The 69,276-nt window shown below is 44.6% G+C and overlaps 6 protein-coding genes across 7 annotated transcripts; all 6 read left to right on the top strand.

Moving 5' to 3' along the window:
• Positions 1-2,907: 2,907 nt before the first annotated feature.
• On the top strand, positions 2,908-4,872 carry LOC306915344 (uncharacterized protein). Its single transcript, XM_079492651.1, has 2 exons — positions 2,908-3,145; positions 4,105-4,872. Exons 1-2 carry the CDS (start codon positions 3,097-3,099, stop codon positions 4,767-4,769), a joined length of 714 nt encoding a protein of 237 aa, XP_079348777.1. The 5' UTR covers positions 2,908-3,096; the 3' UTR covers positions 4,770-4,872.
• Positions 4,873-7,985: 3,113 nt separating this feature from the next.
• Positions 7,986-10,370, top strand: LOC306916002 (uncharacterized protein; the record flags this gene model as incomplete). Its single annotated transcript, XM_079493710.1, has 2 exons — positions 7,986-8,233; positions 9,193-10,370. The coding sequence occupies exons 1-2, from the start codon at positions 8,185-8,187 to the stop codon at positions 10,368-10,370; spliced, it is 1,227 nt and encodes a 408-aa protein (XP_079349836.1). The 5' UTR covers positions 7,986-8,184.
• A 2,038-nt stretch (positions 10,371-12,408) lies between these two features.
• On the top strand, positions 12,409-14,821 carry LOC306916003 (uncharacterized protein; the record flags this gene model as incomplete). Its single annotated transcript, XM_079493711.1, has 2 exons — positions 12,409-12,708; positions 13,668-14,821. Exons 1-2 carry the CDS (start codon positions 12,660-12,662, stop codon positions 14,819-14,821), a joined length of 1,203 nt encoding a protein of 400 aa, XP_079349837.1. The 5' UTR covers positions 12,409-12,659.
• Positions 14,822-16,870: 2,049 nt separating this feature from the next.
• On the top strand, positions 16,871-19,039 carry LOC306915227 (uncharacterized protein). The gene is made up of 2 exons (XM_079492508.1): positions 16,871-17,117; positions 18,077-19,039. Exons 1-2 carry the CDS (start codon positions 17,069-17,071, stop codon positions 18,982-18,984), a joined length of 957 nt encoding a protein of 318 aa, XP_079348634.1. The 5' UTR covers positions 16,871-17,068; the 3' UTR covers positions 18,985-19,039.
• Positions 19,040-21,054: 2,015 nt separating this feature from the next.
• On the top strand, positions 21,055-24,005 carry LOC306915398 (uncharacterized protein). Its single transcript, XM_079492727.1, has 2 exons — positions 21,055-21,441; positions 23,599-24,005. Exons 1-2 carry the CDS (start codon positions 21,393-21,395, stop codon positions 23,967-23,969), a joined length of 420 nt encoding a protein of 139 aa, XP_079348853.1. The 5' UTR covers positions 21,055-21,392; the 3' UTR covers positions 23,970-24,005.
• A 10,931-nt stretch (positions 24,006-34,936) lies between these two features.
• lrrc59 (leucine rich repeat containing 59) lies at positions 34,937-57,685 on the top strand. 2 transcript variants are annotated; one of them, XM_079491939.1, is made up of 8 exons: positions 34,937-35,130; positions 38,499-38,691; positions 43,935-43,994; positions 50,870-51,028; positions 52,650-52,754; positions 54,507-54,579; positions 55,794-55,988; positions 56,391-57,685. In XM_079491939.1, exons 2-8 carry the CDS (start codon positions 38,593-38,595, stop codon positions 56,777-56,779), a joined length of 1,080 nt encoding a protein of 359 aa, XP_079348065.1. In that variant the 5' UTR covers positions 34,937-35,130; positions 38,499-38,592; the 3' UTR covers positions 56,780-57,685. The 2 variants fall into 2 exon arrangements, with proteins under 2 accessions (XP_079348065.1, XP_079348066.1); XM_079491940.1 differs by having other exon boundaries at positions 38,505-38,691.
• The last annotated feature ends 11,591 nt before the right edge of the window (positions 57,686-69,276 follow it).

Raw genomic sequence — 69,276 nt, forward strand, 5'->3', positions numbered from 1 at the left:
ACATTGACTTCATTAATTTAATTTGATCATCATAACTTTGCATTTAGGATAGGCATTATGCCTATCCTATTTACACCTAGAGACTTGTCAGGGAAGAAATTATAGATTACTGTCGTAGCAAAAATAGCTGATCTACAAGCTCAAAATGTGCTATTTTTGAATTGGAATCCTGAATAATCTTTTGCTATTTTTTTAATTGGAATCCTGAATAATCTTTTGCTATTTTTGAATTGGAATCCTGACATTTTTTATTTCATTTCAGCATTTAGTTTAACTTTATGAACTACTGGTAAATACATTGGACAAAAACAATACTAACATTTGAATACTAGTAATTAGCTGAAATCATCATATCAATGTTCGGATATTAACCTGAGGGCCACATGTGGCCCCCGGGCTGCCAGTTGCCCATGTATGACTTGTCTTGGACCCTCAATACTTAGTGAAATGGTTAGCACTATATACTTAATGCATTTGTTTTCCCTCCTTTTATGAACTAAGCTTTCCCCCAAAATGCAAACCTTTATATGCCGAGTGGCAGAAAGGTGATGCAGCCCATCTGTGTTTGGCTCTCCTGCCGTTTCTGGGTCCTCTCCTGAAGTTCAGCTACTCAGGCTTCTGCTTCAGAAAGTCAGTGGTGGAAACGGTACTCAATTGTTTTACTTCAATCAATCAAACTTTATTAAAGCCACAAGGTCCATAGTGACATAAAAAAAACCATACAAATACAGAGACAAGCAAAAGGCAGACATTGTCTACATAAAATCACACTATACAGGCTTACACGCCAATGGTTCCACAGTTTAGAAACAAACCTGACAACTCAACAAAAGGGTTAGTCAGAATAACAATAATGCTGTTGACGGAACCAGACAGCCTACACATACATTTTGTACATGAGGTTCCTTCAGCACAGCTGAGCAGGTGTGTACGCCGATGCTGACAAACATTCCGCTTGCACTGCTGCACCGTGGCACTTTAAGCAGCAGTCGGATGTCTCACTGCTGCACCGTGGCACTTTAAGCAGCAGTCTCATGGCATCATTATAAAAGACACACTGAGTCTCTGGCTGCATACTGCTCTTTTTGTAGCGCCGCCACAAGTGGGCAGTATACATAGGTGTGCAAAAAGATTTAAATAGATGGAGTGCCATGATTTTTCAAAAAAGTGTACAGTATTTGTTAAAATGTCGTTTTTTGTGGGCAACCCCACCAGTTCATTAAGTTTGCCTGGTGGTGGGTGGTGATGGGTGGTGATCCACCTGAACTGAAGCTGCACCCACAGCTGTAGTTGTATGATAAAGGGGGAGGGGTTAGGGGAGGGGCTGATAATGTGATGTCACTATATTACTGTTTTTTTCATTGGCACGTTTGACTGTCAAGGGTTCAGCCTCCAGGAAGAAACCCTAAATACAAAGGGAATACATCATTGTCTCCACCAGGCCGAAGGCATGGGGAGAGAGTATGTTTTGCACTCCGTCCGTCCGTCCGTGTGTGTGTGTGTGTGTGTGTGTCCGTCCGTCCGTCCGTCCGTCCTTCCGTCTGTGAACAGCTAATCTCCGGCACCGTTAACCCGGTCGATGCAACATTTTGCACACACACTCCCTGGATGCCAACGATGAACCTCTGCCCCAAAATTTCCAGAACGGCCTGTTATAGCGCCACCAGGAGGCCGCTTTGTGCAAAACAAGTTTTTGGACAGTACACCTACAGATTTTGTCCAAACATCACGCAAATTGGTACACAGTCTCTCTAGAGCTATTCAACGAAACGGGTCTTTCAGATTTCCCAGACTCCATCCTGATTGGCTAAGATTGGCTTCCAAAGTTCGCAGTTTCTAAAAAATGCTGCAAATCATGAACACATTGTGTGATTTCCGTGAAATTGTGCACGCACATTCCCACTAGGCCGAGGAAGAAATGCCACATGAACATTTTCAACTCAGCCTCATGGTGGCGCTATAACTGGCCGAAAAGTGTTTTTACCTCTAACTGCACGGATCTGTGGATAACTTTGTATGCCAACTCCCTAGAGGCCAAGGAAAAACCTTTGCCTGGAATTTTTCACATCTGCTCTTTATAGCGCCACCAGGAGGCCGACCTATGTAAAACACATTTTCTAAGATTACTCCTTCAGATTTTATCCAAATTTCACGCAAATCGGTACACATGCTCTTCATAGTCATGTGATCAACACGGGTTTGTTTGATTTCTCATAATCCACCCTCATTGGCTACGATTGGCTTCTAAACCTTTCAGGAGTAGCCCGCTTTGTACCCGTTTTGTACAAATCGCCACAACTACTCAACGCAGCGTCCGAATGTGGTGAAACTGTCCATGCATATTCCCACTAGGCTTTGGAAGAAATGCCACTTGACAGTTTTCAAATCAGCCTCATGGTGGCGCTACAACAGGCCAAGCCGCGTCACACACACGTTTATATTGCTCCTAAACATTTTGCCAAACATCACACACACACTCCTATCCTCCTGGTGGAGACCTGTGCCCAGAAGGGCACTTTTTCTAGTTGCACATAAAAACGACTCCAGGGTGTCTAATGAAGTACTGTCACCTCATACACATGAAAATCTGGACAAATTAGAACTACTAAACTACTAAAAATAGAACTACTCCGTTACAAGTAAAAGTACGGAATTTAAAATGTACTTGAGTAAAAGTACAAAAGTATCGGTATCAAAATGTACTTAAAGTACTAAAAGTAAAAGTACTCATATAGGCGGAACCAGGGCGGGATAAGTCAGAAAGAGCCTGCTGGTTAGTCAGTCAGGGACCAATCAGAAGTCTGACACAGGGTGTCCAAACTTTCCCATCCAATGACAGACAGTCATGTGAGGTGAGCAACTCTTCCACTCATTAGTGCTGATCATGAACAGCTGTGTGGGACCAGCAGCAAGCCTCAAAACCTCTGCTGACGGCCAGTCAGACACTCACTTCTTCAAAACCTCTGCTGAGGGCCAGTCAGACACTCACTTCTTCCTCAGAACCTCTGCTGAGGACCAGTCAGACACTCACTTCTTCCTCAGAACCTCTGCTGAGGGCCAGTCAGACACTCACTTCTTCCTCAGACAGTGGCAGCCATGTTAGGCACTTTTGTTCTTGCTGGTCTTCTCGGTCTTCTTGCCCCAGGTAAAGAGCTTTAAATTGGTTTGTTTCCAATGTGCATTTTAATACTAAATTGTTTTAGAACGCTCTTTACTAACAACCTAGCCGCAATTTGAAACGCTAGATTTTTTTTATGATTGGATGAATCTAGAGTTGCAATACCCTCCATTGACTCCCCACTCATCCAATTTGGTTCTCTTTCAATCTGCCGAGCTTGTTTTTCATAAAAATCCACCGTAGAGCTGTTATGAGCTACTTTCTGTCAAGACATCCTCTGCAGGTGTTGCAGTTTGGAAGCACTCGTTTTTGTTAATGGGCCGTGCTGCTGCCTCCTGCATTATGTTCAAATTCGACCGCAGGGCCGTTCAGTGACATACGACGAGTGCTTCCAAACTCCAGCACTTAGAAAAATAATCACCTGCACAGAATTTCTTGACAAAGTAGCTGTTGCTTGTGCAGTAGCCGCATTGCAACACTTCGTTTTTTTGTTTAAATAATGGGATGAATCTAGAGTTTCAATACCCTCCATTGACATCCCATTGATCCAAATTGCATTTCCCATCTGCTTGTGTTAAACAACGTTAACCTCACCAACATTGCAGCTGTAGGCAAAGCTTGAATGTTCCAAACTGCAAATCCACCGTAGACATGTTATCAGCTTCTTTCTGTCAAGAAATTATGTGCAGGTGATTCTTTTTCTAAGTGTTGGGTTTTGGAAAAGCTTGTCGAATAAGTAATTGGAAATTAAAACAAACCAGTGTTGTGCCCTTTGTTTGTCAAGATAAACCAGCTGAGTTGTTGTGTCTGAGGCTTAAAGGTTTTTACATTTTTTGAAATGTCTACGGCAAAATGAATGGGAAATTATCTCCTGGACCGGTGCCCTCGAAGAGGGCAAATATTGGATGGCTCTAACTTAATTTGTCTATTCCCCTGTTTATAAATAAAGTCATTAGCTGTATTAACTCCATGTCTTGTGCCAACAGGATTCTACACGATTCCATTCAACAAGACTATGGCTGCTGACATGAGTGCTGGGACCAACACGACCATGGTTGATGACATGAGTGCTGGGACCAACACGACCATGTTTGCTGACATGAGTGCTGGGACCAACAAGACCATGTTTGCTGACATGAGTGCTGGGACCAACAAGACCATGTTTGCTGACATGAGTGCTGGGACCAACAAGACCATGTTTGCTGACATGAGTGCTGGGACCAACACGACTGAGGCTGCCGGGGCGGAGGCTGTCGAGGCGGAGCCGGCCGAGAAGGCGGCGGTGGCCTGGAAGGAGGCCTGGAATGCGGTCTGGGCTAAGCCCTGGAATGAGGCATGGAATAAGTCCTGGAAGGAGGCCTGGATGGCAGTCTGGGATAAGCCCTGGAATAAGACATGGAAGGAGTCCTGGGACAAGGCTGTGAAGGCGGCTGAGGCGGCGGCGGAGAAGGCTGAGAAGGCGGCGGCATGGAAGGAGGCCTGGGCGGAGGCCTGGATGAAGGCCTGGGCGGAGGCCTTTAATAAGTCCCCCTTGAAGGCGGGTGTGAAGGAGGCCTGGCTGAAGATCGCGCAGGAGGCCAGGAAGGAGGCCTGGAAGGAGGCAGAGGAGGCCCAGAAGGAGACAGAGACGGCGGAAGACCTTGAGAAGTGACTGAAATCATGATGAGCGGCCGGCAACATTTGACTTCATCACTTGATCAGGATGTTCGGCAATAATCATGTCTATTGACTTCAATTAAAAGTTTTTAAACTTATCATTGTGTCCTCCTTCTTTCCCCATGTTTAACGTGAGACAATTTACTAAAATGTGGGTTCAAGCTGTAACATTTGAATATTCGAGGTTGAGTAAATCCCATCTTAAAACGTCCATTTAACCACTTAGACCAGGGGTGGGCAACTTTGACAATGGAGAGGGCCACTATATTTCCACTCCCTGCATATCAGTTTAGTTTATTTTGGTCATAGAATGAACATTGACTTCATTAATTTAATTTGATCATCATAACTTTGCATTTAGGATAGGCATTATGCCTATCCTATTTACACCTAGAGACTTGTCAGGGAAGAAATTATAGATTACTGTCGTAGCAAAAATAGCTGATCTACAAGCTCAAAATGTGCTATTTTTGAATTGGAATCCTGAATAATCTTTTGCTATTTTTTTAATTGGAATCCTGAATAATCTTTTGCTATTTTTGAATTGGAATCCTGACATTTTTTATTTCATTTCAGCATTTAGTTTAACTTTATGAACTACTGGTAAATACATTGGACAAAAACAATACTAACATTTGAATACTAGTAATTAGCTGAAATCATCATATCAATGTTCGGATATTAACCTGAGGGCCACATGTGGCCCCCGGGCTGCCAGTTGCCCATGTATGACTTGTCTTGGACCCTCAATACTTAGTGAAATGGTTAGCACTATATACTTAATGCATTTGTTTTCCCTCCTTTTATGAACTAAGCTTTCCCCCAAAATGCAAACCTTTATATGCCGAGTGGCAGAAAGGTGATGCAGCCCATCTGTGTTTGGCTCTCCTGCCGTTTCTGGGTCCTCTCCTGAAGTTCAGCTACTCAGGCTTCTGCTTCAGAAAGTCAGTGGTGGAAACGGTACTCAATTGTTTTACTTCAATCAATCAAACTTTATTAAAGCCACAAGGTCCATAGTGACATAAAAAAAACCATACAAATACAGAGACAAGCAAAAGGCAGACATTGTCTACATAAAATCACACTATACAGGCTTACACGCCAATGGTTCCACAGTTTAGAAACAAACCTGACAACTCAACAAAAGGGTTAGTCAGAATAACAATAATGCTGTTGACGGAACCAGACAGCCTACACATACATTTTGTACATGAGGTTCCTTCAGCACAGCTGAGCAGGTGTGTACGCCGATGCTGACAAACATTCCGCTTGCACTGCTGCACCGTGGCACTTTAAGCAGCAGTCGGATGTCTCACTGCTGCACCGTGGCACTTTAAGCAGCAGTCTCATGGCATCATTATAAAAGACACACTGAGTCTCTGGCTGCATACTGCTCTTTTTGTAGCGCCGCCACAAGTGGGCAGTATACATAGGTGTGCAAAAAGATTTAAATAGATGGAGTGCCATGATTTTTCAAAAAAGTGTACAGTATTTGTTAAAATGTCGTTTTTTGTGGGCAACCCCACCAGTTCATTAAGTTTGCCTGGTGGTGGGTGGTGATGGGTGGTGATCCACCTGAACTGAAGCTGCACCCACAGCTGTAGTTGTATGATAAAGGGGGAGGGGTTAGGGGAGGGGCTGATAATGTGATGTCACTATATTACTGTTTTTTTCATTGGCACGTTTGACTGTCAAGGGTTCAGCCTCCAGGAAGAAACCCTAAATACAAAGGGAATACATCATTGTCTCCACCAGGCCGAAGGCATGGGGAGAGAGTATGTTTTGCACTCCGTCCGTCCGTCCGTGTGTGTGTGTGTGTGTGTGTGTCCGTCCGTCCGTCCGTCCGTCCTTCCGTCTGTGAACAGCTAATCTCCGGCACCGTTAACCCGGTCGATGCAACATTTTGCACACACACTCCCTGGATGCCAACGATGAACCTCTGCCCCAAAATTTCCAGAACGGCCTGTTATAGCGCCACCAGGAGGCCGCTTTGTGCAAAACAAGTTTTTGGACAGTACACCTACAGATTTTGTCCAAACATCACGCAAATTGGTACACAGTCTCTCTAGAGCTATTCAACGAAACGGGTCTTTCAGATTTCCCAGACTCCATCCTGATTGGCTAAGATTGGCTTCCAAAGTTCGCAGTTTCTAAAAAATGCTGCAAATCATGAACACATTGTGTGATTTCCGTGAAATTGTGCACGCACATTCCCACTAGGCCGAGGAAGAAATGCCACATGAACATTTTCAACTCAGCCTCATGGTGGCGCTATAACTGGCCGAAAAGTGTTTTTACCTCTAACTGCACGGATCTGTGGATAACTTTGTATGCCAACTCCCTAGAGGCCAAGGAAAAACCTTTGCCTGGAATTTTTCACATCTGCTCTTTATAGCGCCACCAGGAGGCCGACCTATGTAAAACACATTTTCTAAGATTACTCCTTCAGATTTTATCCAAATTTCACGCAAATCGGTACACATGCTCTTCATAGTCATGTGATCAACACGGGTTTGTTTGATTTCTCATAATCCACCCTCATTGGCTACGATTGGCTTCTAAACCTTTCAGGAGTAGCCCGCTTTGTACCCGTTTTGTACAAATCGCCACAACTACTCAACGCAGCGTCCGAATGTGGTGAAACTGTCCATGCATATTCCCACTAGGCTTTGGAAGAAATGCCACTTGACAGTTTTCAAATCAGCCTCATGGTGGCGCTACAACAGGCCAAGCCGCGTCACACACACGTTTATATTGCTCCTAAACATTTTGCCAAACATCACACACACACTCCTATCCTCCTGGTGGAGACCTGTGCCCAGAAGGGCACTTTTTCTAGTTGCACATAAAAACGACTCCAGGGTGTCTAATGAAGTACTGTCACCTCATACACATGAAAATCTGGACAAATTAGAACTACTAAACTACTAAAAATAGAACTACTCCGTTACAAGTAAAAGTACGGAATTTAAAATGTACTTGAGTAAAAGTACAAAAGTATCGGTATCAAAATGTACTTAAAGTACTAAAAGTAAAAGTACTCATATAGGCGGAACCAGGGCGGGATAAGTCAGAAAGAGCCTGCTGGTTAGTCAGTCAGGGACCAATCAGAAGTCTGACACAGGGTGTCCAAACTTTCCCATCCAATGACAGACAGTCATGTGAGGTGAGCAACTCTTCCACTCATTAGTGCTGATCATGAACAGCTGTGTGGGACCAGCAGCAAGCCTCAAAACCTCTGCTGACGGCCAGTCAGACACTCACTTCTTCAAAACCTCTGCTGAGGGCCAGTCAGACACTCACTTCTTCCTCAGAACCTCTGCTGAGGACCAGTCAGACACTCACTTCTTCCTCAGAACCTCTGCTGAGGGCCAGTCAGACACTCACTTCTTCCTCAGACAGTGGCAGCCATGTTAGGCACTTTTGTTCTTGCTGGTCTTCTCGGTCTTCTTGCCCCAGGTAAAGAGCTTTAAATTGGTTTGTTTCCAATGTGCATTTTAATACTAAATTGTTTTAGAACGCTCTTTACTAACAACCTAGCCGCAATTTGAAACGCTAGATTTTTTTTATGATTGGATGAATCTAGAGTTGCAATACCCTCCATTGACTCCCCACTCATCCAATTTGGTTCTCTTTCAATCTGCCGAGCTTGTTTTTCATAAAAATCCACCGTAGAGCTGTTATGAGCTACTTTCTGTCAAGACATCCTCTGCAGGTGTTGCAGTTTGGAAGCACTCGTTTTTGTTAATGGGCCGTGCTGCTGCCTCCTGCATTATGTTCAAATTCGACCGCAGGGCCGTTCAGTGACATACGACGAGTGCTTCCAAACTCCAGCACTTAGAAAAATAATCACCTGCACAGAATTTCTTGACAAAGTAGCTGTTGCTTGTGCAGTAGCCGCATTGCAACACTTCGTTTTTTTGTTTAAATAATGGGATGAATCTAGAGTTTCAATACCCTCCATTGACATCCCATTGATCCAAATTGCATTTCCCATCTGCTTGTGTTAAACAACGTTAACCTCACCAACATTGCAGCTGTAGGCAAAGCTTGAATGTTCCAAACTGCAAATCCACCGTAGACATGTTATCAGCTTCTTTCTGTCAAGAAATTATGTGCAGGTGATTCTTTTTCTAAGTGTTGGGTTTTGGAAAAGCTTGTCGAATAAGTAATTGGAAATTAAAACAAACCAGTGTTGTGCCCTTTGTTTGTCAAGATAAACCAGCTGAGTTGTTGTGTCTGAGGCTTAAAGGTTTTTACATTTTTTGAAATGTCTATGGCAAAATGAATGGGAAATTATCTCCTGGACCGGTGCCCTCGAAGAGGGCAAATATTGGATGGCTCTAACTTAATTTGTCTATTCCCCTGTTTATAAAAAAAGTCATTAGCTGTATTAACTCCATGTCTTGTGCCAACAGGATTCTACACGATTCCATTCAACAAGACTATGGCTGCTGACATGAGTGCTGGGACCAACAAGACCATGTTTGCTGACATGAGTGCTGGGACCAACAAGACCATGTTTGCTGACATGAGTGCTGGGACCAACAAGACCATGTTTGCTGACATGAGTGCTGGGACCAACAAGACCATGTTTGCTGACATGAGTGCTGGGACCAACGAGACCATGGTTGATGACATGAGTGCTGGGACCAACGAGACCATGTTTGCTGACATGAGTGCTGGGACCAACAAGACCATGTTTGCTGACATGAGTGCTGGGACCAACAAGACCATGTTTGCTGACATGAGTGCTGGGACCAACAAGACCATGTTTGCTGACATGAGTGCTGGGACCAACAAGACCATGTTTGCTGACATGAGTGCTGGGACCAACAAGACCATGTTTGATGACATGAGTGCTGGGACCAACACGACCATGGTTTATGACATGAGTGCTGGGACCAACGAGACCATGGCTGATGACATGAGTGCTGGGACCAACGAGACCATGGCTGATGACATGAGTGCTGGGACCAACGAGACCATGGCTGATGACATGAGTGCTGGGACCAACGAGACCATGGCTGATGACATGAGTGCTGGGACCAACGAGACCATGGCTGATGACATGAGTGCTGGGACCAACGAGACCATGGCTGATGACATGAGTGCTGGGACCAACACGACCATGGTTTATGACATGAGTGCTGGGACCAACGAGACCATGGTTTATGACATGAGTGCTGGGACCAACGAGACCATGGCTTATGACATGAGTGCTGGGACCAACGAGACCATGGCTGATGACATGAGTGCTGGGACCAACACGATTATGGCGGAGGCTGTCGAGGCGGAGGCGGGGGAGGCTGCCGAGGCTGTCGATGCGGAGGGGGAGGCTGTCGAGGCGGGGGAGGCTGCCGAGGCTGTCGAGGCGGAGGCGGGGGAGGCTGCCGAGTCGGAGGGGGAGGCTGTCGAGGCGGGGGAGGCTGTCGAGGCGGAGGCGGGGGAGGCTGCCGAGGGGGAGGCTGTCGAGGCGGGGGAGGCTGCCGAGGCTGTCGAGGCGGGGGCGGAGGCGGAGGCGGAGGCGGAGGAGGCGGAGGAGATGGAGGCACTTCATGATGAGCGGCCGGCAACATCTGACTTCATCACTTGATCACGATGTTCAGCAATAATCATGTATCGACTTCAATTAAAAGTTTTTAAACGTATCATTGTGTCCGCCTTCTTTCCCCATGTTTAACGTGAGACAATTTACTAAAATGTGGGTTCAAGCTGTAACATTTGAATATTCGAGGTTGAGTAAATCCCATCTTAAAACGTCCAGTTAACCACTTAGACCAGGGGTGGGCAACTTTGACAATGGAGAGGGCCACTATATTTCCACTCCCTGCATATCAGTTTAGTTTATTTTGGTCATAGAATGAACATTGACTTCATTAATTTAATTTGATCATCACTTTGCATTTAGGATAGGCATTATGCCTATCCTATTTACACCTAGAGACTTGTAAGGGAAGAAATTATAGATTACTGTCGTAACAAAAATAGCTGATCTACAAGCTCAAAATTTGCTATTTTTGAATTGGAATCCTGAATAATCTTTTGCTATTTTTTTAATTGGAATCCTGACATTTTTTTATTTCATTTCAAATGCATTTAGTTTAACTGTAAACTACTGGTAAATACATTGGACAAAAACAATACTAACATTTTAATACTAGTAATTAGCTGAAATCATCATATCAATGTTCAGATATTAACCTGAGGGCCACATGTGGCCCCCGGGCTGCCAGTTGCCCATGTATGACTTGTCTTGGACCCTCAATACTTAGTGAAATGGTTAGCACTATATACTTAATGCATTTGTTTTCCCTCCTTTATACAAAATCTATGAACTAAGCTTTCCCCCAAAATGCAAACCTTTATATGCCGAGTGGCAGAAAGGTGATGCAGCCCATCTGTGTTTGGCTCTCCTGCCGTTTCTGGGTCCTCTCCTGAAGTTCAGCTACTCGGGCTTCTGCTTCAGAAAGTCAGTGGTGGAAACGGTACTCAATTGTTTTACTTCAATCAATCAAACTTTATTAAAGCCACAAGGTCCATAGTGACATAAAAAAACATACAGAGACAAGCAAAAGGCAGACATTGTCTACATAAAATCACAAATGCATACTATACAGGCTTACACGCCAATGGTTCCACAGTTTAGAAACAAACCTGACTGAACTCAACAAAAGGGTTAGTCAGAATAAGAATAATGCTGTTGACAGAACCAGACAGCCTACACATACATTTTGTACATGAGGTTCCTTCAGCACAGCTGAGCAGGTGTGTACGCCGATGCTGACAAACATTCCGCTTGCACTGCTGCACCGTGGCACTTTAAGCAGCAGTCTGATGTCTCACTGCTGCACCGTGGCACTTTAAGCAGCAGTCTCATGGCATCATTATAAAAGACACACTGAGTCTCTGGCTGCATACTGCTCTTTTTGTAGCGCCGCCACAAGTGGGCAGTATACATAGGTGTGCAAAAAGATTTACATAGATGGAGTGCCATGATTTTTCAAAAAAGTGTACAGTATTTGTTAAAATGTCGTTTTTTGTGGGCAACCCCACCAGTTCATTAAGTTTGCCTGGTGGTGGGTGGTGATGGGTGGTGATCCACCTGAACTGAAGCTGCACCCACAGCTGTAGTTGTATGATAAAGGGGGAGGGGTTAGGGGAGGGGCTGATAATGTGATGTCACTATATTACTGTTTTTTTCATTGGCACGTTTGACTGTCAAGGGTTCAGCCTCCAGGAAGAAACCCTAAATACAAAGGGAATACATAATTGCACATAAAAACGACTCCAGGGTGTCTAATGAAGTACTGTCACCTCATACACATGAAAATCTGGACAAATTAGAACTACTAAACTACTAAAAATAGAACTACTCCGTTACAAGTAAAAGTACGGAATTTAAAATGTACTTGAGTAAAAGTACAAAAGTATCGGTATCAAAATGTACTTAAAGTACTAAAAGTAAAAGTACTCATATAGGCGGAACCAGGGCGGGATAAGTCAGAAAGAGCCTGCTGGTTAGTCAGTCAGGGACCAATCAGAAGTCTGACACAGGGTGTCCAAACTTTCCCATCCAATGACAGACAGTCATGTGAGGTGAGCAACTCTTCCACTCATTAGTGCTGATCATGAACAGCTGTGTGGGACCAGCAGCAAGCCTCAAAACCTCTGCTGACGGCCAGTCAGACACTCACTTCTTCAAAACCTCTGCTGAGGGCCAGTCAGACACTCACTTCTTCCTCAGAACCTCTGCTGAGGACCAGTCAGACACTCACTTCTTCCTCAGAACCTCTGCTGAGGGCCAGTCAGACACTCACTTCTTCCTCAGAACCTCTGCTGAGGGCCAGTCAGACACTCACTTCTTCCTCAGACAGTGGCAGCCATGTTAGGCACTTTTGTTCTTGCTGGTCTTCTCGGTCTTCTTGCCCCAGGTAAAGAGCTTTAAATTGGTTTGTTTCCAATGTGCATTTTAATACTAAATTGTTTTAGAACGCTCTTTACTAACAACCTAGCCGCAATTTGAAACGCTAGATTTTTTTATGATTGGATGAATCTAGAGTTGCAATACCCTCCATTGACTCCCCACTCATCCAATTTGGTTCTCTTTCAATCTGCCGAGCTTGTTTTTCATAAAAATCCACCGTAGAGCTGTTATGAGCTACTTTCTGTCAAGACATCCTCTGCAGGTGTTGCAGTTTGGAAGCACTCGTTTTTGTTAATGGGCCGTGCTGCTGCCTCCTGCATTATGTTCAAATTCGACCGCAGGGCCGTTCAGTGACATACGACGAGTGCTTCCAAACTCCAGCACTTAGAAAAATAATCACCTGCACAGAATTTCTTGACAAAGTAGCTGTTGCTTGTGCAGTAGCCGCATTGCAACACTTCGTTTTTTTTGTTTAAATAATGGGATGAATCTAGAGTTTCAATACCCTCCATTGACATCCCATTGATCCAAATTGCATTTCCCATCTGCTTGTGTTAAACAACGTTAACCTCACCAACATTGCAGCTGTAGGCAAAGCTTGAATGTTCCAAACTGCAAATCCACCGTAGACATGTTATCAGCTTCTTTCTGTCAAGAAATTATGTGCAGGTGATTCTTTTTCTAAGTGTTGGGTTTTGGAAAAGCTTGTCGAATAAGTAATTGGAAATTAAAACAAACCAGTGTTGTGCCCTTTGTTTGTCAAGATAAACCAGCTGAGTTGTTGTGTCTGAGGCTTAAAGGTTTTTACATTTTTTGAAATGTCTATGGCAAAATGAATGGGAAATTATCTCCTGGACCGGTGCCCTCGAAGAGGGCAAATATTGGATGGCTCTAACTTAATTTGTCTATTCCCCTGTTTATAAAAAAAGTCATTAGCTGTATTAACTCCATGTCTTGTGCCAACAGGATTCTACACGATTCCATTCAACAAGACTATGGCTGCTGACATGAGTGCTGGGACCAACAAGACCATGTTTGCTGACATGAGTGCTGGGACCAACAAGACCATGTTTGCTGACATGAGTGCTGGGACCAACAAGACCATGTTTGCTGACATGAGTGCTGGGACCAACGAGACCATGGTTGATGACATGAGTGCTGGGACCAACGAGACCATGTTTGCTGACATGAGTGCTGGGACCAACAAGACCATGTTTGCTGACATGAGTGCTGGGACCAACAAGACCATGTTTGCTGACATGAGTGCTGGGACCAACAAGACCATGTTTGCTGACATGAGTGCTGGGACCAACAAGACCATGTTTGATGACATGAGTGCTGGGACCAACACGACCATGGTTTATGACATGAGTGCTGGGACCAACGAGACCATGGCTGATGACATGAGTGCTGGGACCAACGAGACCATGGCTGATGACATGAGTGCTGGGACCAACGAGACCATGGCTGATGACATGAGTGCTGGGACCAACGAGACCATGGCTGATGACATGAGTGCTGGGACCAACGAGACCATGGCTGATGACATGAGTGCTGGGACCAACGAGACCATGGCTGATGACATGAGTGCTGGGACCAACACGACCATGGTTTATGACATGAGTGCTGGGACCAACGAGACCATGGTTTATGACATGAGTGCTGGGACCAACGAGACCATGGCTTATGACATGAGTGCTGGGACCAACGAGACCATGGCTGATGACATGAGTGCTGGGACCAACACGATTATGGCGGAGGCTGCGGAGGCTGTCGAGGCGGAGGCGGGGGAGGCTGCCGAGTCGGAGGCGGGGGAGGCTGCCGAGTCGGAGGGGGAGGCTGTCGAGGCGGGGGAGGCTGCCGAGGCTGTCGAGGCGGAGGCGGGGGAGGCTGCCGAGTCGGAGGCGGGGGAGGCTGCCGAGTCGGAGGGGGAGGCTGTCGAGGCGGGGGAGGCTGCCGAGGCTGTCGAGGCGGAGGCGGGGGAGGCTGCCGAGTCGGAGGGGGAGGCTGTCGAGGCGGGGGAGGCTGTCGAGGCGGGGGCGGAGGCGGAGGCTGCGGAGGCGGAGGAGATGGAGGCACTTCATGATGAGCGGCCGGCAACATCTGACTTCATCACTTGATCACGATGTTCAGCAATAATCATGTATCGACTTCAATTAAAAGTTTTTAAACGTATCATTGTGTCCGCCTTCTTTCCCCATGTTTAACGTGAGACAATTTACTAAAATGTGGGTTCAAGCTGTAACATTTGAATATTCGAGGTTGAGTAAATCCCATCTTAAAACGTCCAGTTAACCACTTAGACCAGGGGTGGGCAACTTTGACAATGGAGAGGGCCACTATATTTCCACTCCCTGCATATCAGTTTAGTTTATTTTGGTCATAGAATGAACATTGACTTCATTAATTTAATTTGATCATCACTTTGCATTTAGGATAGGCATTATGCCTATCCTATTTACACCTAGAGACTTGTAAGGGAAGAAATTATAGATTACTGTTGTAACAAAAATAGCTGATCTACAAGCTCAAAATTTGCTATTTTTGAATTGGAATCCTGAATAATCTTTTGCTATTTTTTTAATTGGAATCCTGACATTTTTTTATTTCATTTCAAATGCATTTAGTTTAACTGTAAACTACTGGTAAATACATTGGACAAAAACAATACTAACATTTTAATACTAGTAATTAGCTGAAATCATCATATCAATGTTCAGATATTAACCTGAGGGCCACATGTGGCCCCCGGGCTGCCAGTTGCCCATGTATGACTTGTCTTGGACCCTCAATACTTAGTGAAATGGTTAGCACTATATACTTAATGCATTTGTTTTCCCTCCTTTATACAAAATCTATGAACTAAGCTTTCCCCCAAAATGCAAACCTTTATATGCCGAGTGGCAGAAAGGTGATGCAGCCCATCTGTGTTTGGCTCTCCTGCCGTTTCTGGGTCCTCTCCTGAAGTTCAGCTACTCGGGCTTCTGCTTCAGAAAGTCAGTGGTGGAAACGGTACTCAATTGTTTTACTTCAATCAATCAAACTTTATTAAAGCCACAAGGTCCATAGTGACATAAAAAAACATACAGAGACAAGCAAAAGGCAGACATTGTCTACATAAAATCACAAATGCATACTATACAGGCTTACACGCCAATGGTTCCACAGTTTAGAAACAAACCTGACTGAACTCAACAAAAGGGTTAGTCAGAATAAGAATAATGCTGTTGACAGAACCAGACAGCCTACACATACATTTTGTACATGAGGTTCCTTCAGCACAGATGAGCAGGTGTGTACGCCGATGCTGACAAACATTCCGCTTGCACTGCTGCACCGTGGCACTTTAAGCAGCAGTCTGATGTCTCACTGCTGCACCGTGGCACTTTAAGCAGCAGTCTCATGGCATCATTATAAAAGACACACTGAGTCTCTGGCTGCATACTGCTCTTTTTGTAGCGCCGCCACAAGTGGGCAGTATACATAGGTGTGCAAAAAGATTTACATAGATGGAGTGCCATGATTTTTCAAAAAAGTGTACAGTATTTGTTAAAATGTCGTTTTTTGTGGGCAACCCCACCAGTTCATTAAGTTTGCCTGGTGGTGGGTGGTGATGGGTGGTGATCCACCTGAACTGAAGCTGCACCCACAGCTGTAGTTGTATGATAAAGGGGGAGGGGTTAGGGGAGGGGCTGATAATGTGATGTCACTATATTACTGTTTTTTTCATTGGCACGTTTGACTGTCAAGGGTTCAGCCTCCAGGAAGAAACCCTAAATACAAAGGGAATACATAATTGCACATAAAAACGACTCCAGGGTGTCTAATGAAGTACTGTCACCTCATACACATGAAAATCTGGACAAATTAGAACTACTAAACTACTAAAAATAGAACTACTCCGTTACAAGTAAAAGTACGGAATTTAAAATGTACTTGAGTAAAAGTACAAAAGTATCGGTATCAAAATGTACTTAAAGTACTAAAAGTAAAAGTACTCATATAGGCGGAACCAGGGCGGGATAAGTCAGAAAGAGCCTGCTGGTTAGTCAGTCAGGGACCAATCAGAAGTCTGACACAGGGTGTCCAAACTTTCCCATCCAATGACAGACAGTCATGTGAGGTGAGCAACTCTTCCACTCATTAGTGCTGATCATGAACAGCTGTGTGGGACCAGCAGCAAGCCTCAAAACCTCTGCTGACGGCCAGTCAGACACTCACTTCTTCAAAACCTCTGCTGAGGGCCAGTCAGACACTCACTTCTTCCTCAGAACCTCTGCTGAGGACCAGTCAGACACTCACTTCTTCCTCAGAACCTCTGCTGAGGGCCAGTCAGACACTCACTTCTTCCTCAGACAGTGGCAGCCATGTTAGGCACTTTTGTTCTTGCTGGTCTTCTCGGTCTTCTTGCCCCAGGTAAAGAGCTTTAAATTGGTTTGTTTCCAATGTGCATTTTAATACTAAATTGTTTTAGAACGCTCTTTACTAACAACCTAGCCGCAATTTGAAACGCTAGATTTTTTTTATGATTGGATGAATCTAGAGTTGCAATACCCTCCATTGACTCCCCACTCATCCAATTTGGTTCTCTTTCAATCTGCCGAGCTTGTTTTTCATAAAAATCCACCGTAGAGCTGTTATGAGCTACTTTCTGTCAAGACATCCTCTGCAGGTGTTGCAGTTTGGAAGCACTCGTTTTTGTTAATGGGCCGTGCTGCTGCCTCCTGCATTATGTTCAAATTCGACCGCAGGGCCGTTCAGTGACATACGACGAGTGCTTCCAAACTCCAGCACTTAGAAAAATAATCACCTGCACAGAATTTCTTGACAAAGTAGCTGTTGCTTGTGCAGTAGCCGCATTGCAACACTTCGTTTTTTTGTTTAAATAATGGGATGAATCTAGAGTTTCAATACCCTCCATTGACATCCCATTGATCCAAATTGCATTTCCCATCTGCTTGTGTTAAACAACGTTAACCTCACCAACATTGCAGCTGTAGGCAAAGCTTGAATGTTCCAAACTGCAAATCCACCGTAGACATGTTATCAGCTTCTTTCTGTCAAGAAATTATGTGCAGGTGATTCTTTTTCTAAGTGTTGGGTTTTGGAAAAGCTTGTCGAATAAGTAATTGGAAATTAAAACAAACCAGTGTTGTGCCCTTTGTTTGTCAAGATAAACCAGCTGAGTTGTTGTGTCTGAGGCTTAAAGGTTTTTACATTTTTTGAAATGTCTATGGCAAAATGAATGGGAAATTATCTCCTGGACCGGTGCCCTCGAAGAGGGCAAATATTGGATGGCTCTAACTTAATTTGTCTATTCCCCTGTTTATAAAAAAAGTCATTAGCTGTATTAACTCCATGTCTTGTGCCAACAGGATTCTACACGATTCCATTCAACAAGACTATGGCTGCTGACATGAGTGCTGGGACCAACAAGACCATGTTTGCTGACATGAGTGCTGGGACCAACAAGACCATGTTTGCTGACATGAGTGCTGGGACCAACAAGACCATGTTTGCTGACATGAGTGCTGGGACCAACAAGACCATGTTTGCTGACATGAGTGCTGGGACCAACGAGACCATGGTTGATGACATGAGTGCTGGGACCAACGAGACCATGTTTGCTGACATGAGTGCTGGGACCAACAAGACCATGTTTGCTGACATGAGTGCTGGGACCAACAAGACCATGTTTGCTGACATGAGTGCTGGGACCAACAAGACCATGTTTGCTGACATGAGTGCTGGGACCAACGAGACCATGTTTGATGACATGAGTGCTGGGACCAACGAGACCATGGTTTATGACATGAGTGCTGGGACCAACGAGACCATGGCTGATGACATGAGTGCTGGGACCAACGAGACCATGGCTGATGACATGAGTGCTGGGACCAACGAGACCATGGCTGATGACATGAGTGCTGGGACCAACGAGACCATGGCTGATGACATGAGTGCTGGGACCAACGAGACCATGGCTGATGACATGAGTGCTGGGACCAACGAGACCATGACTGATGACATGAGTGCTGGGACCAACACGACCATGGCTGATGACATGAGTGCTGGGACCAACACGACCATGGTTGATGACATGAGTGCTGGGACCAACACGACCATGGTTGATGACATGAGTGCTGGGACCAACACGACCATGGTTTATGACATGAGTGCTTGGACCATAGGCGAGGATGTCGAGGCGTTCGAGGCGGAGGCTGCCAGAATCGAGGATGTCGCGGGGGAGGATGTCGCGCCGGAGGAGGCGGCCTATTATTGATCACGATGTTCAGCAATAATCATGTATCGACTTCAATTAAAAGTTTTTAAACGTATCATTGTGTCTTCCTTCTTTCCCCATGTTTAACGTGAGACAATTTACTAAAATGTGGGTTCAAGCTGTAACATTTGAATATTCGAGGTTGAGTAAATCCCATCTTAAAACGTCCAGTTAACCACTTAGACCAGGGGTGGGCAACTTTGACAATGGAGAGGGCCACTATATTTCCACTCCCTGCATATCAGTTTAGTTTATTTTGGTCATAGAATGAACATTGACTTCATTAATTTAATTTGATCATCACTTTGCATTTAGGATAGGCATTATGCCTATCCTATTTACACCTAGAGACTTGTAAGGGAAGAAATTATAGATTACTGTCGTAACAAAAATAGCTGATCTACAAGCTCAAAATTTGCTATTTTTGAATTGGAATCCTGAATAATCTTTTGCTATTTTTTAATTGGAATCCTGACATTTTTTTATTTCATTTCAAATGCATTTAGTTTAACTGTAAACTACTGGTAAATACATTGGACAAAAACAATACTAACATTTTAATACTAGTAATTAGCTGAAATCATCATATCAATGTTCAGATATTAACCTGAGGGCCACATGTGGCCCCCGGGCTGCCAGTTGCCCATGTATGACTTGTCTTGGACCCTCAATACTTAGTGAAATGGTTAGCACTATATACTTAATGCATTTGTTTTCCCTCCTTTATACAAAATCTATGAACTAAGCTTTCCCCCAAAATGCAAACCTTTATATGCCGAGTGGCAGAAAGGTGATGCAGCCCATCTGTGTTTGGCTCTCCTGCCGTTTCTGGGTCCTCTCCTGAAGTTCAGCTACTCGGGCTTCTGCTTCAGAAAGTCAGTGGTGGAAACGGTACTCAATTGTTTTACTTCAATCAATCAAACTTTATTAAAGCCACAAGGTCCATAGTGACATAAAAAAACATACAGAGACAAGCAAAAGGCAGACATTGTCTACATAAAATCACAAATGCATACTATACAGGCTTACACGCCAATGGTTCCACAGTTTAGAAACAAACCTGACTGAACTCAACAAAAGGGTTAGTCAGAATAAGAATAATGCTGTTGACAGAACCAGACAGCCTACACATACATTTTGTACATGAGGTTCCTTCAGCACAGCTGAGCAGGTGTGTACGCCGATGCTGACAAACATTCCGCTTGCACTGCTGCACCGTGGCACTTTAAGCAGCAGTCTGATGTCTCACTGCTGCACCGTGGCACTTTAAGCAGCAGTCTCATGGCATCATTATAAAAGACACACTGAGTCTCTGGCTGCATACTGCTCTTTTTGTAGCGCCGCCACAAGTGGGCAGTATACATAGGTGTGCAAAAAGATTTACATAGATGGAGTGCCATGATTTTTCAAAAAAGTGTACAGTATTTGTTAAAATGTCGTTTTTTGTGGGCAACCCCACCAGTTCATTAAGTTTGCCTGGTGGTGGGTGGTGATGGGTGGTGATCCACCTGAACTGAAGCTGCACCCACAGCTGTAGTTGTATGATAAAGGGGGAGGGGTTAGGGGAGGGGCTGATAATGTGATGTCACTATATTACTGTTTTTTTCATTGGCACGTTTGACTGTCAAGGGTTCAGCCTCCAGGAAGAAACCCTAAATACAAAGGGAATACATAATTGCACATAAAAACGACTCCAGGGTGTCTAATGAAGTACTGTCACCTCATACACATGAAAATCTGGACAAATTAGAACTACTAAACTACTAAAAATAGAACTACTCCGTTACAAGTAAAAGTACGGAATTTAAAATGTACTTGAGTAAAAGTACAAAAGTATCGGTATCAAAATGTACTTAAAGTACTAAAAGTAAAAGTACTCATATAGGCGGAACCAGGGCGGGATAAGTCAGAAAGAGCCTGCTGGTTAGTCAGTCAGGGACCAATCAGAAGTCTGACACAGGGTGTCCAAACTTTCCCATCCAATGACAGACAGTCATGTGAGGTGAGCAACTCTTCCACTCATTAGTGCTGATCATGAACAGCTGTGTGGGACCAGCAGCAAGCCTCAAAACCTCTGCTGACGGCCAGTCAGACACTCACTTCTTCAAAACCTCTGCTGAGGGCCAGTCAGACACTCACTTCTTCAAAACCTCTGCTGAGGGCCAGTCAGACACTCACTTCTTCCTCAGAACCTCTGCTGAGGGCCAGTCAGACACTCACTTCTTCCTCAGAACCTCTGCTGAGGGCCAGTCAGACACTCACTTCTTCAAAACCTCTGCTGAGGGCCAGTCAGACACTCACTTCTTCCTCAGAACCTCTGCTGAGGGCCAGTCAGACACTCACTTCTTCCTCAGAACCTCTGCTGAGGGCCAGTCAGACACTCACTTCTTCCTCAGACAGTGGCAGCCATGTTAGGCCCTTTTGTTCTTGCTGGTCTTCTCGGTCTTCTTGCTCCAGGTAAAGAGCTTTAAATTGGTTTGTTTCCAATGTGCATTTTAATACTAAATTGTTTTAGAAAGTAAAAGATGAGTGTTATTTTTTTTTCCATGTGCTGCCTTCTTTCATTTTAGCAATTTTAGCTGTTTTTGTGGTGGAGGCATTCAAACATGGGGCTAAATGCATGTTTATTTTTTACAAAGTTTTACAGCGATTTCAGTATTATTTACTATAGTCCTACTAGACCCCAGGAAATTATATCTGGCCACATAAGATCATGGGATCTACTAAATGTGACATTCAATAGATCATGTGATCTTTTGTGGCCAGGTGTAATTTTCTGGGGTCTAGTAGGACTATAGTAAATATTTAAAAAATAAATTGCAAACATTTTGTAAATAAATATACATATTTAGCCCCATGTTCGATTGCCCCTGCCCCCCTGTCAAAAGGCTAAAATCGCTAAAACAAAATAAAGCAGCAAATTAAAATAAATATACGCTCTTTACTAACAACCTAGCCGCAATTTGCAACGCTAGATTTTTTTTATGATTGGATGAATCTAGAGTTGCAATACCCTCCATTGACTCCCCACTCATCCAATTTGGTTCTCTTTCAATCTGCCCAGCTTGTTTTTCCTAAAAATCCACCGTAGAGATGTTATGAGCTACTTTCTGTTAAGACATCCTATGCAGGTGTTGCAGTTTGGAAGCACTCGTTTTTGTTAACGGGCCGTGCTGCTGCCTCCTGCATTATGTTCAAATTCGACCGCAGGGCCGTTCAGTGACATACGACGAGTGCTTCCAAACTCCAGCACATAGAAAAATAATCACCTGCACAGAATTTCTTGACAGAAAGTAGCTCATAACATGTCTACGGTGGATTTTTATGAAAAACAAGCTCGGCAGATTGAAAGAGGATAATTCAAGCTTGGACTACAGCTGCAATGTTGGTGAGGTTAACGTTGTTTAAGACAAGCAGATCGCAAACCAAATTGGCTGAGTGGGGAGTGGAGGGTATTGCCACTCTAGATTCATCCCATTATAAAAAAATCTAGAGTTGCAAATTGTGGCTACTAACAACCTCAAATAAGAACCTTGGTTGAAAAAACTAAGTTGTCCTAAGCTTTAATTCTAAGAATGGGCAAAGCAGCCATGATTAAATTGCTTCTCTTACTTCACATGTCTGGCCAAAGTTGCCAATTATAGAGTCTCTGTTCCATTCTGGTCAGAGTCAGGCCTCATTCACACATATCAAACACATGTTTGGTCTTTTTTTTGTTTTTTTTAGGCCACCACAATGCTTGTCAATGCTGGTCAAAACATGGGACTCCCATTGGAAAAGCATTGTGGTGGCTTAAAAAGACCAGACCAAACGTTTGATCGGTGTTTGATATGTGTGACTGAGGCCTCAGGGTGCTGATATGGTGCATATTTTCTCACTCCAGGTACCCTGATGGTTCTTTGAGGGGGTTCCAAATGGACCCATATGTTTATTTCGGTTTATTGGTCTATTTGTACATTTTGGGGTCCTTGGTAGTTTTTGCACCTCTGTGCTACACTACACACTAAATTAACAGAGCCTTAAAGCTGCTACGCTATGCACTTTCCTCTTGTACCCCAGATTTGAACCCTGTTGCTTGTGCAGTAGCCGCATTGCAACACTTTTTTTTGTTTAAATAATGGGATGAATCTAGAGTTTCAATACCCTCAATTGACATCCCATTGATCCAAATTGCATTTCCCATCTGCTTGTGTTAAACAACGTTAACCTCACCAACATTGCAGCTGTAGGCAAAGCTTGAATGTTCCAAACTGCAAATCCACCGTAGACATCTTATCAGCTTCTTTCTGTCAAGAAATTATGTGCAGGTGATTCTTTTGCTAAGTGTTGGGTTTTGGAAAAGCTTGTCGAATAAGTAATTGGAAATTAAAACAAACCAGTGTTGTGCCCTTTGAAGTCAAGATAAACCAGCTGAGTTGTTGTGTCTGAGGCTTAAAGGTTTTTAAATACTTTTTGAAATGTCTATGGAAAAATGAATGGGACATTATCTCCTGGACCGGTGCCCTCGAAGGGGGCAAATATTGGATGGCTCTAACTTAATTTGTCTATTCCCCTTTTTTATAAAAAAAAAAGTCATTAGCTGTATTAACTGAACTCCATGTCTTGTGCCAACAGGATTCTACACGATTCCATTCAGACATCCTGTGGGTTATATGGTTGACATGGATGACAATGAGGACATGATGCATGCTGATATGAGTGCTGGGACCAACACGACCATGGTTTATGACATGAGTGCTGGGACCAACACGACCATGGTTGATGACATGAGTGCTGGGACCAACAAGACTATGGCGGAGGCTGCCGAGGTCGAGGCTGCCGCGGTCGAGGCGGAGGCTGCCACGATGGAGGCTGCCAAAGCAGAGGCGGTCGAGATGGATGCGGCCGAGCAGGCGGAGGCTGCGGAGGCGGACGAGATGGAGGCACTTCATGATGAGCGGCCGGCAACATCTTCATCATCACTTGATCACGATGTTCAGCAATAATCATGTATCGACTTCAATTAAAAGTTTTTAAACGTATCATTGTGTCCTCCTTTCCCCATGTTTAATGTGAGACAATTTACTAAATGTGGGTTCAAGCTGTAACATTTGAATATTCGAGGTTGAGTAAATCCCATCTTAAAACCTTCAGTTAACCACTTAGTCGTAGACCAGGGGTGCCCACACGTGTTTTAATTGAGAGCTACTTTCAAAATGACCAGCTCAACAAGATCTACCCACCAAAAAAAGTATTCTCATTGCTGAAAATAGTTTATAAATGTACCTGAGGGGGCTTTGGAATAGCGGCTCTGGCTTTCCAGATGTCCTGGAATAGGACTTTTTATTTTAAATGACTATACTTTATGCATTTTTTTTTCTCTCCTTTACATGAAATCTATGAACTAAGCTTGTCGATGGGGCTGTTTTCTCAAAAATGCAAACCTTTATATGCCGAGTGGCAGAAAGGTGATGCAGGCCATTAGTCCAGTAATTATGTCATTTGACCTCAAACGAATTGCAAAAAAAACTCTATTCATATATATATATATATATATATATATACCCTAAGCTTCTTGCTTATCAGCTAGCACTTCCATTAGTGTTGAACTTGTGGCGTTGACATCACCTGTGGGGGGGATCGAGCGGCGTAACAGACTACCGACTACTTTGAAACTCTGTGGTTGACATTCTTACTCACTCATACGTTGGTCTGGCCCGTGCGGGAGGCTGAGGTGTTGTAAATGAACTGAAAATGGCTTTACCTTGACTTTGCTGATATTGTCAACTCCACTACACTCCTGTCTCTTCCATGAGTTTTCCCATCTTCATACTCTTCCTCATGAGTAGCGATACTAGCAACTAAGTCAATGAAAATGTATTAGACTTAATATAGTTGCCATATAGAGCGTCGCAGTCCCGCCTCCTACCCTGGACCAGGAAATGAAACCCAATGCATTTTCCTCATAGACATTTCTTAAAGTATTTATTTAAAGACGGTTACGCCGTGGACAAAGCCAACTCGAGTCGTGACAACTCATGACAACACAAACAATATTTTGGACCAAACAAATAATTACAAAGAAGAAAAACAACAAAGTGTTGTAACCTGCCGTTTTTTTCTTCTTTCTAATTATTTGTTTGGTCCAAAATATTGTTTGTGTTGTCATGAGTTGTCACGACTCGAGTTGGCTTTGTCCGCGGCGTAACCGTCTTTAAATAAATACTTTAAGAAATGTCTATGAGGAAAATGCATTGGGTTTCATTTCCTGGTCCAGGGTAGGAGGCGGGACTGCGACGCTCTATACAGGTGCATCTCAAAAAAAGAATATAGTGGGAAAAGTTTATTTTCTTCCACAAAAGTCAAAGTGAAACGTTCATATATTCTAGATCTCAAAATATATTATAAAAAAATGTATGAGACCGCTAAAAAAAAGAAATGTTGACCATCTGAAAAGTATGTTAATTTATGCAGTCTATGTGGTCTGGGCTACTTTTAACCCATTTTGGGCGGGAACCCCTTTTGGTAAGCATTGTTATACTTTAGCTGTTGAAAAATAGCAGATCTACAAGTTCATAGCGCGGCACTTAACTTGTAGGTCTGCTATTTTTTTTAAATCATGAAAATATGGCTCAAAAATTTGAATATATATTGTTATAGAGTGTTATTTTAACTCCAATCTTGGTTCCCTGGAACAACATATTTTCAGATGGGGGTCGGCGGCCAATTACAGAGAGAGGGGGGGGGGGGGGGGGGGTTTCCAGGTTTCATGCTGATCGGTTCTGCGGTGCCCGAGATTAGCCTGTCCGGCCTGACGGGGATAATGATAGGTTACACAAAAATCCTACAGCTTTGTCTCCACTGATGTGATGTCGTCATACACACAGAGGATGTACTACAGCTCTGTGATGTCATCATATACAGTACTGCAGCTCTGTGATGTCATCATATAAACTGTTAAACTATTCGTCTATAGTACTTGACACGTTTCACAAAATGCGCACACCTATTTAAAAATTGAACTGCATTGCTTGTCATTTCTGTGTTCTATACTGCAGTTGTGGAAAAACGAGCACATATCCTGGGATCCCTCCGAGTTCTGTGGAATTCGATTAGTTTCTGTGCCCAGCGAGTGGCTGTGGAAGCCTGACGTCAGCATCGACGAGAGGTGGGAAGTTGGAACATCCATGCATGCTGCGCACCGCACCATAATCTGAATCAGTTGTTATAGAGCGCCGAAGTCCTGACGTCACTCGCTCGTCCCCTCGATTCCCCTGGTTCACGGAAGTAATTTCCCTATGGAGAATAACATGGGGTCATCTTAAAAATCGTTTCATATAAGCGTTGTGGTCCAAAAATAAACAAGCTGTCTCTGCGTTATTGTCAGGGAGGTGTCTCTGTATCGTTTGCGACAGTCAGTCACTCATACTGTATATGAGTGACTGACTGCGAAAATGTAAAAATGCAGCAGCAGTAACATTAGTGTTTTCTCTCATGGATGATTTGTTTATTTTTCAAACACAGTTCTTATATGAGGCGATCTAAAACCCCCCTATGGGGATTACAATGCAAATAAAAAGTACATGAACCCGTGGATTTAATTGCGCCCTCTACCGAGGTCCGATATTGACGTCAGACTTCGGTGCTCTATTGTCTCACACGTTCGTTTGTTTGTATCTGCGTGCGTGCCGTGAGTGTGCGCGTGTGTGTGTGCGTGTGTGCGTGTGTGTGCGTGCGTGTGTGTGTGTGTGCGTGTGTGTGTGCGTGCGTGCGTGTGCAGGTTAGAGAAGGACAAGGCTGCTCTAAACCCGTACGTCCACATCGGCCATGATGGGGTGGTTTATGTCACCAACGACGAGGTGGTCGTCAGCAGCTGTAGGATGCACATCTATAAGTTCCCCTTCGACACTCAGTCCTGCAACCTCACCTTCTCCTCTGGGATATACTTCGGTGAGGGAGTCAACTATTCGTGTTTGGATGTCTACTCTATACCTGTGTGTGTGTGTGTGTGTGTGTGTGTGTGTGTGTGTGTGTGTGTGTGTGTGTGTGTGTGTGTGTGTGTGTGTGTGTGTGTGTGTGTGTGTGTGTGTGTGTGTGTGTGTGTGTGTGTGTGTGTGTGTGTGTGTGTGTGTGTGTGTGTGTGTGTGTGTGTGTGTGTGTGTGTGTGTGTGTGTCTTGTTATTTATGGGTGTGCGAGATTTGTACTCATAATGAGAAATTATATATTGGGTCAGATTGATTGGAGATATATGCAGCTCTCTAAAGTGGGAGAGCTTCAGGTCCCCACATTCCATTCTACAGACAGACCGGTGGATTCGGGGGTTTACGACCTTCCTGTTGTGAGACAGGCCATTTATGACACCTTCTCAGAGGAGAGACTTGAGCTCACTAGGCTGGGCACATGCAATGGGATGAAGTAACTATCTTTAATTCCTTTCAATTGTGTAATGTGTTCTAAATAACCTATCATATATCGGATGGGTAAAAAGCCTAAATAATAATACCTATAATAGTCTGACAGTTTAATCTAACCTAAAGTCAGATCTCCAAACTGTCCTCTCAGAGAGAGGGCAGGAAGGATGGTCCTGTGGCTTCTGATTGGCTGTAAGTGTTAGCATGGAGGTGTGACATCAGTCATAGAGCTTGCTTTAATATACTGACAAAAGCAATGATAGACCAGATTCACAAAATACCATCCAACGTGACACATGAAGCAGGCAGACACCAGCGGTATGTATTATATGCTATATAATTGTGCATTATTCATAATCGATGTAATATGATGTTTAGATTGTAACCAAGTGTTATTTGTGTTTCTTTTCTTCCGATTGATTAATGGCAATTAATGGAAATTGACTGAATGATAACGTAGATTTAAAACCACATAATTAGTGATACACTTATCACTGAACTAAGTCTGAAAGTCAACAAGGACAAGCTAAGCTTTACCATGATCTGGGAGAGTTTAGAGTGTGAAATGATAGCAAGAATTCCTACCGACAGAGCAGGATAGAACTACAGACCAATAGGACAGAGTTCCGCGATACTGAGATCATCTTGTGTTGGGGGAAGTGTGAACAGAACGTGTGAATGTATGATTGTAAGTGTTTATGATTAACATGAATTAATAAAAACCCTATAAAATGCACGTTTGAGTTCATCAAATATAAGCTATTATTGGAGCATTTAGTTCACCCTGTGCGTGTTAGTCACTGTTACTCTGCCTATTGCATGGGCTGGTCGGAGCCAGGCACAACATCGCCAAATAACCGAACAGTGTGTGTGTGTGTGTGTGTGTGTGTGTGTGTGTGTGTGTGTGTGTGTGTGTGTGTGTGTGTGTGTGTGTGTTTGGGGCAGCGGTGGTCTAAGGGTTAGAGGAGCGCCCTTGTTGCGGGGAGTGATTGGTCATCACTCACCCAACACAGCTCAAATGCCCTTTGTCTGCCCTTTGTCTACACTGTAGGTATTCTTCTCCATGCCTCCATGCTGGGAGGGAGTGTTCTACATTTTAATGTCAAACTGCTACCGTTGCATTTGTCGAATCTGAACCGCCTCTAGGCTGACCTTCTATAACATCTCCTCCTATAGATCACCGTGAAAAGGAAGGCCGTCCTCTACATTGTCAACTTCCTGTTGCCCGTCCTGTTCTTCCTGTGTCTTGACGTGGCGTCTTTCCTGATCTCGGACAGTAGTGGAGAGAAGCTGAGCTTCAAGATCACCGTGCTGCTGGCCGTCACCGTTTTACAGCTCATTCTCAACGACATCCTGCCCGCCACGTCCAACAGGATGCCCATCATAGGTACAGTATAACGCTCATCTCTGTTGGATTCTCATTCATATGTGACCAGATTTGACTGAGAGCCTGCCATTGCGCAAATTACAGCTTTTCACCAGAGGAGAAAAATTAGTTAATAGCACAGGCAGACTCTTCACATACTAGAGCATGTCTGGAATAAGTGTCAGAGCTGAAATCGACATGTAAATATGAAATAAATGCCCAAACATGTAGCTAGGTGTAATGTTAGAGACCACAGAAGTGAACCTTTCAAGCCGGTTTTCTCAACTCGCTGTTTTCTGCAAGACATTACTCTATAAGCCATATCTCCAAAACTGGCGGGTCAAACTGAACCAATATGTCAATTTGAAGCTATGATTCCCTGCTTTCACATGACAAACGAAAATTCAAAAAAATCCAATGGCAGTCCCTCAGTCAAATGTAGTCACATATTATAGACAGTATGAGTGGATAGTAATGTATTTAGAAGTCATGGTTACATTTGACTTGTGTCTGGCTCACAGCGATGTACTGCATGGGGACTTTTTTCCTGATGCTGCTGAGTCTGTTGGAGACGGTCGTGGTGACGTTTCTGCTGGACAAAGACTCCCAGAAGACGGAGACAGACAAAGACCACAACGAGAAGGAGGACGAGACCAAAGGCCGTAGCTGTGACAGAGGTGAGACATGACAACACAGAGGTGAGACATTACAACACAGAGGCAATAAGAAGTATTATACCAAAGGAGCAGCTAGTCTTCCATCCTGGGGTTCACAACACACTTAACAATGCATAACATAACACAATAAAAACATGTACAATCTGGGTAAAATCTGGTGTTTATAAACTCATCAAAGATGCGACTATAATCCATTTCTACTGGATGAAGCCTTGGCCTGGAAGAGAGGTCATCAGGTGGCCTCCAATCTTCTTAGAGCGTTTCAACCCTCAACCACAACACTCTCCAATTGGCGGGTCACTTCTGGCCAATCACTGCTCAGATCCAAATCTCTTCTATGGTAGCTGTTGATCAGCTCAACCAAAAAAACTCTACACTCGCTTGTCTCGCTGAAATCTTGACGGATTTACAAACGGTTTGGTTTATTACAAACGTGGCTATGATTAATTCCATTATAAGTGTGCAGTATCATCAACTGTTCATAACAAACCAAACGGTTTGAAAATCGGTTGAAAATGGAGCAAGTTATGGTTATTTAAAAAGTACACGCACCATAGACACAATGTTATGAGTCAGCGAGCTGACTGTAGCAAGATGGCCGCCATGTGGTGACATTGCTCTCCATTGGCCAGCAGTCATCTAGTCTATATGAGAAAGACCACAGACAAAAGTATACAGTATGACTGAATTTGTGCTGATACATAATGTCTTGTTCAATCTGTGAATCGTATAACTCAACATTTAATTAGTTGAATCATTATCTCTGTGTGTGTCATATTTCAGAGAAGAGATGCAAGTGGTGTCCTCCATGCTTTCACAATGTCCCTGATGGTGATGATGACGATATGACCCATAAGCCTCATCTGAGTGTGGCTGAAGAGGTTAGCATGATGTCACCATTGTACGGTAACATGTCATTGTTCCAACCTTCCGTTAGTCCGACCGATAACTAACACTATATCCCAGACCCTAACCGGACACGTAGGTCACTAACCCTAACCTCAGTCTTAACCAGCCACGCAGGTCACTAACCCTAACCTCAGTCTTAACCGGCCACGTAGGTCATTAACCCTAACCTCAGTCTTAACCGGCCACGTAGGTCACTAACCCTAACCTCAGTCTTAACCGGCCACGTAGGTCACTAACCCTAACCTCAGTCTTAACCGGCCACGTAGGTCACTAACCCTAACCTCAGTCTTAACCGGCCACGTAGGTCACTAACCCTAACCTCAGTCTTAACCGGCCACGTAGGTCACTAACCCTAACCTCAGTCTTAACCGGCCACGTAGGTCACTAACCCTAACCTCAGTCTTAACCGGCCATGTAGGTCACTAACCCTAACCTCAGTCTTGACCGGCCACGTAGGTCACTAACCCTAACCTCAGTCTTAACCGGCCACGTAGGTCACTAACCCTAACCTCAGTCTTAACCGGCCACGTAGGTCACTAACCCTAACCTCAGTCTTAACCGGCCACGTAGGTCACTAACCCTAACCTCAGTCTTAACCGGCCATGTAGGTCACTAACCCTAACCTCAGTCTTAACCGGCCATGTAGGTCACTAACCCTAACCTCAGTCTTAACCGGCCACGTAGGTCACTAACCCTAACCTCAGTCTTAACCGGCCACGTAGGTCACTAACCCTAACCTCAGTCTTAACCGGCCACGTAGGTCACTAACCCTAACCTCAGTCTTAACTGGGTCCACGCAGGTCGCTAACCCTAACCTCAGTCTTAACCGGGTGCACGTAGGTCGGACTAACGGGATGTTGGATTTATGGCTGCCCCCCATTGTACAGTATGTCACCATGTAGTGTGTCATGTATATTAACTAATATTTGCACTGTAGCTAATTTAATACTTGGCCTATATATTCACCCATGACTTCCAGACTGTGTGCCTCCCTCTAATAAATACATTCTAACTCATCAAACCTTATCTAATGTAATGTAATGTAATGTAAGGCTGTACTTATAGCCCTCTTTTTAGGACTCGAACTTCGTCAGGAATTTCCGAGCGAACCTTCAAACTATTCGTTTATTATAATTTTAAAAATAACCTTTGAGCTCCGAACCGGGGGGGGGGGGAGTAACTTTGGTAAAGTGTCATAGTAGCTTGTTTACAACTGAAACGGACTTCCTGTGCACTAACTTCCTCTTCAAAATAAGAGCCACATGTAATGATTAGTCAACACTAGTTGTATTTCTAAGTCTACTTACAGGACATTAACATCACATTTGAGTTCCTTTTGAATGCCTGTCAGATTTCTCTACATAACTGTCTCAGATGTTGGTGCGTCAATGCACCTTGCATGCCTTTGATCTACGTGCAGAAAACATTTTGACGACGTATGCGCATCGGTTGTGTGCCCCCCTGATTATTAATAACATCTAAACATGTAATATTTAAACACAACATGAACATAGTACTCTTATTATGCATATTGCATTCTCGCCGAGAAATATTTTCGAGTGAAAATTCGAGTGCCAACCCTAACGAGCGAAGGTTCGGGGACAGCCTTAATGTAATGTAATGTGTGTTTCAGGACAGCGATCTCAAAGGGGAATCTCATGGATTCCAGGTGATCCTGGACGAGCTGAGAGATCTGGAGAAGAACCTGCGTTTGTTCCTTAAGAGCAAGGAAGATGGAGGCAGGCCTGCAGGTTACTGGACCAGAATGGCCACGAGAATCAACCAAGCGTTCTTAATTTTCTATGTTACGACAGTCGTCGTGTTTCTGGCTTTCATCTTTCATGAATGGAGTCCTGAATACTAAAGCAAGACACCAGGCTGCAGATATATTGTTGACTCGATTCTCTGTCGAATGTGTTTTCTATACTACGTAGTAATATGCATGATTTATATGATACATTATACAATGTGTATACATTAGAGTGAGTACTATAGTGGTCAGACTAGTTAACTAGTATTGCTTCATCGTCTGCTTGAAGTATGTTAAGACTCGAGTAATGCAATATGATGACGCAACAACTTGCAGAAACGGGTCAGTAAAGGTCTACTACTATAGTTGTAGTAGTAGTAGTACTACTAGTAGTAGTCTAAATTGTATTTACTTTAATTCCACTATTAAATGTTAGTGTCACAGAAAGGTGTAGGCTGAAGCTGAGGCTTATTCTTTTGGAAAGAAATGCTTTAATAATTGAATTCATAACGTAGTAACATTGTTGCTTGTAGATTGGTTTAACAAAACTGAAACAAAACAACTCAAAACACTTACTTAAAAGTCTTGAGACTTGCCCACAATATAGACTAGACTGTAAAAAAAAACACTTTCAAACGTTGGTTCGACGAAAACAATGGATAAATTATAAATATCTATAAAGAAAGAGACTGTCCGAGAACAGAGAGCAGAAGGAAATACGTTTCACTGTGTATAGGTTTCTAATTCCATGCTTCATCATAAATACAATAGGTTTTTACTATGGCTTCATCATTCTACTAGAGTCAGTATAGTGGCTCTTTGACCACAGAATATGGTTCTTGGTGTACATGGAAGGATCCAGAGACGTGTTAGAGGGGCAGGGGCTAAAAGCCCGTAAGAGGGCACTTTTGGACAAAAACAGCGAACATAGCAGATCTACAAGCTCACAACACGTCGCAGCGTGACGCGTTGAGAGCTTGTAGATCAGCTATTTTCGTGGCACAACCTAGCACTCTTTACCTATAGAGATGCGGGTTCACGACATGGATTTCTACACAAATTCGTTCAACGCAAAACACTGTTCAAGTTCGGGAGACTTCGGAAAAGCAATAAAGCATTCTCCTGAATGCTGCCTTCCGGCATGGCATGGAAAGGACCACCATAGTATGCTGCATTCGTGGTCTGGAGAGGGAAGTTGTTTTACAGACGGGTAAAAGGGCAAGGATCGACTGAAGCCCCCCGTCTATGTGTGCACGTCCCTGGAAGGATCGAGGCTTGCGTTCTGACGCTAGAGTGATTCCAGCCGCTTGCCCGCTCGTGCTAGATTAGACCTGGAATGATGATGTAACGTGTGCTTCGTGCTGAATAAATCGTGAACATGCACAGCTGGTCTGTCGTCATTGCCTTCGAAAGATTCCCGAAGGTTAAACGATCCTTAACTGTACAAGGCTGGTTTATCGTCTTTCCAACTGTTCAACAAAGCTTGAATTACAAATTCCGTTCAGGTGATACTTTTAAGTGTCGGAGATTTGGAAGCGCTCGTTGGAAATCACTCAACGTGCCTGCTACCACCTGTTTTGAGATTGCACATAATGCAGGAGGCAGCAGGACATTACGTTATTGAAAGCGAGCGCTTCCAAACTCCAACACGACAGAAAGTAGCTCACAACACGTCTGCGGTGGATTTTTATGAAACAAACACTTTGCAGATAGAAACGGGATAATTCAAGCTTTCCGTACAGCTGCAATAAAGGTGGCGAGTTGAACATTGTTTAATTAATACAATCAGATTGGACTTTTCTGTTTGAATGTATGGGCTGTCAATGTAAATTATGTTGTACACCAGGCTGTACACCAGGTGGCGGTGTTTAACCAATATTTATATGATAGGTGGACACTAGCCTTCCTGGAAAGGTGGGCACTGGTCGGATAGTTGCGGGCTTGTTTGTCAAATGTAGTTACTTATTTGGGCTTGTTTCCTAATGCTGTTTAAAATTTGTATTTGTCTGCACTCTGCAGACTCCCCATCTGAAAATATGTTGTGCCAGCTAGGTACCAGATTTGTTTTGTTAAATTATTTAAAATATATATATTCAAAAAATGTCCCCTTTTATATATTTTATACAAGTCTTGGTGCGTTTTCTGATTTTATCCTAGTAGCAGATTTTGTATTGACCTGTAGCCTACTCACTATGAATATACTACTGTACATTCTGCAAAAAATTCAATCAATCAATCAATCAATCAAACCAAAGCAACACACTTTCTCAAAGAGCACTTACGGACGTCTGCAATTTCGAAACTGGCCCCTGTAAAAGTCTGAGTCCCCCCCTCGGTACCCCCTTTTCCCCCTCACTGTATATTTTCTTTTCCCTTTTTACCTCCTTTTATGATGATTTCCTGCTTTTTGTTATATAGTGTGATTGATTGATTGATTGATTGATTGATTGATTGATTGAAGTATTTATTAACAGTTTGCAGAAGTACAGTATACATTTCAAGCACAACTCAATTAAAAAACTGTTAACTGTTAGTGGACGAGTCGACACCATAAAAGCATTACACTTGTTTACAATAGGGCCCACCGTAATGCTTTTATGGTATCGTCCCACAGTTTACAGTTGTTGTATTGAGTTGTGTTTGAAATGTACCTATTCTGCTTACTGTTAATAAATGTATAATACTTCAATCAATCAATCAATCAATCAATCAATACAAACTGGACGCTCCAATTCCATGCAGTCAGAGAGTCATCCGGCGCTGTAGGGGTCGCTGTTTTCCTCCTCTTCATTCACGTCCTCCTCCTCCTCCGCCTGCTGCTGACGTCACTGCCTGTTTGATTTCAAGCCGTGACGTGGATCTCCATTCAGTCAGTCAGTCAGTCAGTCAGTGAGCAGCACTGACTACAACAAAACGCTATTGTGTGTAAAACTCTGATCAAACTATTCAACACGAGATCAATCTTTTAGTTTAAACACCACCAATAAGAGGTCTGTAAGCTCTTCTTCTTCTCGTCATCATTAGATCTCCAAGTGTCTGCTGGGAGAGGAGAGGTGAGTAAATCTAAAATCATGATGTGAGATTTGAGAATGAATGTTGAACCATGAACGTTACTTTTTCTGCTGCATTACATTATTGTCATTTCTGTTCCATCCTGTGGGATAATTAAGTGTACAGTGTTTTTGTTAACTGTCATACATGTAGCAATCATGTTGTTTATTTAATCTCCTGTGATGTAAGAATATAGAATGTTCTGTTACATGACGTTATGGTGTGTCTCTACACACACAGCACTGATTCATTTCATGTTCATTGGTTCCCAAAGTGGGGTCCGGGGACCCCCAGCCAGCCTGGGGTCCTTGAGGGAGAGTTCCAGGGGGTCCCCCCAGCTAAATGATAATATTTGGAAGCAAATGTACCCTTATATGGGTCTGTAATGAGAGTGTACAAATGGAACCAAATCTAAATGATGTTTGGAACCAAATGTACCCTTATATGGGTCTGTAACTCTGAGAGTGTACAAATGGAACCAAATCTAAATGATTTTTGGAACCAAATGTACCCTTATATGGGTCTGTAACTCTGAGAGTGTAAAAATGCAACCAAATGGACCCTTATGGGTCTGTAACTCTGAGAGCGTGCAAATGGAACCAAATGGACCCTTATGGGTCTGTAACTGAGGGTGTATTTGTACACTCTCAGAGTTAAATTAACATTGATTTTACAATATAAATTGGGGGTCCCAGAGATAGAAATGCCATTAAATGGGGGTCCGTCCGTAGACTAATGCATGTCAAACTGGGGGTCCTTAACATTAAAATGGTTGAGAATCACTGCTATAGAGCTGTACAAATCTTCTCCTATGGGGGTCCCTGGCATATATTTTCAAATGGGGGTCTGCGGGATAATTAGTGTCAATTTGGGGGTCCTTGACATAAAGGTTTGGGAACCACTGCTTTATGTTCAGTGAACAGAAATGTGCTTTTTTTTAGCCTTTCAATCTAAGAACAGCATTTTGTGTTGATCTAGTAAAACTATAATCATGATTTGATTTGATGTGATGTGGTCTGTCATTTGGTCCACAGTTTACTGTATTATATTGCTATACAACAAATTGTACAGACAGATAAATCAGGGACACTGTGATCGAAATCTAGCTATGTTTACAATGTAATTATGATAAGGATGAATCAGTCAATCATTTGCCTGGGGGGCCTACTACTTTTAGTGCTGCATGATTCTTGCTCAAATGTGAATCTCGATTTTTCCTCCACAAGAATTGAGATCACGACAATTCTCATTTTGGCTATGAAAGTACAGTATGTATTGTCTTTAGTCTGTATAGTTGCTGAACATTTACTACGTTCAAAATGTGTCACCTGGAGCCATAACTACTGTGGCTTTTAACAGACAATATCAAAGTCTCTCTTGTAGCAAAAAACATAAGACTAACTAAAATGAATTGGACAGCCGAGCCAACTAGTGCTGCTTCTTGTTCACATTTAGAAATGAGATTGCCTGAAGTGTCTGCATCTAGATTTCGATCTTTTTTTCCCCGATTTAAGTCTGCAGCACTACTTCACTCTTCTATGTTAAAGTGTGTAGAATAGATTGGGGTCCCAGAGATAAGAAACACTACTTCACTCTTATGTTACAGTGTGTAGAATAGATTGGGGTCTTATATGTTACAGTGTGTAGAATAGATTGGGGTCCCAGAGATAAGTCTGCAGCACTACTTCACTCTTATATGTTAGTGTGTAGAATAGATTGGGGTCCCAGAGATAAGAAACACTCTTCTATGTTCCAGTGTGTAGAATAGATTGGGGTCCCAGAGATCTCTTCTATGTTACAGTGTGTAGAATAGATTGGGGTCCCAGAGATCTCTTCTATGTTACAGTGTGTAGAATAGATTGGGGTCCCAGAGATCTCTTCTATGTTACAGTGTGTAGAATAGATTGGGGTCCCAGAGATCTCTTATATGTTCCAGTGTGTAGAATAGATTGGGGTCCCAGAGATCTCTTATATGTTACAGTGTGTAGAATAGATTGGGGTCCCAGAGATCTCTTATATGTTACAGTGTGTAGAATAGATTGGGGTCCCAGAGATCTCTTATATGTTACAGTGTGTAGAATAGATTGGGGTCCCAGAGATCTCTTCTATGTTCCAGTGTGTAGAATAGATTGGGGTCCCAGAGATCTCTTATATGTTCCAGTGTGTAGAATAGATTGGGGTCCCAGAGATCTCTTATATGTTCCAGTGTGTAGAATAGATTGGGGTCCCAGAGATCTCTTCTATGTTCCAGTGTGTAGAATAGATTGGGGTCCCAGAGATCTCTTCTATGTTCCAGTGTGTAGAATAGATTGGGGTCCCAGAGAGTGTGTAGAATAGATTGGGGTCCCAGAGATAAGAAACAAAACAGAAATCAAATGGGGACAGCCAGGTGGGTTCCTCCCAAACCTTTTAGCTCGCGACCCAAAAGTTAAATGTGACGTCTCCCCGGGTCCCAAATAATAATAAAAAACAACAACAAAACAGATCAACAAGCTCACAGCGGTGCAAAGTGACATACACAGGGCCGTCGAGTGATTTCCAACGAGCGCTTCCAAACTCGAACCCTCGAATCACCTGCAGGGAATTTATTTACAGAAAGTAAACATCATAACATCTTTTATGAGGAAATGGGAATACAATGAAATTAAAAGTGCACTGTGTCTTGTCTGTCACATCATAATGCAAAAGCAGGGACGTTTCTGTGGCTACAAAGGTGGGGGAGGGTGGATCTTTTTAACCGGCCCCCATGTGCGAAAAGTAAACTAACCAATACCAATGATAGAACCGCAAAATCAATTAATTGTTGAGCGATTTTCTAATAATTCTTAACATCCCCAGCGTGGATGAATGGGCTGTGAAGGAATGGTTGGTGGTGCAACTCAAGATGCCACATCTTAACCCGACCTCTACAAATGTCTTCTAAATCCTGACAGTTTTCTGAAAAACCCTATGTTTCTATATCAGTGGTGCTCAAACATTTTCATGTCAAGGACCCTCAAAAATATATGTATTTGGCCGCCGACCCCCATCTGAAAATATGTCGTTCCAGAGACGCCCCCAGAAGCAAAGATTTGAGTTAAAAACGTTCGCTCTGAAAGAATATATATATTCAAAGACTATATATATTCAAAGCCACATTTTCACGATTAAAAAAAAAAATAGCAGATCTACAAGCTCGTAGCACGGCACTCAGTGCCGCGCTATGAGCTTGTAGATCTGCTATTTTTCAATAGCTAAAGTATAACATAATGCTTTAAACACCAAAAAAGGTTCACGTTCTGAATGGGTCAAGTTGCTTGTGGACAGATTGACTGCATTTATGTTGTTATAGGATGTTGCTAATCATGTGACTGTTGTGTTCCACACACAGAGAGAGAGAGAGAGAGACAGACAGGCCGCGGCTGCAGAGAGACAGCTCCAGAGCAGACAGACAGGCCACGGCTCCAGACAGACAGACCGACAGGATGAGTAAAACCAAAGTGCTGAACCTGAAGGATAAGATCAATGGCAACGAGATGGACCTGAGCCTCTGCAACCTCACCGAGGTCCCCGTCAAGGAGCTGGTGAGTCCTTAGCAGGGGTCTAGTACCGAGGTCCCCGTCAAGGAGCTGGTGAGTCCTTAGCAGGGGTCTAGTACCGAGGTCCCCGTCAAGGAGCTGGTGAGTCCTTAGCAGGGGTCTAGTACCGAGGTCCCCGTCAAGGAGCTGGTGAGTCCTTAGCAGGGGTCTAGTACCGAGGTCCCCGTCAAGGAGCTGGTGAGTCCTTAGCAGGGGTCTAGTACCGAGGTCCCCGTCAAGGAGCTGGTGAGTCCTTAGCAACCTCACCGAGGTCCCCGTCAAGGAGCTGGTGAGTCCTTAGCAACCTCACCGAGGTCCCCGTCAAGGAGCTGGTGAGTCCTTAGCAGGGGTCTAGTACCGAGGTCCCCGTCAAGGAGCTGGTGAGTCCTTAGCAGGGGTCTAGTACCGAGGTCCCCGTCAAGGAGCTGGTGAGTCCTTAGCAACCTCACCGAGGTCCCCGTCAAGGAGCTGGTGAGTCCTTAGCAACCTCACCGAGGTCCCCGTCAAGGAGCTGGTGAGTCCTTAGCAGGGGTCTAGTACCGAGGTCCCCGTCAAGGAGCTGGTGAGTCCTTAGCAGGGGTCTAGTACCGAGGTCCCCGTCAAGGAGCTGGTGAGTCCTTAGCAGGGGTCTAGTACCGAGGTCCCCGTCAAGGAGCTGGTGAGTCCTTAGCAGGGGTCTAGTACCGAGGTCCCCGTCAAGGAGCTGGTGAGTTCTTAGCAGGGGTCTAGTACCGAGGTCCCCGTCAAGGAGCTGGTGAGTCCTTAGCAGGGGTCTAGTACCGAGGTCCCCGTCAAGGAGCTGGTGAGTCCTTAGCAGGGGTCTAGTACCGAGGTCCCCGTCAAGGAGCTGGTGAGTCCTTAGCAGGGGTCTAGTTTAACGAGATGGACCTGAGCCTCTGCAACCTCACCGAGGTCCCCGTCAAGGAGCTGGTGAGTCCTTAGCAGGGGTCTAGTACCGAGGTCCCCGTCAAGGAGCTGGTGAGTCCTTAGCAGGGGTCTAGTTTAACGAGATGGACCTGAGCCTCTGCAACCTCACCGAGGTCCCCGTCAAGGAGCTGGTGAGTCCTTAGCAGGGGTCTAGTACCGAGGTCCCCGTCAAGGAGCTGGTGAGTCCTTAGCAGGGGTCTAGTTTAACGAGATGGACCTGAGCCTCTGCAACCTCACCGAGGTCCCCGTCAAGGAGCTGGTGAGTCCTTAGCAGGGGTCTAGTTGGACCTGAGCCTCTGCAACCTCACAGAGGTCCCCGTCAAGGAGCTGGTGAGTCCTTAGCAGGGGTCTAGTTTAACGAGATGGACCTGAGCCTCTGCAACCTCACCGAGGTCCCCGTCAAGGAGCTGGTGAGTCCTTAGCAGGGGTCAACCTCACCGAGGTCCCCGTCAAGGAGCTGGTGAGTCCTTAGCAGGGGTCTAGTACCGAGGTCCCCGTCAAGGAGCTGGTGAGTCCTTAGCAGGGGTCTAGTTTAACGAGATGGACCTGAGCCTCTGCAACCTCACCGAGGTCCCCGTCAAGGAGCTGGTGAGTCCTTAGCAGGGGTCTAGTTTAAAGAGATGGACCTGAGCCTCTGCAACCTCACCGAGGTCCCCGTCAAGGAGCTGGTGAGTCCTTAGCAGGGGTCTAGTTTAGATGGACCTGAGCCTCTGCAACCTCACCGAGGTCCCCGTCAAGGAGCTGGTGAGTCCTTAGCAGGGGTCTAGTTTAAAGAGATGGACCTGAGCCTCTGCAACCTCACCGAGGTCCCCGTCAAGGAGCTGGTGAGTCCTTAGCAGGGGTCTAGTTTAAAGAGATGGACCTGAGCCTCTGCAACCTCACCGAGGTCCCCGTCAAGGAGCTGGTGAGTCCTTAGCAGGGGTCTCGTTTAAAGAGATGGACCTGAGCCTCTGCAACCTCACCGAGGTCCCCGTCAAGGAGCTGGTGAGTCCTTAGCAGGGGTCTAGTTTAAAGAGATGGACCTGAGCCTCTGCAACCTCACCGAGGTCCCCGTCAAGGAGCTGGTGAGTCCTTAGCAGGGGTCTCGTTTAAAGAGATGGACCTGAGCCTCTGCAACCTCACCGAGGTCCCCGTCAAGGAGCTGGTGAGTCCTTAGCAGGGGTCTAGTTTAAAGAGATGGACCTGAGCCTCTGCAACCTCACCGAGGTCCCCGTCAAGGAGCTGGTGAGTCCTTAGCAGGGGTCTAGTTTAACGAGATGGACCTGAGCCTCTGCAACCTCACCGAGGTCCCCGTCAAGGAGCTGGTGAGTCCGTAGCAGGGGTCTAGTTTAGATGGACCTGAGCCTCTGCAACCTCACCGAGGTCCCCGTCAAGGAGCTGGTGAGTCCTTAGCAGGGGTCTAGTTTAGATGGACCTGAGCCTCTGCAACCTCACCGAGGTCCCCGTCAAGGAGCTGGTGAGTCCGTAGCAGGGGTCTAGTTTAGATGGACCTGAGCCTCTGCAACCTCACCGAGGTCCCCGTCAAGGAGCTGGTGAGTCCTTAGCAGGGGTCTAGTTTAGATGGACCTGAGCCTCTGCAACCTCACCGAGGTCCCCGTCAAGGAGCTGGTGAGTCCTTAGCAGGGGTCTAGTTTAAACCTGAGCCTCTGCAACCTCACCGAGGTCCCCGTCAAGGAGCTGGTGAGTCCTTAGCAGGGGTCTAGTTTAAGCCTCTGCAACCTCACCGAGGTCCCCGTCAAGGAGCTGGTGAGTCCTTAGCAGGGGTCTCGTTTAAAAAAATACAAGATAGTGGCGCACATCCAGTTCCTCGCTGGTGCTGGACTATACATAGATAGGCTTGGGCAATATACCGATATTACCGTTTACCGTGATATTTTAAATCAATACCGGTAATATCGCAGAGTATATAAATAATACCGAATACCGGTAATATCGCGGAGTATATAAAACACCACTCAATAATACCGAATACCGTCATAATACTAATATTGTAATTTTACCGTCATGTAAATATGAGAGGAGAGGAGAGGAGAGGAGAGGAGAGGAGAGGAGAGGAGAGGAGAGGAGAGGAGAGGGGAAATTTTGACTGGAGAGGAGAGGAGAGGGGAGGGGAAATTTTGACTGGAGAGGGGAGGGGAGGAGACATTTTGACTGGAGAGGAGAGGGGAAATTTTGACAGGAGAGGGGAGTGGAGGGGAGGGGACATTTTGACTGGAGAGGAGAGGGGAGGGGAGGGGAGGGGAAATTTTGACTGGAGAGGAGAGGAGTGGAGGGGATGGGAGGGGAGTGGAGGGGAGGGGAGGGGAGGGGAAATTTTGACTGGAGAGGAGAGGAGAGGAGTGGAGGGGATGGGAGGGGAGTGGAGGGGAGGGGAGGGGAGGGGAAATTTTGACTGGAGAGGAGAGGAGAGGGGAGGGGAGTGGAGGGGAGGGGACGGGACATTTTGACTGGAGAGGAGAGGAGAGGAGAGGGGAGGGGAGGGGACATTTTGACTGGAGAGGAGAGGAGAGGGGAAATTCAGCCCGTCAGTGTGATATATTAATGTTTTATTAATAAAACCTATAATACCGATTATCGCGATATTATTCACGTTATCAATATCGATATCAAAAAATCAATATCGCCCAAGCCTATACATAGATACACCTTAGCAGGTGTCGTCAGTGTGTCCTTATCTTAGAATAGAGACGGCACCGGATTTCTCCTCCCATCCACTTGCATTAAGTTGCTCAAAAACGCATGAGGCGATTTCACTCCTCTTTCCGGATAGGAACAGAGTGCATTCTGGGATGGATTGGGCCCAAACACATGAACGCGCTGCCGTTGACTATCATTGCATGCGTTCACGTATGAAACAGCGTTCACGTGTCATCATGAACGTGCGCAATGATAGTCAACGGACCAGCGCGTTCATGTGTTTGGGCCAGCGCTGCAATACCAAATTCGGCCACTATGTCAATTTCGCCTCAGGGTTTCCTCCGGGTGCCGTCTCTATTCATATATACTCTAAGGTCCCTATAGAGCGTCGCAGTCCCGCCCCCTCGAGAGACCCGGAAAATAAATCCCTGTTCATTTTCCTCATAGACTTTTCAAAAAGTATTTATTTAAAGACGTTTACGCCGCGGACAAAGCCAACTCTTGTCGTGACAAATCATGACAATAAACACAATGTTTTGGGCCAAACAAAGAATTAGAAAGAAGAAAAAAACGACAGGTTACGACACTTTTTTTGTTGTTTTTCTTCTTTGTAATTATTTGTTTGGTCCAAAATATTGTTTGTTGTCATGATTTGTCACGACTCGAGTTGGCTTCGTACAACGCTTAAAAGGTCTTTAAATAAATACTGATGTCTATGGGGAAAATGCATGGCAAAGTTTAGATTTTCTTTTTTATTATTATTATAATGTTCTTATTTTGAGACTGACCCAATTACTGAATGTCAAGTCTCCAGGTTTCCTTCAGAATTTGTTTTACTATGACACTATGGCACATTTATTTGCATTTATTTGCATTAATTTGCAAGCACCCCCATAACTCTGACTGTACAGATGGAACCAAATGGACCATTTGCATTTTGCACACACATTTTACAGACCTGTTATGGTCATTCAGTGCTAGCACATTATTGACCATTATTATTTTGTACGTGGCAAAAAAAACTATTTTGACCACTTAGTCCTTATAGCTCACATTTAAATCACTGTCTCTCAGTGGTGGAAAGTAACTAAGTACATGTACAATTTTGAGGTGTTTGTACTTGAGTATTTCCAATTTCCAATACTTTAATATTACTTCTACCGTCTCCACTAGATCCCGGCTCCAAATATTGTACTTTTACTCCACTTCTACATTTATTTGAAAACTCTAGTTACTTAGATTTTGATTATTATTAAATTATCAATATACTATTATCGATTATTTGGTTCCATTTGTACACTCTCAGAGTTAAATTAACATAGATTTGTACTGTATAAATTGGGATACAGATAGACGCATGACATTAAATGGGGGTCCGTAGCCTAATGCATGTCAAACTGGGGTTCTAGTGCTGCTTGAGACGTAAACATCTTCTCTCATGTGGGTCCCTGGCATATCTTTTCATATGGGGGTCTGCGGACTAATGAGTGTCAATTTGGGGGTCCTTGACATGAAAATGTTTGAGAACCGTAACCACTGGCTTAGTTTAAGTCATCAAATCATCAACACAGTTTCTAAAGCATGTATTTCTTTGTGTTTCTCCTTCCAGTTTCTAAAGCATGTATTTCTTTGTGTTTCTCCTTCCAGTTTCTAAAGCATGTATTTCTTCGTGTTTCTCCTTCCAGGCTGCATTCCCCAAAGCAACCGTTCTGGACTTGTCCTGCAACAACATCACCTCCCTTCCTGTGAGTACCCATAACTTCTACCACACGATAACACAAGTTAGCACCATAGAGTATATATATAATAGAGACTGAACTGGCGCGAAGCTCCGCCCCCCCAGCTATTCATGTCAGTGGAAGTTGCTCAGTGGCGTTTTGAAGCACCCGGAAGACTGCCGGAAGTACCGTCTGAGAACGTCTACTTCCGCATTTGACCACCAAATTTTGGTGGTCAAATGCGGAAGTGCAACCGAGCGCTCAATGTTAAAGCCCAGCTGCACAGGGTTTCCCGGTCATGAATCCACGGGTTCGCCTGTAGTCCCTCCTCCTACCACTAGGGAGGAGAGCTTCAACGTTGGAAAGCCTGCCTGCCCCCTTGGTTAGCACTAGTGTCTGCGTGGCTCGGTCGGTAGAGCTCTGTCGACAGTCTGAGTGTACCAGGAAAAATCTGTCCCCCTTTTGCAGGTTCAAGTTCGGTCGGTCACTCCTTCTGTCTGTTATAGTACGGTGCAGTTGAGTTGAGTTGAATTGTTCCAGGTTCCAGGTATATTTTATGGTGAAGTCAGATCCCAGGGCAATACTGCGGCTCGCATGTAAGGCCTGGGAAAAGTACTGTACTGCTGGGTCAGAGAGCACCACTCCCCCCCTCTCATGCGACTCGCATAGAGAGCAGAGCCGCCCCCTGGCCATGTTGACAGGTTGAGCCTTTCAGGAATATCGGACGTCATATATACAGGGTTCAAGTTGTCCTTCCATTCCTTCTGCCTTGTGTAGTGCAGCCGAACGGTTGTGAGATACAAATCTCTGTGTGCTGTTTGTTCCTTAACTGTTCCCACCACGTCACTGGAGGATCCAGTGAGTGGCGTAGCGGCTGGTCGGTGAAGTCAGTCAGTCAGACCCCAGGACCCTACAGCGACTCGCCTGTAAGGCCTGGGTATCTATTGAACTGCTGACGGAGAGAGCACCGCACTATACCTCCAGCGTTTCGCCTAAAGGATAGAGCGGCCTCTGCTATGACGGACACCCTCAGCGGCTCGCCTGAGGAGCCCGGTCGTTGAACACAGAGGTCACAAACGCCTCGCATGTGACATGAGTTGAGAGGAAAAGCAGACTTTAGTAGATTTCTTCTTCTTTGTCCTGACCGTGCGTGGCAATTGAGGCAACTGACATATCGCCCACCCAAAAGTGCATTATTATACCCTGCAAACATACATTCAATACATTCAATATTAATTACACAGGTTACTCACCAAAATAGACGATGACCAGGGCGTTGCTTTTTCCAAAAGTGTGAAGATTTATTATAAACTTGTAGTTGCATACAAAAATTATATAATCAATAAAAATAAGGAAAAAATAAGAACAAAGATTGCTTAGAAAAACTGGATATATACGATAGATAGAAGTAATAAGAAGTTTCTAAACTGGGCTATCTACTTTCTTTGAAAGGCTAAGAGCATCCTCAGGTCTTGGTACCTCTCCTCTCCCCTCTGGTCTGAAGACTCCTCCAGTACCTCTGCTCTGAGGGGTTTTATACTGTATGTTGTTGAGGGGGAGGTAACCTTTGGTTTTTTTTTCTTTTACCATGCTTTGATATTTTTGAAGACGCCTGGCGCCAAATAACTCACTATGGCTTAGTGAGGGGAAAACAGACACGCATTCTTATGCCAACTCCTAATTATTTATGGGCCCTTACTTATCAACTAAGGAGATCTAAGGACCTTTTACCATGTCATATACAAACACACTTCCTACAAATATTACATTTTAGCATTAAACTAATTAAAACACAATACTGTTTCTAAGGATCTAGGGAGGCTAAAATAACATCATCCCTATTTTATATTAAGACTTGTATTTCATTTAACATGTTTTAGGCGTACACCACATATGAAAACATGATCAACCTGGAATCAAACTTCTACTTAGTTAGTAGTTAGTAGTTAGTAGTTAGTAGTTAGTTAGTAGGCAAAAACAATCGTCCCTTCTTCAATTCAACTTGTAAACCATTACAAACAAAACGGTTACTAATCATATTATCAGATTCAGAGGCGAAAACAAAATCAAAACACAATAAAATGAACTCATAGTGTCTGCCACATCAGCTGACATGGGGTGAAACTAGGGGTGGGGGTGTAAATCTCTCCTAGAGACTTTGGGAAACCAGGGGAGGTCACAATAGGTCAGTCAGACAGTTTACTAATCTCCTAATATGGAGGACAACATGCAAGTCTGCTGTTCCGTTCCCTTTTATCGTATGGGGTATAAAATATCTTCTCATAGTAACCATATAAACTTGACCATACAAACTTTACAATAGATTTAAACAAAAACACTTTGGCGAACAACACCAATGATCTCATCACACTCATGACATCAATCACCCCTAAACCGCCGACTTCTTTGATATATCAGTGGGCCTGTTGTGGAACTTCAAAAGTCCCCGTTCCTGCAGTAGAGTCTCACTGGGTCCACCCAGGCCGGAACATCCGTCCTGCACATACTCTCTTGGAGGATACTCACGACCCCTTGGGTAAACATTATAAGCCTCGCGACCCCAATGCCCATATGCACTGCTCTGGGGCCGCCCGGTCTGCATTCTGGGGAAGTTTTCCTCATACTTTGAAGACTGCGTCATATGCTGGAGAGGCGGCCCCTCCCTCAGATGAGGGTTGTCCTGAGAAGTCACCGGCCCCTGACCCTTGACCAGCGGCTGTTTTTCGCGATTCCCCTGACCTGACCCCAGCCAACTTCACTGAGGCCTACTGCCTGTCCACAAGCTCTTGCCTTGCACCGCCACCTCTGCGTATGAGTAGCATGGTGCAGCAAGTTGTGCGGTAAGTACTGGGAGCTGATGGTAGGTGTGACGCTCCACCTCAGCAATCCATCTACCAGGGGGTTAGCACATTGTAACGGAGACAGACTCCATCTCCCAGGGGGTTAGCGCATTGTAACAGGGACAGACTCCATCTCCCAGGGGTCTATAGGGCATTGTAACGGAGACAGACTCCATCTCCCAGGGGTCTATAGGGCATTGTAACGGAGACAGACTCCATCTCCCAGGGGGTTAGCGCATTGTAACAGGGACAGACTCCATCTCCCAGGGGTCTATAGTGCATTGTAACAGGGACAGACTCCATCTCCCAGGGGTCTATAGGGCATTCTAACGGAGACAGACTTCATCTCCCAGGGGTCTATAGCGCATTGTAACGGAGACAGACTCCATCTCCCAGGGGTCTATAGGGCATTGTAACAGAGACAGACTCCATCTCCCAGGGGTCTATAGTGCATTGTAACAGAGACAGACTCCATCTCCCAGGGGTCTATAGGGCATTGTAACGGAGACAGACTCCATCTCCCAGGGGTCTATAGTGCATTGTAACAGAGACAGACTCCATCTCCCAGGGGTCTATAGGGCATTGTAACGGAGACAGACTCCATCTCCCAGGGGTCTATAGTGCATTGTAACAGAGACAGACTCCATCTCCCAGGGGTCTATAGTGCATTGTAACCGAGACAGACTCCATCTCCCAGGGGTCTATAGTGCATTGTAACCGAGACAGACTCCATCTCCCAGTGGTCTATAGTGCATTGTAACAGAGACAGACTCCATCTCCCAGGGGTCTATAGGGCATTGTAACAGAGACAGACTCCATCTCCCAGGGGTCTATAGGGCATTGTAACAGAGACAGACTCCATCTCCCAGGGGTCTATAGCGCATTGTAACAGGGACAGACTCCATCTCCCAGGGGTCTATAGCGCATTGTAACAGAGACAGACTCCATCTCCCAGGGGTCTATAGTGCATTGTAACGGAGACAGACTCCATCTCCCAGGGGTCTATAGTGCATTGTAACGGAGACAGACTCCATCTCCCAGGGGTCTATAGTGCATTGTAACAGAGACAGACTCCATCTCCCAGGGGTCTATAGTGCATTGTAACAGAGACAGACTCCATCTCCCAGGGGTCTATAGGGCATTGTAACAGAGACAGACTCCATCTCCCAGGGGTCTATAGGGCATTGTAACAGAGACAGACTCCATCTCCCAGGGGTCTATAGGGCATTGTAACAGAGACAGACTCCATCTCCCAGGGGTCTATAGTGCATTCTAACGGAGACAGACTCCATCTCCCAGGGGTCTATAGGGCATTGTAACGGAGACAGACTCCATCTCCCAGGGGTCTATAGCGCATTGTAACAGAGACAGACTCCATCTCCCAGGGGTCTATAGTGCATTGTAACAGAGACAGACTCCATCTCCCAGGGGTCTATAGGGCATTGTAACGGAGACAGACTCCATCTCCCAGGGGTCTATAGCGCATTGTAACAGAGACAGACTCCATCTCCCAGGGGTCTATAGGGCATTGTAACAGAGACAGACTCCATCTCCCAGGGGTCTATAGGGCATTGTAACAGAGACAGACTCCATCTCCCAGGGGTCTATAGGGCATTGTAACAGAGACAGACTCCATCTCCCAGGGGTCTATAAGTGCATTGTAACGGAGACAGACTCCATCTCCCAGGGGTCTATAGGGCATTGTAACGGAGACAGACTCCATCTCCCAGGGGTCTATAGCGCATTGTAACGGAGACAGACTCCATCTCCCAGGGGTCTATAGCGCATTGTAACGGAGACAGACTCCATCTCCCAGGGGTCTATAGTACTTAGTATTAACTTGTGCTTAGAGTTAACTCAACGCTTCTGAGGGGTTCCTGGAACAACATATTTTCAGATGGGGCGTCGGTGGTCAATTACATATAATTGTTGGGGTCCTTGACATGGAATATTGAGCACCACTGATAAAGAAACACAGGTATTTCAGAAAACTGTCAGCATTTAGAAGACTTTTTTTTTTTTTAATTTCGACGTCAGGTCTAAATGGGTCAACTACACCATGGGTTCTCAACCCGTGGGTCGCGACCCCTCGGGGGGTCGCCAAATTATTTTAGGGGGTCCCCAAATTATTTTCAAAAAAAAAAAGTACTTAGTATTAACTTGTGCTTAGAGTTAACTCAACGCTTCTGAGGGGTTCCTGGAACAACATATTTTCAGATGGGGCGTCGGTGGTCAATTACATATAATTGTTGGGGTCCTTGACATGGAATATTGAGCACCACTGATAAAGAAACACAGGTATTTCAGAAAACTGTCAGCATTTAGAAGACTTTTTTTTTTTTTAATTTCGACGTCAGGTCTAAATGGGTCAACTACACCATGGGTTCTCAACCCGTGGGTCGCGACCCCTCGGGGGGTCGCCAAATTATTTTAGGGGGTCCCCAAATTATTTTTCAACTCGGTGGCGCGCTATGAGCTTGTAGATCTGCTATTTTTCAATAGCTAAATTATAACAATGCTTAAAACACCAAAAGGGGTTCCCGCCCAAAATGGTTTAAGGTTATTGTAGCAGTCAATTTATATTGGGGGTCGGGAGGGGGCGGGGCGGGGGTCCCGAGACATTGCCAAAGCATTTCCGGGGGTCCCCGGCCAAAAACGTTGAGAACCCCTGAACTACACTACGACTTGACCAGTGTACAACACACAACTATGTAAAAGCTACAAATGGAGAATTATCTTTGATTCTCTTTACCAGCCGTACTCAAAACTCATTGGATGTGCCACTGACTGTACAATGTATTGATGTAGCTTTTGTCAAGCCGGCGAAGAAAATAGATTTGAAACGACTTGAAAACTATGTCTTTCTGAAAATAAGTTGTACAGCTGCAGTGATGTAAATAGGTTTTCAATGTAATGGGTCCCGGGACCCAGGGGTGGCCTGACGTCTACCTATGTTTCTCAATATCTGAAAATATGTTGTTCCAGGGACCCCTATGAAGCAAAGATTTCAGTGAAAGAATATATATTCAAAGATTTGCGCCACATTTTCACGATATTTCAAAAATAGCAGATCTACAAGCTCGTAGTGCGGCACTCGGTGCCGCACTACGAGCTTGAGCTGTCCCAGGGATATTTTATGAGTCCTACTTCAACAACGTTAGAGTACAGTACTGAGTACAGTATTGCATCCCAGGACCCCCGGAGGGTGACATGATGACTGCGTCCGTTCTTAATTTAGTGAGTCTTAAGGATGCAGGCTGTTTGCATCACTGCAGCTGCCATCAGAATCATCTTCACACTGCCGTCATTTTTGTAGTTCAGCTAGTAGTTATTTTTGTAGTTCAGCTAGTAGTTATTTTTGTAGTTCAGCTAGTAGTTAGTTGTAGTTCAGCTAGTAGTTAGCCACTAACCTAGTGCTTTCATTGGTCTAGTGCTTTCATTGGTAGATAGGACTGCCTTACTACCCACTAGGGCTCTCACGTACTGTAGAGCAGTCCGGGGACCCCTAGTGGTCCTTGACGGAGTTCCAGGGGGTCCCCAGCTAAATGATAGTTAGGAACCAAATGGAGCCTAACGGGGCTATTTGGTTCCATTTGTACACTCTGAGTTAAATTAACTTTGATTTTGCAATATAAATAATAATGTAAAAATCTTCTCTTATGGGTGTCCTTGGCATACATGTTCTAATGGGGGTCTGCGGACTAATGAGTGTCAATATGGGGGTCCTTGACATGAAAAGGTTTGAGAACCACTGCTGTAGAGCAGTGCCGACTGTGGGGCGACTGTGGCTCAGGAGGTAGAGCAGGTCGTCCAATGATCCATGGGTCGGCGGTTCGAATCCCGGCTCCTCCTGTCTACATGTCGAAGTGTCCTTGGGCAAGACACTGAACCCCAAATTGCTCCCGATGTGCTGGTTGGTGCCTTGCATGGCTTCCGCCGCAATCGGTGTATGAATATGTGTGAATGGGTGTAAAGCACCTTGGATAAAGGCGCTATATAAAGGCACCATTTACCATTGGTCATAAATAACGATCATGTCTGGTTCTGTTTCTCTCTGTGCAGCCAGAGTTCTGCAACCTGACCCACCTGATCAAAGTGGACCTGAGCAAGAACCAGCTGACCTGTCTACCAGATGACCTGGGGAACCTGGTCCACCTGCAACACCTGGACCTGTACAACAACAAGCTGAGTGTCCTACCGGTCAGCTTCTCCCAGCTGAGGGTGAGGCACGCACGCACGCACGCATTCACACACACACACACACACACACACACACACACACACACACACACACACACACACACACGTGCAATTATCATGTATGTATGTCCACATAAGATATACAATACAAGGAACCCACCTGAGAGCACCACAGAACTGTAGAACTCTCTCCCCTCCACCTGAGAGCCACAGAACTGTAGAACTCTCTCCCCTCCACCTGAGAGCCCCACAGAACTGTAGAACTCTCCCTGTCCACATAAGATATACAATACAAGGAAACAAATATTACAGTCAGCAAATCTTGGACAAATATCCGTTACCCACACAATACCCTTCAGGGGTACAAGTAACATCGTCTTCGCCATATCTGGCGGCTACCGATTTGCATGAGTAGCCGCCCCACAGAACTGTGGAGCGCTCTCCCCTCCACCTGAGAGCCCCACAGAACTGTAGTACTCTCTCCCCTCCACCTGAGAGCCACAGAACTGTAGAACTCTCTCCCCTCCACCTGAGAGCACCACAGAACTGTAGAACTCTCTCCCCTCCACCTGAGAGCACCACAGAACTGTAGAACTCTCTCCCCTCCACCTGAGAGCCACAGAACTGTAGAACTCTCTCCCCGACCCACCTGAGAGCCTCACAGAACTGTAGAACTCTCTCCCCTCCACCTGAGAGCACCACAGAACTGTAGAACTCTCTCCCCTCCACCTGAGAGCCACAGAACTGTAGAACTCTCTCCCCGACCCACCTGAGAGCCTCACAGAACTGTAGAACTCTCTCCCCTCCACCTGAGAGCACCAAAGAACTGTAGAACTCTCTCCCCTCCACCTGAGAGCACCACAGAACTGTAGAACTCTCTCCCCTCCACCTGAGAGCCTCACAGAACTGTAGAACTCTCTCCCCTCCACCTGAGAGCCCCACAGAACTGTAGAACTCTCTCCCCTCCACCTGAGAGCCACAGAACTGTAGAACTCTCTCCCCTCCACCTGAGAGCCACAGAACTGTAGAACTCTCTCCCCTCCACCTGAGAGCCACAGAACTGTAGAACTCTCTCCCCTCCACCTGAGAGCCCCACAGAACTGTAGAACTCTCTCCCCTCCACCTGAGAGCCCCACAGAACTGTAGAACTCTCTCCCCTCCACCTGAGAGCCACAGAACTGTAGAACTCTCTCCCCTCCACCTGAGAGCACCACAGAACTGTAGAACTCTCTCCCCGACCCACCTGAGAGCCCCACAGTCGGTCGACACTTCTTTCAAGAGAGGACTAAAAACTTTCCTTTTTTACCAAAGCATTTTTATAGCCTTGCCCTTATGTTTTAAAAATGTTCCCTGTTCTATTAGATGTTTTTAATGGTGTGTTGTTTCTTCAGTTTTTATTCGTTTGCTGTAGCACTTTGAGATTCTGATGTTATAAATAAAATCCATTATTGTGTGTGTGTGTGTGTGTGTGTGTGTGTGTGTGTGTGTGTGTGTGTGTGTGTGTGTGTGTGTGTGTGTGTGTGTGTGTGTGTGTGTGTGTGTGTGTGTGTGTGTGTGTGTGTGTGTGTGTGTGTGTGTGTGTGTGTGTGTGTGTGTGTGTGTGTGTGTGTGTGTGTGTGTGTGTGTGTGTGTGTGTGGACAGAGCTTGAAGTGGCTGGACCTAAAGGACAACCCTCTGGAGGCGGAGCTGGAGAAGGTTGCAGGAGACTGTCTGGACGAGAAGCAATGCAGACAGTGTTCTGTCAAGGTAACATTATATAGACTGATGCAGACAGTGTTCTGTCAAGGTAACATTATAGAGACTGATGCAGACAGTGTTCTGTCAAGGTAACATTATAGAGACTGATACAGACAGTGTTCTGTCAAGGTAACATTATATAGACTGATGCAGACAGTGTTCTGTCAAGGTAACATTATAGAGACTGATACAGACAGTGTTCTGTCAAGGTAACATTATAGAGACTGATGCAGACAGTGTTCTGTCAAGGTAACATTATAGAGACTGATGCAGACAGTGTTCTGTCAAGGTAACTGAGACTACATTATATAGACTACATTACTATAGGAAGTTCCAGGGGGTCCCCAGCTAAATGATAGTTAGGAACCAGTAACTCGGAGAGTGTACAAATGGAACCAAAGGGACCCTAACGGGTCCATTTTGTTCCATTTGTACACTCTCAGAGTTAAAGGGTAAGACCACTTTTTTAGAGGTTTGGGTTGTTTTCTTACCTTATTATGGGCAAACTAGTCCATTCCATGAGTTATTTCGCTCCGTTGTGTTGTTTATTAGAAATTTGAGAAATAAAAAAAGTCGCTCATTGACTTCCATTGTAACAGGGAAACAGCTCTCAAAGTCAGTCTTTTAGCACATGAACCAACGCAACAAAAGCTGATTCTGACAGTTTATGACACCAGGAAAACTCATACGGTTTTATTTTTAATAAAAAATGTCAACTTTGTCTTGTTTTGACTAATTTGTGTAGAAAGAAGATCCGGTAGGTATGCCTACACCGACCGAATCACTGCTGTGAAAAACGATCTGATTCGACCAAAACTGTACACCACTTCCTTATTGGAAATGACGGGGATGTAAACACATGGATTTGATCTCGTCCGCTTGTCACTAAAAACATACACAATGGACGTGTTTGAGGGAGACACTTTAGAAGACACTTTAGAAGAAGTGTGTAAAGTGTCTGTGTCTGGGACTGCTCATATGCGAGGCTGCAGCTGGATGCATCTCAAACAGCGTGGAGACTTCTGTTTACAAACGAAACCTCGCAAGACGACCCGCGAGAGTTGGGAACGCCGTAGCACTGCTTCAGTCTATCTCCGACTAAAATAGTAACTTTATAAATCTATCTTAAAAGACGAAAATAAAACCGTATGAGTTTTCCTGGTGTCATAAACTGTCAGAATCAGCTTTTGTTGCGTTGGTTCATGTGCTAAAAGACTGACTTTGAGAGCTGTTTCCCTGTTACAATGGAAGTCAATGAGCGACTTTTTTTATTTCTCAAATTTCTAATAAACAACACAACGGAGCGAAATAACTCATGGAATGGACTAGTTTGCCCATAATAAGGTAAGAAAACAACCCAAACCTCTAAAAAAGTGGTCTTACCCTTTAAATTAGCATTGATTTTACAATATAAATTGGGGGTCCCAGAGATAGAAATGCTATTAAATGGGGGACTGTAGACTAATGCATGTCAAACTGGGTGTCCTTGAAATAAAACGTGTTGAAAATCACTGCTAGAGCCGTAAAAATCTTCTCTTACTGGGATCCCTGGCATGTCTTTTCAAATGAGGGGTCCGCGGGCTAATGAGTCAATTTGGGGGTCCTTGACATGAAAAAGTTTGGGAACCACTGATATAGACTACATTATATAGACTGATGCAAACAGTGTTCTGTCAAGGTAACAGAGACTTTACATTGTTCTCTGGGTTCCTCCAGGCATTATAAATGGTACTGTATTCATGTTGGGTGTTCTGTCTCCAGGTTCTGCAGCACATGAAGGGCCTTCAGGAGGAGGTGGACGTCGCCAAGGAGAAACGTCTCCTGAAGGAGAAAGGTGAGCTCCTCCTCCCAGCTGGTATCTTTAAGCCATTAAGACCAGTACAAATAAATAAACGGTAAAATGTGCATTTATATAGCGCCTTTATTCAAGGTGCTTTACAGCTTTCAGTGACTGCATTGCATTCGCCCACATATTCACACCGATGGCGGAGGAAACCATTCAAGTCCAGGTCACGTTGGTCATGTCCCCAACAGAGCAGAAGAGGAATTATTAGTCATGATGGTTGTGTCCTAGTGTTGATTTTGTCGACTAAAACTATGACGAAAAATTTTGGTCTATTGTCAATTTCATCATAACTTGACTGTATTTTAAAGAGTCATATGTGACCAGATTTGACTGAGAGCCTGCCATCGCGCAAATTACAGCTTTTCACCAGAGGAGAAACACTTTTTTTTAAATGAGTTTATAGCACAGGCAGACTCTTCACATACTAGAGCATGTCTGAAATAAGTGTCAGAGCTGAAATCGACATGTAAATATGAAATAAATGCTTAAACATGTAGCTAGGTGTAATGTTAGAGACCACAGAAGTGAACCTTTCAAGCCTGTTTTCTCAATTTTCTGTTTTCTGTAAAACATTACTCTATAAGCCATATCTCCAAAACTGGTTGGTCAAACTGAACAACCAATATGTCAATTTGAAGCTATGATTCCCTGCTTTCATATGACGTGAAAAAACGAAAATTCAAAAAAATCCAATGGCAGTCCCTCAGTCAAATTTAGTCACATATAGCAACGTTTCGGCCTTCTTCAGGCATCAGAAGGCCGAAACGTTGCTATATGACTCTTTAAAATAAAGTTCTTGAACCAGCAAGTGGCGGTGTGCGGGTCTCTCCTCCTTCCTCATAACGTTTGCTGTACTGCCAGGACCTATACGCACCTGCTATAAAACTGAACCGGGTGTGCGGAAGTCATCCCTTGAATAATCATAACTTGACTAAAATGTTCGGGAGAGAGTGGTGGGGCTTGTATCAGCCATTGCGATGCCTTTAAGGCTCGCCAAAATACATTTTATTTGACTAAATCAACTGTAGATTTAGTCGACTAAAATCGTATATTTAGTCGACTAAAACTAGACTTAACAATAAAGCATTTCAGATGACTAAAATACGTCTCAAACTAAATTCAATTGTATTCGTAAGACCATGACTAAAAAATAAAAATAAAATAAAAGCTTTCAAAATCAACGATACTTTCTCCCCCAACAGAGCAGGAGAAGAAGCGCGAGGCCAAGCAGCGGGAGCGCGAGGCCAGGGAGAGGGAGGCGCGCAAGAAGGAGAAGGCCGAGGAGAAGGAGAGGAGGAGGCAGGAGTACAACGCTCAGATGGCCCAGCAGGCGGCGCAGGAGACGCAGAGGAAGAAGAAGGAGGAGAAGAAGAAGAACAGGAACGGCCAGGCGGCAGGTACCGTACAGTCGCTTGTAGATCTGCTATTTTTATAACACCCGAGCACAACCAAGCATAAACAATTTGTCTTTCTTGTTCTACTGGATCTCTTCTCCACTAGAAGTCCCTCCCTGACATTTTAGTCTTTCTTTTTTTTTTTGGTAAACGGAATTGGCAATATGTGACCAGATTTGACTGATGGGCTGCTTAATAGCTATGATTCCCTGCTTTCATATGACAAAAAAAAAAAATAATCCAATGGGAGCCCCTCGGTCAAATCTGGTCACATTATGTTTAGTCTTAGTTTTAGTCATCGTAGCTTATAGTTTTTATTTGGTATTTTTTGTAGTTTTCGTCAGTGAAACAAGGCAGTCGACGGAACATGTTTCTTCATATCATCCTCCTCTCTCTCCCCCCCAGACAAAAAGGCGGGAGGCGTGGCTGAGCCGGCCCCCAAACCCAGCACCAGAGGGCGCTGCCGCTCCCTCATTGGCCTGCTGCTGAAGCTCCTCCTCCTGCCGCTGCTGGGATTGGCCGGCGCCGTGGCACTCTGCCGGCTGACGGAGCTGCGGACGGAGGGCGCGTGCGTGGCGGTGAACGAGGCCGCGGACGGCGCGGCGGTGGCGCTCGGTGCGGCCGCGGACGGCGCCGCGGTGACGCTCGCCGCGGCCGCGGACAGCGCCCTCTCCTGGTGCCGCGAGCAGGAGGTGCTCGTTAGGCAGCTGGCGGAACACCTGTCGTCCCGGGCCAAGGAGCTGATGGAGAGCGCTGTGCGGGCGACGACGGCGGCGACGACGTCCAAGAACTAAAAAGACTTTTACGGTAGTCGGGGAGCGGTGTTTGGAAAGATGTCCAATCTGGGAATGAATGGAGCGCCGCAGTCCCGCCCCCTTTCATGACAACGAGAGACCCGGAAAAATCATTCCCCGTTCATTTGTCCTCAGAGACTTTTCAAAAAAGTATTTATTTAAAGACGTTTACGCTGCGGACAAAGCCAACTGGAGTTGTGACAAATCATGACAATAAACTCAATGTAAATCAAATCATTTGTAAGAAGAAAAACAAAAAAACATTGTGTTTATCGTCATGATTTGTCACACCTCCAGTTGACGTTGTCCGCGGCGTAAACGTCTTTGAATAAATACTTTTTGAAAGGTCTATGAGGACAATGAACGGGGAATTCTTTTTTCCGGGTCTTTCGTTGAAAAGGGGGGCGGGACTGGGGTGCTCTATTCCTTACCGATACGTTTCGTCACCAATGTGTTTCGTAAAGGTGTCTGGTAACACAATACGTCCATAACCGTCATCATCACAATGCTAATGTATTTTAGCATACGACCTATCATAAACCGCTACAATAGCACCTATAAGGGAAGCAGGGAAGCGTTGGATTTGATAAGACGTAAATATGCATCTCTGGCAGGCAATGTGTTTATAAATGTAATGGTACCCCGACTGTCAGCAGAACGTCACAGATTCTCCTGGGGCAGTGGTTCCCAAAGGGGGGTCTTCTTGGGACCCCCAGGGGTCCTTGAGGGAGTTCCAGGGGGTCCCCAGCTAAATGATAGTTAGGAACCAAATGGACCCTTATGGGTCTGTAACTCAAGAGAGTGTACAATTTGTTAACTTAACTTTACAAACACATGACATGGGGTGAAGACATTTATTGGTAAGGAGTTTTTTTCTCTCAGATTGCTGGTTAACCTCAGCGTCAGAGCGGGTGGGTGGGGGGGGGGGGGGGGGGGGGGGTCGACCACCACCAGCCAGGAGGGTGGGGGGTGTCTTAACGGGGGGGGGGGGGGTCGACCACCACCAGCCAGGAGGGTGGGGGGTGTCTTAACAGAGGGGGGGGGGGGGAGGGGCTCTGTTAAAAGGCCGATTTATGCTTTGTAACGTGAAGTTGTCGACTGGATGATGCGTCGCTCAACTAAAGAACTAACGGTTCTCCCACCGTCCTGAAAACATTTAGGGCTCCATTTCCGTCACCGCTAAACCCCTTATCCCTAAATTCTTTGTCTTTTTTTTTTTACTATTTTGCTAAACATTTTTGAATAGTTAAAATGGCCAGTCTACAAGCTCACAACGTGTCAATGTAGATTGGCTAGTTGAACTATTCAAAAATGTTTTTCAAAATAGTAATAAAGGCCAGGGAGTTTAGGGATAAGGGGTTTAGCGGTGACGAAAATGGAGCCCTTAGAATTTAGAAAGAATATGTAGTTTTGGCTATTTATTTAAACATGTCCCAAAACGTGCCTCAGAGAAGATCTAATCCCCTCTGAGCGCTTCAGGAGAGACGACCCACATTTCATAAAGTGGAGCAGTGAGTCGACTGGCCTGTTTTATCTTTTATTGTTTCGCTGCCAGCGTTTTCCTTTGACTCCTGAGGAAGACCAAACGTCAAACGCCTGCAAAACAATACGATTTTTTTGAATGGACTTCTTTTAGTGGAAACGACAACATGTGGAAACACGGCTGTTCCTCTCTGTGGATGTGTTGGGAGGAGAGACGTGTTTTAGGGGTGGGCGATATGGAAAAATATTAATATCACAATCCTTTTTATTTTCACGATATTGTTTCATACTGTTTTTTATGGTTTTTCAAGTTACTTAACCCATTTTGGGCGGGAACCCCTTTTGGTGTTAGCATTATGTTATGCTTTACCTATTGAAAAATAGCAGATCTACAAGCTCGGATCTACAAGCTCGTAGCGCGCCACCGAGTGGCGCGCTACGAGCTTGTAGGTCTGCTATTTTTGAAAAATTGAACGACTGACATAGAAACATAGCTTTTTCAGAAAACTGTCAGGATGTAGAAGACATTTTTAGAATCTGATCTCAGGTCAAAATGGGTTAACCTATACAACCACCTACAAGATAACGACAACTAAAGCAAATCGTAGAGAGTGCATTCACTGTATCACTATAGGATATCTCTGAAAAGGCATACATTTGTATATTTCTCTCCATATCACCCAGCCCTAGTTTGGAACGTCACCGCATGCCGTTTTGAGCATTATGCAGAGTAAAGAAGATAAACATACTGATGTTGGCCTCAAGTGTTCTTTCATTAATCATTCATGTTGAACCCAATATTAAAATGTTGTGATCACTTCTAATAGAGCGTCGCAGTCCCGCCCCCTTTCATGACGATGCAATGCATTTTTCCTCAGACATTTCAAAACGTATTTATTTAAAGACCTTATAAGCGCCGTACGAAGCCAACTCGAGTCGTGACAAATCATGACGACAAACACAATATTTTGGACCAAACAAATAATTACAAAGAAGAAAAACAACAAAAAAAAGTGTTGTAACCTGCCATTTTCTTCTTTCTAATTATTTGTTCGGCCCGAAAAATTGTGTTTGTTGTCATGATTTGTCACGACAAGAGTTGGCTTTGTACGAGGCTTAAAAGGTCTTTAAATAAATACATTTTGAAATGTCTATGAGGAAAATGGGCCTGGGCCCTTGTAGGGGGCGGGACTGCGACGCTCTATAGAGGGTATGCGCATGTATTGAATGGGAAATCTAATGGCAAAGTTGAGTTTAATATCGTTTTACGTCGTTTAATACAATCAAATAGGATTTTTCTGTGTGGATGTATGTGCTGTCAAGGCCAGAAAGTAGCTTTTGCCACTCGGTAGGCGTTCCCGCATAACTTCCGGGTATGATGATGATGTCACACGCATACCCTCTATAGCATAGACATATAAAGGTAGACGCCCCTTTCGCCTCTGGAGCGAATGTGCTCAAGGGAGGGCAAGGAATTCCCGAGATTCCTTGCGAAGCCCCGCCCCCCGCGGGAGCATGAGTGTGCGTCACAGAGCGCATGTTCGGGTCTGATAAGTCCCGGAAAAGATGCGCTGTGATTGGCCAGTAGTCACTCGAGTGGCAGCGTGACAGACAGTGTTTCCACACCTAAGCGGAAAACGGCCGACAGCCGCGGACAGAAGAAGCTGTCCGCAGCTTCTTTTCCGAGTTTTTAGACAGCTGGTGGATGGAAAAGAAGCTCCACCTCCGCGGACGACTGCCGCGGAGGAGAGCGTTTCCGGGAATCTGGCCGTCGCGGCAGTCGTCCGCGGAGGTGGAGTTTAATTTCCATCCACCAGCTGTCTTAAAAACCCGGAAAAGAAGCTGTCCGACAGCCGAAAACCTAAGTCTGGCTGCACCTGTAGTGTTCCGTCCACTCTTCACCTGTAGTGTGCCGCCCACTCTTCACCTGTAGTGTTCCGTCCACTCTTCACCTGTAGTGTGCCGCCCACTCTTCACCTGTAGTGTGCCGCCCACTCTTCACCTGTAGTGTTCCGTCCACTCTTCACCTGTAGTGTTCCCTCCACTCTTCCGGTACCAGTGTAAATTCTTCCGCCCTCCCGTCAACACACATCGCTCCATCGAACTGCAGCAGCCAATGAGGCATCTGTTTTTTTAATAGAGCTCTATAGTGTCCAAAGATATCCTGCAGACCCGACGACCAAGAGCATCCAGGAACGGCAGCGCACGGACGACCAAGAGCATCCAGGAACGGCAGCGCACGACCCGACGACCAAGAGCATCCAGGAACGGCAGCGCACGACCCGACGACCAAGAGCATCCAGGAACCGCAGCGCACGGACGACCAAGAGCATCCAGGAACGGCAGCGCACACGACCATTAGGAGCCATAAAGAGGACGAGACGCGAGGACCGCCCAAATTTGTGCATGTACAACTTCCTGGTCTCAACTGCGCATGTTTCTTTCCTTCCATGGAGCACCATGGAGCAACATGGCGTCGCCCGTACGGTCTTCGCGTCTCGTCCTCTTTAGACAGTCCTTGGCCGACAAGCGGAAACAACGGTCGGACATGTGCTGCTCCGTGCTCGCCGGTTAGGTTTGGGTTTGGGTTTGAGGTTGGTTGTCGGTCTAATGACGGTATATCAGTGGTGCTGCCGACCCCCATCTCAAAGTATGTTGTCCCAGGGGACTCCCCCCAAGAATCAAAGATATGACTTAAAATGAGCTTGTAGATCTGCTATTTTTCAATAGATAAAGTTTAAAATAATGGTTGAAGTGGTTGAAGGCTAAGGTGAGGTGACACAGATGAGTTAAACATTTGCTTAAGCCCAGCCAGGCTTTTTATACTAGCCACTAGAGGGTGCTCAAACACAAACTTATAAACATGAACTTAGATTATAATGCAATACCAGTCCACGGAAATGGCTTAAAAATAAGAGGTGATGATTAAAACCAGGAAAAGGCGACACCAATGATATCCCACATCTCAGAACAAGATATCTATACTCTCATAATAAATAGGTTATCAGTATGATCATGTCTTGTGAAAGCAGGGAATCATAGCTTCAAATTAACAAATTGGTTGTTCAGTTTGACCCACGAGTTTTGGAGATATGGCTTAGGCTATAGAGTAATGTCTTGCAGAGAAACAGGCTTGAAAGGTTCACTTCTGTGGACTCTAACATTACACCTAGCTATACATGTGTAAGCATTTATTTCACATTTACATGTCGATTTCAGCTCTGAGCCTCTGACACTTATCTCAGACATGCTCTAGTATGTGAAGAGTCTGCCTGTGCTATTTTGGATTAAAAAAAAGATCTCCTGAACAGTTAGTCTTTATCAAAAAGTCTCTATCAAAAAGAGTCACATATTGCCCCCAGGCCTAACACTTGCAAGGGAAGAAAAATAACATTGAGGTTTTTATATGGAAAATCTACAGAAATTATGGAATGTGTTTGAGGTGGAAATCCCCGTAGCCCTCCTGCACTGATTTGGATGGATGTACACGGATGGATGGACGTATGGATGGATGGATGGATGTACACGGATGGATGGACGGAAAAAGAGCACGTTAAATTCCTATGGAATTGTTGCTCTTGTCTCCTCTTTGTAATGCGGTCGCTGTTTTTAAAGCCAGTAAAAGTGCCATATATATTATTGTCTATGGCAGCCTGCTATTTTAATTCACCACAGTATTTGCCTCTGAGATAATTTATAGTGACAAGTAAAAGTACTGGAAATTGGAAATACTCAAATAAAGCATACCTCAAAATTGTACTTAAGTACAGTATTCAAGTAAATGTGTACTTTCCAGCACTGTTAACGTATTTTCATTCATTTATGTATGTGCACTGTTTTTCCTGTTCGATTGATTCAGTCTATATTGATGTCTATTTCTCATATTATACTATATACTGTGGGGACATTTTGTCCTCACAAGTATAGTCGCGCACGCACGCATATGCGCGCGCACACACACACACACACACACGCACGCAGACAGAGAACGCATGTTTTCTTTCCATTCTGAGAGTTTGGATGTGGCAGAGTGTTTGGTCTTTACTTTACATAATAATCCAACACTTTAAAACCATTAAACAGTGAAGTTGATGCACTTTGTGTCCTAAACCAAGGAAGTGTTGCGGAACTATTTGCATATGTTGAAATGTGGAACTATTTAGACATGATGGTGAAATATGGAACTATTTAGACATGGTGGTGATGGTGAAATATGGAACTATTTAGACATGGTGGTGATGGTGAAATATGGAACTATTTAGACACGGTGGTCATGGTGAAATATGGAACTATTTAGACATGGTGGTGATGGTGAAATATGGAACTATTTAGACATGGTGGTGATGGTGAAATATGGAACTATTTAGACATGGTGGTGATGGTGAAATATGGAACTATTTAGACACGGTGGTGATGGTGAAATATGGAACTATTTAGACATGGTGGTGATGGTGAAATATGGAACTATTTAGACACGGTGGTGATGGTGAAATATGGAACTATTTAGACATGGTGGTGATGGTGAAATATGGAACTATTTAGACACGGTGGTGATGGTGAAATATGGAACTATTTAGACACGGTGGTGATGGTGAAATATGGAACTATTTAGACACGGTGGTGATGGTGAAATATGGAACTATTTAGACACGGTGGTGATGGTGAAATATGGAACTATTTAGACATGGTGGTGATGGTGAAATATGGAACTATTTAGACACGGTGGTGATGGTGAAATATGGAACTATTGGTGATGATGTATGGTGATGGTGAAATATGCACAGAGTTTTAAACCAGGGAAGTGTTGTGGAACTATTTAGACACGGTGGTGATGGTGAAATATGGAACTATTTAGACACGGTGGTGATGGTGAAATATGGAACTATTTAGACATGGTGGTGATGGTGAAATATGGAACTATTTAGACACGGTGGTGATGGTGAAATATGGAACTATTTAGACACGGTGGTGATGGTGAAATATGGAACTATTGGTGATGATGTATGGTGATGGTGAAATATGGAACTATTTAGACATGGTGGTGATGGTGAAATATGGAACTATTTAGACACGGTGGTGATGGTGAAATATGGAACTATTTAGACACGGTGGTGATGGTGAAATATGGAACTATTTAGACACGGTGGTGATGGTGAAATATGGAACTATTTAGACACGGTGGTGATAGTGAAATATGGAACTATTTAGACACGGTGGTGATGGTGAAATATGGAACTATTTAGACACGGTGGTGATGGTGAAATATGGAACTATTTAGACATGGTGGTGATGGTGAAATATGGAACTATTGGTGATGATGTATGGTGATGGTAAATATGGACTGAGAGTTCCAGCAAACGACACAGAAACCAAGGAATCTGCTGCCTGGAGCCTGGTGGTGACAACATCTGGAGTTTCGGTGAGAGATGCTTATTAAAAATGATAATACAACGCAACATTTTATTTGTGTTACTTACCGTATATTTCCAAATAGTTGCCCTGCCTCAAATAGCCGCCCGGTTCCTTTTAAACGCCCGGAGTCTGTCACCATTTTGCATATTAAACGCCCCGTCCAAATAATACACCCCATTCCTCCAATTTGGGGCCGCCCGGCTATTATTTGGAAATGTATATATACTTGACAATTATTTTATTTTTATTTGTAAGGTTTTATTTAAAACAGTGTTTTAGTTTTCAATGAAGGACCCTCAGTTTGGTGCGCATGAATTAACCTGAATTATTATACGTATTTGGCCGTCGACCCCCATTTCAAAATATGTTGTCCCAGGGACTCCACCCCCCCCCCCCCCACCCCCCCCCCCGCCAAGAATCAAAGATGAGTTAAAATGAGCTTGTTAGATCTGCTATTATTATTATTATTATTTTATTATTGTTATTATTATAAGTATTTGGCTGTCAACGCCCATCCTAAAATATGTTGTTCCAGGGACCCCCACAAGTGAACATTTTAGTTACAAATGCTCGCTTAAAAAAAACCCACATACAGTAAGATTTCATGATAACATTTGGTGACGTGCTGTAAGCTTGTTGAGCTTGTAGATCTGTCAACAAGTTGGAACATTTTTAAATAAATTAATACATTCAAGCTGTTCATGTTGTGGATCTGGGCCAACATATCAATAATCCCTAAAGTTTTGGAATGAAGAGGCATTGCTTTTTTTAATTCAGTGTTTATAAGCCTGTTTCACAATTCAAAATTATTATTATATTATCGACATCGGTTTATATCGGTTATAATATCAATTCATTCTATTGGATATCAATATCGCATTTAATCCAGAGATTTACATTAAGCTATCCCTTAAATTCCACCCTATCCCGCGCGTGATTTCTTTCTGCGTCCGAGCATCGACATGGTAACGCCCCCCCTGCCTCTGATTGGCCTACCGACACTGCCCGTCTTGCCTGTCCTCCGAGATGCAAGGCTACTCCGTGGTGGGAAATAATACAAGTACAAGAGAATGGCAACACGCGACAGTAACTTGTAACTTTAATGTTTTGTAGAAGAGGCAAACTAATATTGTTTGTACCGTTTGCTTTGATTGAATAATTGATTGAACAACAATGATTTGATTTGTCTGTGTTCTAAATTAAAGTGTTAGTGTTGATTATCGTGTATTAATCTAATTATATTAAACTAATACTAAAAAGATAAAGATCAAGGGAAAAGAGACCTTTTTACAGTACAATAATGTTTCAAGTTTACACATGTATACAAATAAACAGGCCAACGGCATAAACAATATTAGTTTGCCTCTTCTACAAAAATAAAAGTTACTGTCGCGCGTGCCAAGCTGTCATTCTCTTGTAATAAAGGCAGGCGGGGCGTTACCATGTCTATGCTCGGACGTAGAGTGACTAATTCTCGTGCCAGTTTGCCGTGGGCAACTGGCACGAGAATTAGTCACTCGCCCCTATCCCTCAAAGTGTGAGGTCATACCAGAAACATTACCATCATTACACAGATCTCGAACAAAGAGAAATCCCCTTGCACTAGTGAGGACCAAAAGTATACCATCTTCCTGGTATCGCCAGCAGTGGCGTGCACAGACATTTAGAGGGGCAGGTGCTCAAGTTAAAAAAGGGCACCTTGTGCAGCGCGTGGAACCGGCCGGTTGCCTTAATCCATTTTGGGCGGGAACCCCTTTTGGTGTTAGCATTATGTTATGCTTTAGCTATTGAAAAATAGCAGATCTACAAGCTCATAGCGCGCCACCGAGTGGCGCACTATGAGCTTGTAGGTCTGCTATTTTTGAAAAATCAAGTTCTTTTTTTCCTTTTTTTTTCAAAAGGGCACATTGCCAAAAGGGCAGGGGGTGCTCTAGCACCCCCTAGTGTCTATCTGTGCACGCCACTGCAAAGGGTGCAGATAAGAATTGCTGTGCAAATTGGTGTCGTTAAGGCGTGTGTGTGATTTCACACCAGGATATATAAGATGATGCACCGTGTTGAAAGTGAGCGTTCACGTCGAGGGAGAGAGTAATATAGAGAGAGTGAGAAAGAGACAGACAGACAGACAGACAGACAGACAGACAGACAGACAGACAGACAGACAGACAGACAGACAGATGTTGCGTTGGACCATTTCCAAAACAGGACGACCAAAGCAAGCCTATCATGCTGCTGTAGCAGTGAGGAACAAACTTTATTCCATCGGAGGCTACTCTTATGGAGGGAACAGCATGGGACAGATGGATGTCCATGTCTTCAACACAGTGTCTTTATGCTGGAAGAAGTTACCTCCAGTGAGTCCTGGAAGAGGAGACGGTCACCTTGAGGTTCCATCCAGGCGCTGTGACCACACAGCTGTGCTGGTAGAAGATACAGTCTACATCTGGGGAGGCTACATAGGAGTGGAGTGCTACAATGTGCTTCATGCATTTGATGTGGACGCCCACATGTGGTTGAAACCCAGCAGGGTTTCTGGAGCTGTTCCAGAGGTGAGGTGGGGCCACTCAGCCTGTGTCTTGGGGAAGGTCATGTTTATCTATGGAGGAGACACCAAAACTGGAGTCACTAATGACATGTACAAGTTGGACACCAGCACAATGGTCTGGTCTTCAATTAACACCAGAGGAACTCCTCCTCCTGCTTCAAGGTGTCACTCTGCTACCATCATTGGGACAAAGATGTTTGTATTTGGGGGCGAAGGGGAGCAGTATTTCAACAACATCAGAGTGTTTGACACAGAGACCGACCTGGATGAGCACACCTTCTGCACAGCTTCTTCCAGAAGGACGCTGTGATCATTCAGCCTTTACCTACAATGGAGAGCTGTACATATTTGGCGGCCGCAACCAGAATCGGACCTTAAATAATCTATGGAAATTCAACCCAGAGTCCTTCTCCTGGAAGAAGGTTGAACCCAAAGGGTCCAATGGTTGGTATGTGCTGTTGCATGATGGGAGAACGTATCATCCTCTTTGGAGGTTACTCTAAACTTGACCTGTTCATCTTAGACCTGAGTCCTACTCTTAAGACATTATGTAAGCTAGCAGTTATCCAGTACGATCTGGATCAGACCGAACTCCCACACGACATCAGGTGGGAACTGGTAGCCATGACAACCAACAGTGTGCTCACTGCCAACAAGGTCACTAAAAGAAGGAAACACAGAAAACATTGAGTCAACTAAACCAGACCCCATGTGACCAGTCTATGACGTCACTCATGTGCAGTATGACATCACCACTATGACGCCAGTCATCTCCATATTTGGGCAGCCCAAATCAAGGTTGTAATGTTCTGCGTCTTTCATCCTCCAGTCCCGTTCTTTCATCTGAATTCTGATCAATAAAATATACGGTTTAATTTGGACTGAGAAAAGATTGGACTTAAATAGAGCGCTGAACTATGACGGAATTTACACATCCTACCTGGGTTGCTTTTTTTTTTTTTTTGCAGCGTTCCAGCCCCTCCTATGCTGGCTTTGTGTGTTCGGCTTGTGACTTCATGTGTGTGGCTATATTGGCTAAGTCTATGGACTTTGTATGACGTCGTGTGTGTGGCTATGTCTCTGGACTTTGTATGATGACGTCATGTGTGTGGCTAATGTTGCGTCCACACGAGGCAGATGAAACGATGCAGTCTACCATTCATTGTCAATGGAAGCCAGTGACATGACGTTGCAATGTAGCTGCTCTAAATCAACTCGCAACGCATCTTTGCATCGCTTCATCTGCCCGTGTGAACGCACCATAAGTCTATGGACTTTGTATGACGTCATGAGTATGGCTAAGGGCCGATTCATACTCCTATTTTACCGCTGTTTCGGCGCTGTAGTGCCGAAATGATTTCGGCTCGTCAGAAAATTTCAGTAGCACCGAAGAGCCGACTTTAGGACGGTACACGCCCCCCCGAACCTCAAATTACGTCACATTGTAGGCTCTACAGAGCCGAACCGACTTTTATTCGGCTCTAAAATAGGAGTATGAATCGGCCCTTAGTCTATGGACTTTGTATGACAGAAATTCTTCTGTACATCATGATAAAAATAACCTCACTTCACACAAGTGTGATTTTTTTTTTACCACGTTCTGAATTCTATGAAGAATCGACTGACGGCGAGAAAACGCTAATGTTAACCGCCGCCGACCTGGAGACGTGACGTTCAGTAAAGTATAAAAATAAGAACATTATAATGGTGTAAAAGTTTTACACCATTATAATGTTCTTATTTGTACCATAATGTTTTACAGTAAAACATTATGGTACAAATAAGAACATTATAATGGTGTAAAACATTATGGTACAAATAAGAACAATTATAATGGTGTAAAACATTATGGTACAAATAAGAAGATTATAATGGTGTAAAACATTATGGTACAAATAAGAACATTATAATGGTGTAAAACATTATGGTACAAATAAGAACAATTATAATGGTGTAAAACATTATGGTACAAACCTCTGACCTCTGTAGGACATGTTGGTAACCCCTGACCTCTGTAGGATATACTGGTAACCCCTGACCTCTGTAGGACATGCTGGTGACCCCTGACCTCTGTAGGACATGTTGGTGACCCCTGTAGGACATGCTGGTGACCCCTGACCTCTGTAGGACATGTTGGTGACCCCTGACCTCTGTAGGACATGTTGGTGACCCCTGACCTCTGTAGGACATGCTGGTTACCCCTGACCTCTGTAGGATATAGTGGTGACCCCTGACCTCTGTAGGACATGCTGGTGACCCCTGGTGCCGACGCACTGCCTGTCCATCTCCGAAGAAAAAAAAACATCCTTTTGCATATTAACCCCTCAAAGGCGCCTCAGGTGAACACTCCCCACTCCTCCCCACCAGGCACGTGCACACATAGACATCAAAGGGGGCCTGAGCCCCTGCCCTTTTACTTAAAAAACAACAACTGTCCTCTCCAGACCACAAATGCAGCACGGTGAAAATAATACAAATGCCCTCTTTTCCATGCCAGCAGCAGGAGAATTGCCTCTTTTCAAACTCTCCTGAACTTCAACGTGACATTTTGCGTTGAAAGAATGTGTCCTCTGTGTAGAGATCCATGCCCTACGCTGCATCTTCAGTAGCTAAAGAGTGTCGGGGTCACGCCCCGAAAATAGCTGTTCTACAAGCTCTCAACGCATCGCAGTGCGATGCGTTGAGAGCTTGTAGATCAGCTATTTTCGATATGTTTGGTCAAAAGTGCCTTTTTAGGTAATTTCAGCCCCGCCTCTCTAACATTCTCTGCACGTCCCTGCCGTCATGTGACTCCTCCTCCTGACGGTGTGAACATCTATTGGAGCTGGTGGATCACATGGTTTGACTCCTCCTCCTGACGGTGTGAACATCTATTGGAGCTGGTGAATCACATGGTTTGACTTCGTGGAGGTCAGTGTTCGTGTCATCGACTGAATGCATGACGAAAAATCACACCTGTGTGAAGTGAGGGGCGTTTTTATCGTACATCATCATGGATCATCTCATACTGGCCAATCACTCAGAATGCCTGTTGCCACAAATTTACGTCATATTTGGA

The sequence above is a fragment of the Electrona antarctica genome (assembly GCF_951216825.1).
Source record: "Electrona antarctica genome assembly, chromosome: 22".
NCBI classification, from domain to species: Eukaryota; Metazoa; Chordata; class Actinopteri; order Myctophiformes; family Myctophidae; genus Electrona; species Electrona antarctica.

Bases quoted from the DNA above. Each gene is read 5' to 3' on its own strand.
- LOC306915227 (XM_079492508.1), top strand. From the start codon at position 17,069: ATGTTAGGCACTTTTGTTCTTGCTGGTCTTCTCGGTCTTCTTGCCCCA. The intron at 17,118-18,076 runs GTAAAGAGCTTT...TTGTGCCAACAG, and splicing joins TCTCGGTCTTCTTGCCCCAG to GATTCTACACGATTCCATTC.
- LOC306915398 (XM_079492727.1), top strand. From the start codon at position 21,393: ATGTTAGGCCCTTTTGTTCTTGCTGGTCTTCTCGGTCTTCTTGCTCCA. The intron at 21,442-23,598 runs GTAAAGAGCTTT...TTGTGCCAACAG, and splicing joins TCTCGGTCTTCTTGCTCCAG to GATTCTACACGATTCCATTC.
- LOC306915344 (XM_079492651.1), top strand. From the start codon at position 3,097: ATGTTAGGCACTTTTGTTCTTGCTGGTCTTCTCGGTCTTCTTGCCCCA. The intron at 3,146-4,104 runs GTAAAGAGCTTT...TTGTGCCAACAG, and splicing joins TCTCGGTCTTCTTGCCCCAG to GATTCTACACGATTCCATTC.
- lrrc59 (XM_079491939.1), top strand. From the start codon at position 38,593: ATGAGTAAAACCAAAGTGCTGAACCTGAAGGATAAGATCAATGGCAAC. The intron at 43,995-50,869 runs GTGAGTACCCAT...CTCTCTGTGCAG, and splicing joins ACAACATCACCTCCCTTCCT to CCAGAGTTCTGCAACCTGAC. The intron at 51,029-52,649 runs GTGAGGCACGCA...GTGTGTGGACAG, and splicing joins TCAGCTTCTCCCAGCTGAGG to AGCTTGAAGTGGCTGGACCT.